This window comes from Botryllus schlosseri, chromosome 14, assembly GCF_051294905.1.
Source record: "Botryllus schlosseri isolate E-star chromosome 14, Bs_hap1, whole genome shotgun sequence".
NCBI lineage: Eukaryota > Metazoa > Chordata > Ascidiacea > Stolidobranchia > Styelidae > Botryllus > Botryllus schlosseri.
The window spans coordinates 18,236,790-18,308,878 of NC_137249.1; the positions used below are offsets into that span (position 1 = coordinate 18,236,790).

The following is a 72,089-nucleotide window of genomic DNA, read 5'->3' on the forward strand; positions in this document are numbered from 1 at the left end:
TATATTTTATATCCTCTCTCTGCCCACGTAATGAGATATACCGATAGAGCTGAGAGAGGTGTTGTCCAGGAAAATTTTAAGCCCATAAATATTAATTAAATTAATGATTTGGTTACATGGTGTTTTTTCGTGACCTCCTGTCTGCTATGTCAAAAGATAATGATATTGCCTAAACTTACTGAACTAAAAGACGCGCACGATTTCAAATAGGTATTTCTTCACTGGCAAATAATTTTTCTCTGCGGGATGGCATTTGTCTTGTGGGGTTCAGATTGCCAAAACAGGAACATGTGGCGCCAACGATTCAGGCACCTGTGGATAATTAAACATATATGCATTGCATATATATCAAAGATTTTGGTCAGTCTATAAGGGCAGTCGTTTTCGGCCAAAGATTTCTCGCTGCCGAGTGCCGATCGTTCTGGCACATCTTCTCGGAGTCGCATGCAACATGGTCTAAAACTTTTGGTGCGTTGTGCTCGGTAATGACCGATGACGAAATGCCCTTTACTATAAATCATCCGTGTTGCTTCTTGGAGGAAGGTTACCCAATAATACATCTAGCATCAATAAATCGCGCATGGCGCGAAAAATTGAATTAAGTTGCATAAATTTTCGAATAAAATACTCTATAATTTATGTTCATTCACGAAATAATTATCCGCACCCCGATTCCACCTCCGTGATTGCCGATATGGGGAGGTTGTGTGGGGTTTTGGAGAGAGCTCGTCAGTAACGTATACGTATACTATAGTACTTCTACCTTATCGAAGTCAGGAATACATATCCCTGTTAAAACCACTTTTTATAACTCTGTTTAGTGATGTCGAACGGTTCGCATTTAAAAGATTCTAATTCTGCTCACTTTCCACAGTTTCTGGCCGCATTTCCAAATGTCAGTACCAATAGACGAAATGCCAACAGTATATTTATTATACTATTCTTAGAAATTACAATGAAACGTCGGTCTTGGCCGTCTGAGAGTCGAGTCAAATGACTTGGCCCGAGTCATGCGCAATGACTCGATTCCTACTCGAGTCAATGCACAGATTGACTCGAGTCGAGTCGAGTCATTTACGTATTTTCAGAAAATGACTCGAGTCAAGTCGAGTCATCAGAAAATCGCGACTCGAGTCGGGACTCGAGTCATTACAAGCCTGTTATACCCACGGTTAAGACTATTCATGAGCTTCGAGCGGGTTAGCTTCGGTCAGCATGTGTCGGTAAATTTGGGCCAAATTTTTATCTCCGCCAATCTTTTAGCGCTGTTGTATGTCGGCCGAAAGCTGAGACGTCATGACCTGTCTTTTGGCGGTAAAGTCCCACAAGAAAATGGTAATGCCAAATGCCAATAGTCCCACACCTAGACCAGTGGTTCTTAACCGCCACCTGCGCTATTGTTAAGCTAATGTACAAGCCTTCCGGGAACACGAAATTTCTGCGGAGTCACAAAAACAAAATTCTACCATACGGCCGCAGATTGACCAGCCTAACCATGATATTGAGAGATAATAAAAGTAGACGTATCTTATCTCGTTCGTATTGTGAATGTATTATTATCTTTTTGCCGCAATGAAATTCATATTGACATTCGATGCTACTGTGACGTCATAATAATTGAGAATTTTTTCCACTCAGCCGTCCTAGCGGTTTTTGTAATGTTATTGTATCATGACATGTGCATAAACTGCATATCCTTGGAATGTATCACGAAACTCTCTATTGATAAACAGGTCATCTATTCGATCGAAAAGATCGTCTGGTCGTATTATGGATGCTGAAGACAGGTAAGCAATTTTCTTGGTGAAAAATCGGGATATACTAGAGTGAATTTTTTATTATGACACCTCCAAAAAATCATATTATCCCTTAATTTTCTTCAATGTGTCATCGAATAGCTATACTTTCAATGAGACACCGGTGTCGACATATAATCACTTCATCATCAATGGTTATTGAATGCTTAATTGCTTATGGTCATAATAAATAATAATGGTCTATAACAGTTACTTACGCAGTTACATAGCAGCCTAATGGCGCTTATTGCTCTGCGCCATGGGCGACAGGCTGCTAGGAGGCAGCAAAATGTGAGGTGATGACCTTTTTTTAGTAAACACAACAAAATTTCCAGTAAATATAATTGAAAAGATTGGAACTTTCAAAATTTGGTCGGCATTTTCAACGAAAGCAATGGACGGCAGCATATGCTTCTACGCCACTGTACAAGTGTACACTGTACACTAAGTCTCTTCAAAAATGACTTTTTTTCTCAAATCGTACTGGCTACTTGATAAAATTGTTAGGTTACCTAATTACGCATACACACCAAATTTGGTTCAATTCCAACCAGTAGCCGCATTGCTACAGGAGAAGATAGTTTCTATTTATTATATAAAAATAAATAGCTAAAAATTTGAAAATTTTCTGTTCACCCCAAGAAAGTGTTAGGTTGTGTACACAAACGATGCTCACCAAATTTGGTTCAATTCCAACCAGTGGAAGTGGAGTTACGGCCGTCGAAGAATTTGGATTATGAATAAAATAGTATTTACGGTGACCAATTCTTTAATTATTTATTATAGTGGTGCCCACCGTAAATACTATTTTATTCAAATCCAAATTTTTCGACGGCGATAACTCCTCTTCCAAAAAAGGTCATTTTTGAAAAGCCCTTCTGTACACTCCTGCTGTCCTACACTACCAAATTATAGCACAGCACAATAAACTTGCCACTTGTGCAATTGATAGCAAGTAGAGATTCGTCACTATTGCATCGCCAGGGATAGTTGAAATTTTGAGCTAAACCGAAACAGGACTGAGCCCACAGTGAAATAATTATGATAACTTGCAGCCGTGATGATGTTAACTGAAGACATTAATATTACTTGAAATGAATAGAGTTTTTTTAGTATGGTGTGTAGGCCTATGGCGTGTGTATGATGAAGTTCCATAAATTTTTGAAGACAACAGCTCAGTGGTTCTCAACCGGTGTGCCGTGAAAGACTATAATGTGCCGATTGGTCTGCTCCCGGGAGCCGCTTGAAAATTTGGCCGACGTATAACAAAATTAAGGAATCCAAATTATGACTGCGTATCGTCTGTGGTTCTATTATTTATTACCCGCACAGGGCACACAATGTATGCGATGTTATGAACAGATAGGTGATAATCGAAGCGACCAAGTACGGTCCGTCAATCTGGTATGCATCCCCACAGCCTATAATATCTGATATAGCAGTGTTCGATCGTTATCTTGATTTATTTTAGGCTTCCGCGCTCTTTTCCATTCTCTTTCTTGAAAACCGTCCTTGCGCGGGTCTTTTTCTGTGCGTTTATTATGTAAGGAAACTGAGCACAGCGATGTAGTGGAGGGGCCTCTATACCGTCAACAGAGGCGGAACACCAACCTGACCTCGTATAATAACATTTGGGAAGGTGATGACTAAAAATAAGTGTAGCAATCGGACAATCTGACCGTGGTGTTGAGGTTTATAGGCCGAAGATGTTGACTTTTTCCCTGGCACCTCCATCAGAACTAATGGCTGACATGACGTCGGCTAATGAATTTTTCCTATTTATTTTTTAGTCGTCTTCTTGCCAAATCTTGCTCTCTGAGTACTCGTTGTTTTGAAGTGTTCATGGTATTTCGACATGATCATTTTACACCAAACTGACATTTCTTACTATTATTCCTGAATTACCAACTAATACCACGGCCCAATTTCACCCCATAGTTGTTGTGAGACATCGCTTACGCGGATCACATAGCGAGGAAGATCCAGATGATCCTCCCACACTTAGAAATGGATCCTGGTACTCGAAGTTCTAGGGTGCCGCGATGGCAAAAGGTTGAGAATCACTTCCCTGGCTACTGCATCAGCTCTACTGGTGGATCTATTCACGCTGGCTGGGGTGGATTTGAAATCATATGCAAGTATACCAATATTACTGACCAGATTGATTCAATAGTTTGATAAATTTTCCGCCCTTTCTCGCTACTACAGAACTTATGCTAACTAAATTCTAATTACAATAAATCCTCCGTTCGCCGTCACAACTATCCAGTCAGGTTCGTTGGTGAATGGTGGGATATACCGTTATACCGGACTTATTCGCTACGGAAAAGCGCGAATGTAAGTATGTGAATCATATGGAAAATATTGGCTGGTGATGAACCGAACCGACCTAGTGTCACTATATTTTTTATATTAATGTGGCTATATATCCATTCCAAACAAAGAAATATAAGAATAAAAAGTATAAATAAACGCATAAATACGCCAGGGAGATCTATATATTCCTAAAGATCGCATACCGTCATCTCCATCTGGTCCATGGGTAAAATCCTATCATGTAAACTGAGATAGGATAAAACATCGTGCATACCGCATACAAGTACCAATGTTATTGACAAAATCCATTTATTGTCTGTAAAATTTTTCGCGCAAAAGGCTACCCATTCGCCCTCCGGCTCGTTCGTGAATTGCATAGCATAATGCCGGAACTATAGTAGGCCTACGCCGCGGAAAGAGTTTACGTGGTCGTCTATCATAATGGTCAGTCATGAAATGACCCGTTGACGGACTGGTTCTGGGGAACGAATCCTTCAAGAAGTTTGGTTGAACATGATCAGCGTATGGCATGGGGGTTGTTATGTTCTTGATCATGCTTGAACAATAACTCATACGACGAGGTTGCAATATGAAATCAGTATATAATCAGCAGAACAACAACTTAATACAGGCGAGACAATCCAGAGTGCAGGTGAAGGAAAGACGATAGAGAACAGAAAACAAGGGTATAAATACGAAGCACGACACACGAGGAAATAGGCTAATGATTGGCAGTAATTACTAATCCTAGACAAATAACAGACAAACGACACAAACGTCAAATGCACGAACGTAATAGGGGTCAAACGTTTTATCTCGTGGGCCGCATTCAACATCTGAATCCCCAGTGTATGACTTGGTTACTATAGTGACCTAAGGTTTATCGCTGTCGATCGTTCGGCAGCGAATTCAGCACAGTGGCATTTCGGCCAAAACCTGATATGTCATGGTATATGTCTTGACGCGGTAAAGCCCGTGGCCGGAATACTGTTGCCTATGTAGTCAAACATCTAGACCAGTGATTCTTAAGCTTAACCTGGGATATTCTTACGCTAATCTGCAAGCCCTTGGGAACACCAAATTTCTACTGAGTGACAAAATATAAATCCACCACTGTATTACGTGTAGACTGCAGCATAATTCTTTTTCTGCGGCCGCAGATTGGCCACCCCTGATATGGAGATACTGAAGGTAGAAGTATAATATCTCTTGGGTATTGAGAATGCATTATCACTTTAATACCAAATTAAAAGTCGCATTGATATTCGATGCGAAAAACAATAAAAACAATCGGAATCAACATCTAGTAGCGCATGATATGTATGTGCAATTGTGACGTAATAATGACAGAGAATTATTCCACCTAGCGGATTTTTATAATGTTATAATGTTATTGTATCGTGTGCATATCCCAGCGAAATGTTTCGCGAAACTCTTTATTAATACGCATGTAATCTATGCGATCGTAGTGATCGTCTGAGGATATGGCGGCTGAGGACAGGTAAGAAGTTTTATTGGTCAAAATCTGCGATTTCCATGACTGAAACCTACCAAACAGTCATTTATTGCTTCCTCAACTTTCTTCAATGTTTCATCGTATTGCTATACTTTCAATGAGACGCCGGGGTCGACATATAATCATTTCTTCAAATTTATTCAATAGTTATTCAAAGTTCATGATCATAACAATTGTTCTATAACATGGTCTTATGGTCTCGTCAATTTTCATTAAGGATCAACCGTTATGGCAATAAGATTTTGTTACCTACAATGGTTATCCTACGCTACCAAATTGTGGCGTAGCCAATAGTAATTCCAGAGTTCCGCCATTGATAGTTCTACTAGTAAATGTAATCTCGTAGGCTGAGTTAGCATCACGATTAATACCAATACATGGAAGTAGCCTACTTGCCAAATCCATTCAATATCTTTAAATTATTTTCCCCCTTTTTGCTACTGCAGAACAAATGATAACATAAAATCTTGCGTTCGTCGTCAGGACTATCCATTCATTCCGGCTTGTTTGTGAATCGCGTGATACACCGGACTTGATTTGGTACGGAAAAGCGTGCATATGTATGAGTGTGAATCGTACTACATAAAGAGGTTGGTGATGAACTGACCCATGATTAGCATTGTCTGTTGGTCGGAAAAGGGCTGTTTCGATCATGGGTAGGCTGGGTAGCTTACGCCGCTATTTAGAATGATACTAACCTTTCGGGAATAAAAGCGACCGTAGCTTCCATATCAGAGGTGTCAAACCCAAATGGGGTCGCGGGTCGCATTCAAACCTTAGAGATCGCTCGCGTGCAGGACCAGTCAAGTTATCCGACAAGAGCGTAATGGTGAAGCGTTCGGCTTCTTGATGGTAGGTCGTGGGTTCTATCCCCGGCCGGGTCAGACCAACGACCTAATTAGTAACACTGGTATCCATGACTTCCCAACTTGACGCTGATGCATTACTGGGATAGCATGGATGGGTGGTGCAAGACTTAGAAAGCCGTAAAAGGCTAAATCGGCACCTTCCTTGTCCAGCGGCACATATGCACATCATGCACTCATGGTATCCATAGGCACGGATCGTGTTTATGCGTATCATGAGTCGGTGTATATGCCGCAAAAACATCAAGGACGAAAATAAACTACGTCCTTTTCTTTACTTATCTCAAAACTTTACCTAATTCTCTTGGTCTTCATTTGAATAATTCATAATCAAGCCAGTGTTGGGATGACTCGAGTCCAGTGTTGGGATCAAGTCACTACCTTCGAGTCACGAGTCATTTCGAGTCACTGCAAATTTTGACTCTAGTCAAGTCAAGTCAATCGATTTTCAAAGGTGACTCGAGTCAAGTCAAGTCACTCGATTTTTGGAGGTGACTCGAGTCAAGTCGAGTCAAGTCAAGTCAAGTCACGAGTCAAGTCACATTTCAAGTCAAGTTGCCTTTTCGAAGTATGAGTCATGATTACGTCATTGCAATTTGCTAGCTGTCTGAAATACAGATTGAGTGGTCATTGGTTCCGAACCGGTGAACGAATATAGAGTTAAATACGCACGCAAGAAGACGCTGCATCGCTCACATATACGTAAAACTATTAAACTACGTAAGTAATTGCATAGCCTCAGTTTATAGTTACCAGCCAAAATAGAGAATAGACAAACGAATTGAGAAGATGCAATACATTACCCATTTACAAATAGATGTGATACAATTCGAGCATGCGTTGAGGACAATATAAAGTATATTCGAATTTAATTCAAATAAAACAAGAGGTTTGGTAAAGGTAAAAGAACAGAGAACAGAAATAGACATTTTGCTATTTTATTACTACTAGAGTGAACGACAACGTAAGCTGTAAGCTTCGATCACTTCGTTTACGGTCAATTTATTTATGAGAAAACAATCGCGGCTCAGTGGAACGCTCGATCATTGAATGATTGATCGCTTTCAAGGGTTGCACCAGCGTTTCGCGAACAATCCGAACATATGCAAGATACAGTGATTTTTATCGACGCCGATTACTTGATGACTTGAAATTGACTCGTGAATTTTGCTCCGAGTCACGAGTCAATCCACATTTCTGATACGTCGAGTCAAGTCAAGTCAAGTCATTTTAGCAAAGTGACTCGAGTCAAGTCAAGTCATACGAAAAAAGTGACTCGAGTCTGACTCGAGTCAAGTCATGACTCGAGTCATCCCAACACTCGAGTCATGACTGGACTCGAGTCAGACTTGAGCCACCTTTTTCGTATGACTTGACTTGACTCGAGTCACCTTGCTAAAATGACTTGACTTGACCTGACTCGGCGTATCAGAAATGAGGATTGACTCGTGACTCGGAGCAAAATTCACTAGTCAATTTCAAGTCATCAAGTTATCCGTGTCGATAAAAATCATTGTATCTTGCATATGCTCGGATTGTTCGCGAAACGCTGGTGAAAGCGTGAAAGCTACTAATTATTCAATCATCATGCGTTTTACTGAGCCCCCATTGTTTTCTCACAAATAAATTGACCGCAAACGAAGTGATCGAAGCTGACAGCTTACGTTGTCGTAAATAGTGGTACAGTAATTTAATAGCAAAATGTTTATTTCTGTTCTCCGTTCTTACCTTAACCAAAACTCTTGTTTTATTGAAATTGAATATAGTTTATGTAGACCTCAACCATTGGTGCAGGCTCGAATTGTATCATATCAATTTGTAAATGGGTAATGTATTGCATCTTGTCAATTCGTTTCTCTATTCTTTATTCTGGCTGGTAACTATAAAATGAGGCGATGCGATTACTTTTAGTTTAGCAGTTCTACGTTTATGTGAGCGATACAGCGCCTTCTTTCGTGTATCTTGAAATCTATATTCGTTCATCGGTTTAAAATCAATGAACACTCAATCTGTATTTTAGACAGCTAGCAAAATGCAATGACGTAATCATGCCTCATACTTCGAAAAGGCAACTTGATTTGAATTGTGACTTGACTCGTGACTTGACTTGACTTGACTCGACTTGACTCGAGTCACCTCCAAAAATCGAGTGACTCGACTTGACTCGACTTGACTCGAGTCAAAATGTGCAATGACTAGAAATGACTCGTGACTCGAAGGTGGTGACTTGATCCCAACACTGAATCAAGCATATATACATAACATTATATTGAATTATAGCACAGATGATAAGGTTCTATCTAGCAACACCGTTATTCGCGAGCGATCGAATTCGCAAATTTACGATGAGTGGCCTGTTGAATACATACAGTAATGAACAGCGAAAACAGTGTCGCTAACGACGATATTAGTTGGCATATTTTTATGCTCCGTTGGTTTAAGTTGTAACGTATGCGTATGCGTTGTGAGGAATATAAGAGATATATCAGTAAACGCGGACGTTGGAATTTGGTTTATTGTTATTAATAAATCGCGATTCGGGTTTCTTTATTGTCCGGGGACCTTTTGAGTCGAAAGTGACACAGTAGTGTGACCACAGACATTTGGATTATATTTTGGGTGGCTGATATATTACACTCACCAACAAAATATTTCATCATGGATTGTAAGAACGATTTTAAGGTAGGCCTACATCAGTGCTCTGAGCACGAAAATAGCACTAGTTTCTGCTAATTCGGTCTTGTTTTCAAAATATGACCGAATTTAAATATTTCTAATTCTAATTTTTTATTTCATATAAACTAGGTTCCATTTTATCCGAACAGCCTATATTAAATATTTTTGAATTGATAGGTCTGTCTGCACTGAAACCACGAGAATGCGACGAAGGTAAAGGCACAATTCGATCAGATTAAATCACAAAAACGCCCCATTTATTCGTATTCCATCGGATTCTCCTATCATACCTTAATTGGTGACATTAAACTTCCTGTAGCCTACCTATAAATGTGTTTAATGTGAAAAAATACATAGCAGTAATTCAGTAATAACAAACCAAGTAGGCCTATGCCTGATCTTACAAAAGACGATAATTTGTAAACACAGACGAAATGAATAAGAAAGCAATAATTTTGTTTGCCGGGGAGTATTCAGAGCTTCAGGAAGAAATAAATCCAACACAGGATGTGTATTAGTTAATTTTGTAGATGTAACTCTGGTAATTTACTCAAATTAGCTTGAAGTCACCTGCAGCAAAGTCTTGTACGACTTTGCTGGGGACATATTCGCAATAGGCTAGGTACTGGCAGTAAGCTGCCATCATGTGAGTATCCCAACTCTCTTGATATCTCTCTTCCATTTATTTGATATATAGGCGAAACCTTCCACTTTGTTCCTTACTTATCTTTCCGATATTTTCGGGGAAGCGATGATAGTAAACGTTATGCTCATTGCTCATGCTTTTCCTTGATCCAAGAACGTTCCTAAGCATCACTTTAAGGCGACCCATATCCTTGCTTGCTTTTGTCGTTCCAACCAAACTCAATACGATATGTTTAGTTGATCTTGACTAAAAGGCGTCATTTTACTCTGCATTCGTATGACGGAGCCGGTGTCACTGCAGCTGCTAGACCAACTATTATTACCATCTTCGTCTTCCACTGCATCCTATAGCATATATATTCGAAATCATGCCTAGCAGGGTCGTAAAACTGCAACAGGAATTTCAGGGCAGTGAGCAATTGGCTGTAAAGATTAGTCAATGCTGGCGTAGTGCTATGACTTCTTGAATCTTAACTGTCATTTATCTCCTCCTATAGCTCAAACTGGGGGAGGGGTTAATTAATGTAATCAGTCCATACAGTAAAATAGTCTCTAAATCAGGGGGGCCAACTTTTCCAGTCGGCGGGGCGGATATGGTAAAATGAAGTAGGCTACTTGGCGGGCCGGATTCCTGAATCTATACATTTATTACCGTAATGTACTTCATTAGCTGTTTATGTCGATGAGACATCTGGGGTCAATGAAATTGTGTACAGGTTCTTTGAACTTTGGCTGCTTGATAGGGGATAATCCTCGATTTATCAACGAAAAACTCACATAACTCCGCTTCTGCTGGTCGGAATTACCTCAAATTTGTTTTGCAACGTCTTTGAAGACAGCTCAACAATTTCATGGGGTTGGCGGAAAATTTTTTCAATTTTCCATAATAAATTAAAAATTTTAATTGGATCTGCGGAGTCGTATACTTGTTAGAATCGAACCAAATTTGGTGTGCAGCGTTTTTAGGGTAACCTGACAATTTAATCAGTGAATGGCTGAAATCCGGGAAAAAAGTTATTTATAAACAGCCCTTGGCCACCCTAGAATAGAGTCATGGTCCTGCTGAATGCTCGGTAATCGCTGGCGCTGATTCGCCTTTCTATAAAAGATGCATATTTTTTTACTTACTACCCGTATTAAAAATGTAGACTTCTAGCGACATGAAATTGCCACCGGATGCGATTATTGCTATTTTTATGTGGCAATAACTAGACCTACCGCAGTACCGTAAATCTATAGCTGAAGGTTGACATCATAGGCGTAGCTGGGCGATAAAAGACGCCGTTGTCTCTCCTATTTGCCACTTGTACATTGTGACTCCATACGTGTCACTATCACTGAGCTATTTAAACACCATACGTCTCATCAGAGTCGGCTGGAAAGCTTGAGGTAGCCTACGTATAATTAGACAATATGAACACCTGTTTTGTGCGAAGAACATGTCGATTATAACTAAATTTTCACAAAATCTACAATTTTCGATATAGCCTTGTGGCTCAATGAACTACGTGTCACTGTGACGTCATAATGATAGTAATTATTGCACAAAGCGATTTTTTTCTCGCATTGTTATCGTATCGCGTGTATAATGCACTGTGCGTATCCTAGTGAAATGTTTCGAGGAACTCTCTATTAATAGTCATGTCTTATATTTGATCGCAAAGATCGTCTGGCTATATGGATGCTGAAGATAGGTAAGAAGTTTTCTTGGTAAAAATTCGCGAAATCCTTGACTGACACCTCCAGAACAATGAGATTTAATCCTTGTTTATTACCTTATGTCAATGTTTCGTCGAAATGCTACACTTTCATTGAGACACCGGCGTCGACATAGAATTATTTTTTCTAATTAATGGTGATGTGTTCGACTTCGTGATCGGTAGGTCGTGGTTCGAACCCCGGCCGGGTCAGACCTAAGAGTCGAGAACTGGTATCCGCAGCTATCCTGTTAGACGCACCCATGGATAGCGTGGATGAGAAACAAAAACAGGGGTGCGGACTAGGTGACCTAGGGGTCACATCGCATCTTCGTCGTCAAAGCATCTCGATGGGGCAGGCGAAAATGAATATCATATATCTATCTCTCCCTCTCTCTCATGGTCATAATAAATTGGTCTATGATATCTCGTTATATTCATTAATGATCAACGGTTATATCAGTGAGATTGAACAATCCTACAATCCTACACTATCACATCATAGCGTAATCAATAGTATTTCCGGGTGGCGCAATTGACAGCTCGTAGAGTTTGGTCACTATTGCATCGCCTGGGGGGAGATGTGGTACCGATGGATCACTGGGACCGAAAATACTTGAAAAATTTTCCATGATAATTCCATGATTGCACTCCGTGAATTTTTGTACAATAACATGCTGACAGAATCTTTCCTCACATGCAAAAAAATTCGACCTGCGCGAGTTATGGGGTCTGTGACGAATGATTTACGTTTTAGGGGGTATGAAGTAAATTTAGATCGACATTTGCATTTTTCTATATCACCTCACAGACTAACAAACCCGCCATAATTTTTGATGTGAATTATAGGGCTTGTATCAGGGTATATAATGCCACATATTTTTTGAATCAATACCATCCTCGAGTGGACTATTTTCAAGTCAATTACAATATTTATGGGGTGGGGGACCTATGGTACCATAGCCAAATCAAGCCAAATAGATGGGCCAACTAATCACTTAACAACAGAAACTCGACTGCATATATATAGGCGTTAAATCATAGTTACATGTGGTGTTTTATCCCTATTACGAGGTATTTGAAAGTCAAAATGTCGATTTGCGGGTAATATGTATGTGGCATTAATTTTGTATGTTTAGGCGTAAATCAAAGCATGATTTTATGCCAACATTTGGGTTGATATAATCTATTTTATTCTTGAAGGTCGCGACGAAACATTCTTCATTGGCTTGTTGTAGCTTAGCTTACAGTACACAACTAAACAAGTTAACAAATTTGAGTTTTTGAGCGTATGTCTCATAGGTCCCATGATCGTGTGCCTTTGGACCCACCGGGTGGGGACTGGGGACCGTTCGAGCAACAAATTTTAAACGTTCATAAATATTTTTTGAATAATCGCATATTCATGTAAATGTCCGCGATAGTTAGAGCTTGTATCAAAGTGTTGAGACAGCAAAAGATCCGCTATTCTCGGCTGAAGATTTGAGGGCTAGAGATCATTTTGCAATTTTTGATCCATCGGTACCACATCTCCTCTATTGTTTAAGTTGATATAGACCTAAACAGAGCTGTGCCCGCAGTGAAGGCAGTGTCTTGATTTCCAACAGTGATGATGCTAACTGTTTCATCAGTATTTCTTCCGGTCGCTAGAATAACCATTTGGGATCAGATATCTTGATTTCAATCTGTACTTATATAGGCCTACCCAAACCAGGAACATCTTGATTCTAGATGTTCTAGATATCTCTGACCCAAACATACAACTATTCCCAGATTATACATAAAACAGGATGGACTAATGTTCCGAAAAGTCTCTTTATCGAAGAATTATTGTTGAAATGAAATATATTACATTGAAATTAAAAATTAGCATTTTCCCGATGTAACTAGGATTTCACAGTTCTAAGGCATTATGAGGTGCGGGATAACTGGTATCTTTGGTGAGAGAAAACATGATTAATATTTATCTAGATGAGCTTTAGCTCGATTGTTCAGTAAAGCCAGTATTTCCAATGTTCGCATGCAACTCAGTGCAATTATTTGCTAGAGATATGAGAGCTGCAATGCATAATACATTTACTCTGAAACAATTTTGATTACTCGCAAATTTAATTCTGGCATTATTTCAGCATCGACAAGCAGAGGATGGAAAATTCATTTTCGCCATCCTCAGCTGGATTCGATTTCATTCCTAAACGGAAAAAAATGACGGTTTGTTGCATTACTGCATATTACTGCATATTTGGCAATATTCATTTTATATCGCAGGTGCTTTTATGAACAGCATGTCGCGTACCGTACTGCATTCAATCAATCTTTTGTGTGTCGATGTCATGTTTGATTGTATTTTTGAATTTTGCGCTGATGAGTCAATTCTCTCTCTTTCTCCGTCCCTAACATTCTACTGGCAACATACATTTATGTAGGCTCCCTCTAATATTCCATCTCCACGCCCTATTGAAGATGTCCAGCCAATTAGTCCTTCTAGTAATATAGGCGTCAGAAGAGTAAGCTCGTATCAATTTCGCATAATTCATCTTGCAGACATTCCGTAGAGCTATGAACCGGGTTGTAGCTTTGTTTTCGTGGCTTTCCTCATTTCGATGCTCGAACTGCAAGGTAAGAACATTGTTAAATATAATGTATGAAATAGTTACTTCAAAATATATCATTTGCAGCGCACGAAATCGGAAGATCAGAGTCAGGTGAGACTTAATTGAAGCATATCTGATGAGAAGGTGTTTAATTTCATCCGATCATTTTTTTGACCCTGTCATTCCGATATCAACTCTGATCAAGCAGTAGCGAATGATTGAGCTTTCTGATTATTCTGTTAGTTATTACATAACCTTTTATCTCGTTTGTACCTCTTTGAAATCAGCAACTGGTTCACACACGTCTTCTGAAATGACTGGTGCTGTACGAATTCGATTCTACGGCCCATGATGGAGATTTAAGACGGGCAAAGTATATCAGGAATACGGTATGACAGATGTCCGTGGGGCGCCAGAAATGAACATAGCGTCACAATGTCAATATCAAAATGTTGAATGCTTTGAGGACCTTGTTCCCACCTCGCTGTTGCATTTCCCAATCAAAACCATCATTGTATCGACGTTTAACATCAACATCTACTTCCAAAGCCCCTTTTCATGGATTTCATCGACTAATGGCCCCCTATTATAAGGGTTATTAATGACGAGTGATTGAGATCAGTTTAGAAATCAGTTTATAGGCCTTTTTGGTTCAGGTTCGATTTTGTGAAATATATCAGACTTTCATCGTGGCATATGACTACTCGACTCTTCAATATATAATATTTGTGCGTACACGTGCATGCCTTCCTACGTTCTTATTTGCATGCATAATATGGATTAAAATGTTGTACTCGATTTAGACCGCGGCATAAAGTCTGAGGTCGATTACGGTTTTGTGTGCCAATGGTGTACACCTGTACATCTGGATTGGTAAACGGGTGAAAATACGTAGTATGTTTATATCAAAGTCCGGCAACTCAATTTTACATTAAGTCTTAGTTCTGGTCTGGCCAGGGATTGAACAGGCGACCCAACAATCAAAAAGCTGGGTAGTTCTGGAATTACCTTGTGTTGTGTCTCCGCGCTACTTAGTAGACCTACAGACTGATAAAGAACTGAGAGTGGGCTAGTATCGATGCCTGCACCTGGCAGTCAAGGTTGCCACCATTCTTCAGTTGAGCGACCAATAGCTTGGTAACGAATACTTTAAATCAGTGGTCGGCAACTTTTATGCAACCAAGAGCTACTTCTTGGGTACTGATTGAAGCGACGGGCTACCATTTACTCCCACCGTTTACCCTTACCAGACTCAATTTTCGCTTTGATATTCATAGCACTGGGCAGGAATCACATTATGGTAAGAATTCTAAGAGAGTCTTTTAAATCAAAACATCTCATTTCAACTAGTAAGTCAATAAGATATTTTAAGGTATCATCAATTACTTCGCGCCATGTTTGTATAAATTATACAAGAACAGTCAACTCAAATTTTAAAATAATCATGTCACACTTTAGACTGGACATCATTCTTTCTATTTCTGTATCAGTCAGTGGGAAGCCTGGCATTGCATGCTATCAACTAGTGCGCTGTACTCTGGTCAACTTGACACTGCAACTCTGAGCGAGTGCTTCAGATGTGCATTCGTGAGGCGTGTTCTTAGTTTGTTTTTGATATCTGGTTTGGACATCGTAACATGTGATTTTGGCAGGGATTAAAAAACTGCGTGCATGTAAGGGCACTAAATCGATTGTCCTTCGCAGAATCATTTATTGCTATTATTTAATTCTCTAGCCACCCTGGAAGTCCGCGGACTTGGAAAACGGTCAAAATGACCAACCGGCCTCCGCACGTCGCTCTAAATCCCAGGAAAAACTCCAGGTTGGTCATGGCTATAGTATGGTATTTCTGAAGGTCTGGAAAGTACTCAAATCGTGGATTGGACAGAGGTGGTCAAAGTAGTCAAGAAATCTACTCAAGTAGAAGTAGAAGTAGCGATGAAAATATCTACTCAAGTACGAGTAGAAGTACTTCCTCCATAAGCAACCTAAAACTACTTGAAGTAGAAGTAGAATTGACTGACTTTAAAAGTACTCAAGTAAGTAAGTAGTTATGAAAACGATCCTAATTCGTTCACATGAATTGTAAAAAGGTGAAAATTGAGCTATGCGATAGGTGACGAGCTTGATTCATATTGATGCATACCAGCAGTCATCCAATTTTCGATAGCATAAGTATTCGTCCACATCATGGGATCAAAATGAGTATTGATATGGAAATGTGATGATATTCCTCTGCTTTCTCGAACAGCACGTTTTAGAAAATAGCATGGTACGGCGCCATTCCCCATATTATAAGGCCCGTAGTTTAGTCGACGAGCAATACGGAGAAGTTGTATAGGATGCGCTGTAAACACTTTGCTCGATTAGTATACGTTAATAAAAAATACGGTGCACCGTAAAAATGCCATATTGTGTAGATTTATTTCCAGTAATTAAAGGCATTGCTACACTTGCTTTCATGCTTCAACAGGTATATTATCCAGACAAAAGAGCTGATGATAATTATAACTCAAAGTATATGATACTGGGAATTGAAAATGAATTATAAATGCTACTTCTAAAAGCGGAACATGTATTTCATGTTTTTAGTCCAGAAAGTTTCAAAGGTAGTATGCTAAAACAGCTCTAAAACTAAAAAAAGTCAGAGTCCACTTTTCCATATTTGGACACGCCATGGACATGCTAGATTACGATATGACAAGTAAATGCTAGATTGCGAAACATCAGTTTCAAACGTTATGATGAGCCATATATGCTGTGATGTATTATTTGATATGGACGAAGGGCGACAATGTGGTGTGAACGGAACCACGCCATCCCTCTACCTAAATTATATTCACCGATACTTTCGTGAAATCATACTGGTCGCTCCGGACCCAGCACTACGCGCCAAGCGCGACGAAAATTCTGGGCTTTACTAAACTTTTATGAAAATTAAATGTTGATACTCCGTGAAAACAGCCTCGAAATTCCTCAGGCTATCTTCCTGATTGGAAGATTGAACTACTTCTACTTAACAAACTGAAAATAGCGAAAAGTAAGTAAGTAGATCACAAAATATTACGAAGTAGAAGTAGCGAAAATCAGATCTACTTGAGTAATTACCAGAAGTAGAGGAAAACTACTTGAGTACTTCGAAAAAGTAGAAGTACTTCGTTACTGTCCACCTCTGGGATTGGATTACCTCAAATAATCCTAATAAGGCATATCTAAAACTCTTACAGAAGAATGTTATTTCTTAAGGTCTGGAAAGTACTCAAATCGTGGATTGGATTAACTCAAATAATCTTAATAAGGCATATCTAAAACTCGTACAGAAGTATGGTATAGCATATTTTCTACTAACTTTATATCCCAGATTTGTTTTCACATATCCCGCTAGAAACAATATCATGTTTTTCCCTCTATCAGGGTTAGTTTAAACCGGTAAATTGATCAAAATGCAACTAGATATATCTGATACCTTATCCTCCTCAATCACATTATGGGTCAATGAAGTTCTTATATACCCCATGGCTCCGGGTACTTGAGGCATAGGCGCCGACTTTTATTTTTGCATGGGGTGGCGGCAGGCGCGTAGTCAGGGGGTGTCGAAACACCCTCCGTTTGAAACGCAAAACCCCTTCCTTTTGAAATGGCCCATCTGACGCTAATATTCAGTTGCAATTCAACAAGTCGTGTTATCAGTGTTACGCTGGGCCAATTAGCGAGATTCGTCTGTGCAGTGTGCACGCATATCGCATCGCTCAATGTAACGCGACGCGATCTCCCGCTGAGATGATTGCGAAACTAGGTCATTGATTGCCGCCATATCGGCATGCGTCGCTGGACTGAGCAGTAACACGGCGCGACAATTCTGGAACACGAAAGATAGGCAAGAATAATGATTTGATTACAAACGCGCACGGCCTATCGGTAATTATTCCTCACCGCCAACGCAATGGGTTTTTACTTAGTATTGAGTAGCTCGCATCGCGACAATTGCTGGTTGCTGATTAAAACATCGATTTTGACTGCATTGCTGCATTTCCTGATTAACGTTCGCAAAGAATAATTGGATTAATATTATGGGCACTGGAATAGTTTCCAACTAGCAGGCACACACAATAAAACTCCGTTCAACTATGCGCTACGAGAATATTTATCACAAAAATGTTTCGCAAAATATTTTAAACGCGACTTGCGGCCCTCATCGATGCAAATAATGCAATTTTATTTGTAGACGGTGAACGTTTATTTGATCGGCAAATCGCGATAGGAGACGATGTTTCTCAGAGTGTGCGATGAAATTTACGTTTCCAACGACGAGGTCGAATTTGTACATCAATAAGGATCGTTAGTTTGCTGAAATCAGCATCAGTACGCTGTGCGAAATACATAGTAGTGATCAATTTTATCGGACTGTACAATCGGCCGGCAAGGTTGCGCTGATAGCGAAGTTGCAGACAAGCCGCAAACCTGCAATAATTAGAATTACAGGGTGCGCTAGTCATACCTAAATACCCAGATTCGGCAATGGCAATGAGCACAATTTGTTCAGACGCGGGCATAAGTTTTAATCAAAAAGATACATAAACACAAACAATATTACACTCAGAGATTGTTACTGTTTGGCGGAAGTGTTTCTGCGGACGACAGTAGGCCTGCATGCGGACGCGCTAAATCAAAGCACCGCCGATAGTGCACATGTGATATCGATGACCCAGTTCGCATACAAATGATTCTCACTAATTTGCAGTACGCAGCATCGATAATACGAATTAGTGAATTGGCATTTGGACTGGATTTATAGTTTTAATACCGACAACGCGCTGGTTAACATCAGCCCGGGGCCTTCGGCCTACGTAAGTCCCGATCAGCCAGTCGAATTTGATCGCGAAACGGTACAATTGTAATTATCCAGGTGTTATTGAAGCAAAAGCAATATGGGCGCATGCCGCAACCTTATCCATACAAATACAAATCCCGATGGTCTGAAATTCGATCCGCGACATGGTTGCGCGCGATAGAGTCCGTCCAGCAATGGAGTTTGTTGGAACATAAAAGGTTCCCGCTCAAACTAATCGAATAAATTCAGAATTTACGCCACCGAGAACTGCTTGTTGCATCAATATTTGACAACATGATTCAACGCCGTGCACTGCACAATGCGCACTATAATAACAATCAAACAAACACTGATAAGTGTCTTCGAAGAATACGAGTGTATTAAGCAGACAAGAATTAGTAGCCTGGAGATGATAGCAAACGAGAAAGCGAGTATCTAATAAGTAATTACTCAACTTGCGTATACCAAAATGGGGTTCCGAGTCTGACATCGCGACAATTGTTTGCAATTGAATATGCGCACTTTGCGCAGAACAGACTTTCAATTCGCAGGCATACAATAGCACACTGCCCTATTTCACACAACTAACTCAAGAATTATTTTGTAATCGAATACGTTCGCAAAGACAAGTTAATTAATAGAAGTAGAACGTGAATTCGCTCATTCGGTATAGAAAAAGCTGGTATTTCTCCGAGCACGCGCGTCGAAATCGACGTCGTAAACGAGGTCGCTTCGATTGTATGATTACCAATCACGAATTACAATTTATTGGGGCGTTTTAAGCACTATTTCAAGCTGAGTATTCAATTAATCGCGCGCGTATCGGGTAATAGTAAATATAGTTGGCATTTACGCGATAATCATAGACTTGCTAATTGACAGCATAGATGGCGGGTGATTAACCAATTTGTATGGGGTGTCCGCCACCCCATAATTATGTCATGGGGTGGCTGAGCCACCCCGCCACCCCATAATTCGGCGCCTATGCTTGAGAGTACATAATTCTGTAACGAATCTCTTAAAATTCACAATCACTTCAAGCAAGTATCAGCGGAGCATTCGTGCTTTTATTTGCACAGATTTTGGAGCCTGAAGAAAGCGGCAAGAAAGTGCCGGTGCCGCTATCCTATGACAAACCTGCTCAGGTAAATGCTTTGTTGTATGTTACTATAAGTGAAATGGATAGATAGTTTAATACTTCATCGCTTGCCGAATATGAACAAATAAACAAAATCTCTATGGATTAGGTGACGACTAGCGACCGCGAGGCTAGTATGAACTAGTTCATGTAAGTTTTTGATAAGAAATATTTGACCAACAATATGGCGTATCGAAAAATGAGAAATATATTGAACCGCATCAAAAGCTTGCCCGCCTCTTATTATCGCAGTCTTTATTCACAGTAAAACTGGTAAATACACACATAATCCAGGAGCAACCTGCCCCCCCCCCAAGGAAACTGTCTTGATTGAAGTAAACTTTTAAAATTTCAGAAATATAGTCAAATTGTTATTCCTATGCAATACATGGAGATGTCAGATTACAGAATCGCAGTAGATGAAGAATTGACAAGGGTTGCAGAGCAGAAATAGAGATGATTGAAAATGAAGAATCGAAATTACAGATATTATGCTGCGATTCACGCGCACAAGTGTAATTTTAGTCCAGTGGTGCATTCAAGGCCTTCCGAAAAATATGCACATTGCCCAATAACGTGACCTTCTGGATCATGTCGAATCGAACGTTACCCGGAATCTAATGGATATGTCTCATGAGTTTTTTGCTTACGACCCCTGTAGCGCCAATGACTATCGGTACAATGTTTACTTTGCATCGCCACATTTTCACACATTCCATTTTGAGATCTGCGTATTTCGAATATTTTTCTGATTCTTTTTGTAGTATGTTGTGATCAGCTGGGAAAGCCAGTTCAATGAATAAGCATTCTCTTTTCTTTTTCAGTTTGATTATCATATCCGGGTGGTTGCTCCAGATTTCGTGGTCAGTTATAACTGGTACATAACACATAATTTTTACTTGGTCGTTTTCTGTCACTGGTGCTGGCTGTAATCATACCAATTTTTTTGTCGAAGTGGTGATGTTAAAATGTTTGCATAATTCAAGATGAATGTAGTGACCAACCTTATTGTGTCTCCATGCGTATTCGGTAGCTGAAATTAAGTGCACCCCAGCCGTGAGATGTGCTACAGTTTCATTTTGGTTGTGGCACATTCTGCATTTGCCGTTCGTGTTTTGCTTCAGAATTCTTTTGCGATAGTATTTTAATATTAAGATTATTATTATTTATTATTAAAAACATGTTATTGAGGATCAAAGACGAAATCCCCGGTTGGTGAATATGGTGATTTATCTAACTTTATGAAATCTGTTGTTAATTCCATATCTTTGAAGTAGTTTGATTTTTTGTGATTCTTCGGCACTTGAATCGAGAAGTCGGATTGTCTCCTCGCGTATATCTGTCATTTGTTAATGGATTGTTAAACACAACGAAATTGATTCTATTTCAGAATTGGTCAATAGGCCATGGTGTGATATTTGAGGGATTTATGCGTTGTATCGACTATATTTATGTGGAATGTTACTGATAGAAATGCTTGTTGTTATCGACAGACGGTAATCCGATAGTGACTCAAACATTACAATGCAAAATTTGAAATCAATTACAAAAATTCAATCTTTTATGTCTTTTCTCCAGTACCGGACAGTGTTGTAATCATGCCGGGATCTGCTCTTCTTTTTCTAAATAGATTTTGATATTATAAATTTGTTTCTAAATAGATTTTGGAACGCGAAAGTAAAGAAATGCAAATGCAAATGCATACCGAAGAACTTTCTGAAGCAAAATCTCTTCCGCAGGTAATTATTTCACATTAATTAGTTATTGCATTTTCCATCAAAACACATAGTTGATTTTTTTAAATGAACCATCGACATCCACTGATGCCGAAACAGTTTTGTCTGAGAACGCCGAAGGCAAGCTCACTGTGGGTAGAGAAGAATAGTTTCAAAACAACGTCCCATTAAATCCAAGATATTTTCGTTCTTTGTGCAGTATACAAAGATGAAAGAATTAGGATCGTCTGATTCTCCACCTCAGCAGGAACAACTGGAATCGTCTGATTCTCCACCTCAACAGGAAGAATTAAGATCCTCTGATTCTCCACCTCAACAGGAAGAATTAGGATCCTCTGATTCTCCACCTCAGCAGGAAGAATCAGTATCGTCTGATTCTCCACCTCAGCAGGAAAAACCAAGATCGTCCGATTCGCCACCTCAGCAGGAAGAATTAGGAACGTCTGATTCTCCACCTCAGCGGGAAGAATTAGGATCGTATGATCCTCAACCTCAGCAGGAAGACTTTCATAATCTCCAGGTGAGGTTTGTTTATAATATTGCTAAATAAAAAGTAATGTATGTTGCAGTATTCATCCTAATATGATGTAATTGTATTCGAGGTCGTTGAAGTAGTCACTATGGGCACTTGAGCATCGGCGGAGTACAATTGGTGATGTAATATTTTCCATCACTCAGAGTAGAACTAGTGCCCTCCTAGACAGCCCTAATCTGCAGATAGTCGGAGACAAGTAAGAGTTTGGAAAATACTCGAATAGCTTGAAATAGTAGCGTGTGAAAATGGGTAACTGGCAGTTATTGGAAACGTTTTTTGAAAAGACTACATTTCAGCATGGTTGCTAGTGGCGTAGAAGTTTCAATTACAAAATTCAATTCTCTGACTGTAATGAAACGGGTTTGTGAAGATTTCTTTAAAAATATTCACTCTACCTGCCCCAGTGGACTATGCCTTGCTTGTAAAACAGGTATCCACCGCCTCCTTCTTAGGCTCAGACACTCCTGAATAGAGATGTGGAATATTGATGCTGATTCCATATCCTTCTGGTTACTTTACATAATCATAGCTCAAGCACCCTGACGGTACAGACGAAAACAAATAAGCAGATAGCTTTAGGCAATTGGGGAGTTCTCTTAGTCAATACATGTACTGTCATTAACGTGATATACCCAAGTCGAATGTTGGTAGTAGCATGTTTCGAAGTGTTGAAGCATCAGAAGTTTATCTGGTCTCCTCCTGTAAATCGCTATTTTGATGGCGTTTTTAGTACTATGACGTATTGTTTCTAATTGTGATCCGTATTATTTTTGTGACATTTAGATTCCGGCAAAAAAGGATTCCACATTCAAAACGGGCGTCGACAATGTCGCTTTAGAAATGGTTAGTGAAATGATATCAGGATGGTATATGAGTAGCAATGAATCGAAATTCCCGTTTGATCTGCAGCGTCAGAACGTAATGAAGGCAAAAAATGACACAGCGCCCGAGCCTTTGGAACAAGTATGAATCGAATCATATTTTCTCCAAGCCATTCATTATTCCTAAATTCCTGTCAAATTACATTGCCACAGTGGGTTTGCAATTCCGTTTTTCGTGCTTTGCAAGCATTTATATTTGAAGCAGCGTACCTTATGGCTACTAAATCTAATGAATCTTATTTTTCTGTTAATTTATAGATTACGGTGGACACAGTATGTGAATTGGAAATTTGCATTGATGATGTCGCGTCCAAAATGGTAAATGAAATAGTAATACGAAGCATGGATTGCAATTAATCTAAATTCATCTTTGGTCTACAGGTTGAGAATGTTCTTGAGGAAGAAACACTCAAAGCACCTGAACCATTGAAACAAGTGAGAATTGGATTTTTATTTTCTCGTCAATCCGCTTTCTGAATATTGCACTGTCACATACGTTTTTAATTTGAATTGAGGCTTTAAAATAATATAGTTATTGAATAGGTTCTACTTCTTGCCCTTCCTTATGCAAATATTATATCAGCCGGGATGCAAATCAGACATCGACTCTATTTCAACTCTTTTAGAATCAACCAGAGCATGAAGCAGCTGACGAAGTGGGATTGGATGACGTGACGATGAATTTTGATGAAGATCTTGGTCAGCGATCTGATGTAAGCTACTTTGTTAAAATGCTCTTCCAATGTATTAGTATAGTAGTGCTACAAATCTCTCATACAATATCAACCTTCACCTAGAATGGATTAAATTCATATTTTAATATTTTTGAATTTGTAAAATTGATTGGATTGTACGTCCACAAAATGTCGATGTCATTCGAAGTCGAGAAATACGATAACAGCTTTCTTTCCCGTGATTAGTTTCGGTATAAATATAGTATAACAATATGCGTCAATTCAATGTAATGTTGATATTATCCATTCTCTAAGCGATAAAAGTAAGAATTTGTGAGGATAAGCAATATTTAGGCCCAAGTAAAATATTTCCCATTTGCTCCGACAAGGATGGAGAAATTGCAAGGAAGAAATTACAAAATCATTGAAATTAATCTTCTATTATACGCTGACTATCGTCAATCCCTCATTTACGGGTATACAAAAATTGAATTTTCTACCGTGTAGCAATTTGACTGTTAATAAAACCAAATCCATGGAATTATAGGCCCCTGGTAGATTTAATCTTATGCACATCTTGATTAAGAATGCATTTGGACAGATTGATTCTATTTCTGTAAGTCTTCTGTTGACAACCTGGTGGTACGCGATTATTTATGAAGTCTTTTTCGGTGAAAATATGATAAAGATTGAATTTTTGAACATATCTAGTAGAATCTAGCAGTATCGAACTCATATTCGTTTCAGCTAACGGCTGTGGATTTTATGCGAATGACACAGGAAAGTTCGCTTCCCAAGATGTCTGCGTCATTGGAGATGCTGGTGCGGGTAGGTACTAATATATTAACTACTGAAACGAGATACCGCACCCTCCATTGTGACCAGGGTAATATCTGTCTCCCGGGTGGCTCGGCTCTGAAGACTATGTCATATCGAGCCTCCCGTCTACCTTGCATGTCGCATTTCACTGTTACATTTTTGTAGTGATATGTTGATATGTAATGTATACGAATAAAGATTCTCTCTCTCTCTCTCTCTCTCTCTGTCTCATTCGAGATTATGAAAGATTGACTGGCATTAATTGATAAGCAGGGGTACGCGAACAACTTCATTTTTGTGGTATAGTAACAACTTTGGCCTATGCATCCGCGATTAAACGTTTACGTGACAAGCGAAAAAATGTTCAAGTTTACCAAATGCAGCGTTTAATAAGGCTTAACTAAACTACCATACTTTTAAATCACGTTGTAGTATTTACTCGCCTCATCTGGACTTTAGGCCTCTTTAGACGACACTTCGTCATCTCAGTATAGCGATGTTGTTATAGCTTGTTTTATTGGGTTAGTTAGTTATTTCCCTGTGAGTACAGTGGGGTGCAGCGCTAATTGCCCGGAAACCATGGTTCGGCGATCACAGACTCCTGTAAAACAGCGATTGTAGAGGGCTATAGTCGGTATAGTTGGCGTTTCAGTTGTTTTAATCCACTCAAGACACACAATGTAGGTAGATTGTACAATGCGATGTAATGATTAGGTTTTATTGAAGAGGATGGGTATCGGGTATTAGCACATATTCCGGACGGGTGGTATAAATTGTGCGCTGGTACGGCGACGTAGGCTATGCTGTGTATTGTAGATCAGTGGTTCTCAAGGTTTTGTTCGACACGTCCCCTTGATGACAGTGAGAAATTTCGCGCTCTGTTATTTTCCTATATCAAGAATATTAAAAATAATGTTTGCCCTCCCAGTGCAATGTTTGGTGACACGGAAGATGTTATGGCTCTTGATATTCGAATTATACACAGAGCAATTATTATGAGCAGGAGGTAAATCGCGCCGATCGCAAAAAAATCATTCTAGTTTATTATTTTGCTAAACATAATCCCTTGCAATGGTAGCAAGTAGCACATGGATGTTTTATAGATTCTGGTTCCCAATTCCTTCTATCACCCCACTTGAGCTTAGCTCAAACGTAAATGACCGTAGGCTCTATATAAAAAACAAACAATGGCATATAGCTTAACACATTCACTATCAGTCAAAATCTAGCATCAGTGTGCCAATAGCGTTCGACGCAATTATGGCATTAAAATCGGAATATAATGAGGATTATTGTTGAAACTTTGAAGTTTGAGCACAAGTTAAACTCATTCCTATAGTTTGTTACTCTCAGGCGGCTTCGCGCCTCCCCTCATACGCTTCCTCGCCCCAATTCAGGGATATCTAAAACTCGGGATGGGTCTCTCGTTGTTTAGGCGGACGAGAGAAGTGTCACTTCAGACGCATCGACAGCGGAGTAGCTGTCGACAATCACTCATGAAGGATTCGATACCTAACAATTCTACCAGCTTTGGTTGAATTTGATTGGCATTACTTATCTTGTGGCACAATCGTTACATTACAATTGGAGTAGTGATGTACCTACGATTTAAACTATTAGCTTAGCAGACATTCTGATTTACTCATATCAAACCGAGAACAAATGTATTTCAATCCAGGCTAGATACAAAGCTGATACAACCAAAAATCACAGAGCAGACAACAAACCAATTTTAATAAAGGCAAGTTACAGAACAGATGCGGTCTAAAATCACAGAGCAGATAACAAACGTATTTCAAACAAGGCAAGTTACAGAACAGATGCAGTTCAAAATCACAGAGCAGATACAACATAAAACCACAGAGCAGATAACAAACGATTCTATTGAAGGCAAGTTACAGAGCAGATTCAGTCCAAAATCACAGAGCAGATAACAAACGTATTTTCATCAAGGCAAGTTACAGAGCAGATGCAGTCCAAAATTACAGAGCAGATAAAAAAACACAGAGCAGATAACAAACGATTCTATTGAAGGCAAGTTACAGAGCAGATTCAGTCCAAAATCACAGAGCAGATAACAAACGTATTTTCATCAAGGCAAGTTACAGAGCAGATGCAGTCCAAAATTACAGAGCAGATAAAAAAACACAGAGCAGATAACAAACGTATTTTCATCAAGGCAAGTTACAGAGCAGATGCAGTCCAAAATCACAGAGCAGATACAAAAAAAACGGGGCACATAACAAACGGATTTTAATCGACAGAGCAGGTGAAGTCCAAAATCACAGACCAGATACAAACAAAATTCACTAACAAATAACAAACGAATTTTAATCAAGGCAAGATAGAGAGCAGGTGCAATCCCAAATCACAGAGCAGATACAACCAAAAATCGCTAGCTGATATCAAATGTTTTTAGTCACGGCAAGGTACAGAGCAGATACTGCCAAAACCCACTAGCTGATAACAAAAATTTTAAATCAAGGTAAGTATGAAGTATGATACAACCAAAAATCACTAACAAACTAGGATTTGCTGGAACCCTTGGAGGAAAGTTTCCTGATCTTTCGCTGTTTTTGGCTTATTGGCAGCTGTGTCGTAGGATTGCTGTTTATGCGTTTCAATTCATTTTTTGCGAAGCAGTTGAAAGACGTTTGGATGATCAATTCAAAATTGTTATGGGCAATCTTCTCATTCTCACATACAACAGATGTCAGATTGCACAAAAAAGTTGACTTCAAAATATCACGAATGGCAGACACAAAAACACTTCTTGGATTGTGACAGGTTAGGAACTTTTTCTTAACATCACTGCCGTTGGATAGAGCTGTGTAGTATTGGACAGCAAGGGTTGTCAAGACATAACAATATTCAGATGGTTCTGAGAGACCACCCCTGTTCGCCATTTGCAGCACTGATTTGTACTTGTCTGGTATAGAATCAGACAGTGGTGGAACAGCAATGTTCTTAACAAGTAAATTACTGCATTCCTCACAATGCCTTCGCCTGATAATAGACCGTCCAATATAGAAAGAAACAGCCGCATCACTATCATCCACCTCGTCAATTGCAACATTACTCAAGAATTCAACTAACCACGAGAACTGGGAAGAATGTGATGCATCATCCTCATGATCATTTCTATGATCAGATTGATCGAGATGTGATGCGGTGCACAATCCTCGCTGTTGGAGTAAACTTAAGCATTGGATCTTTTTCTCTGCCGAAACCAACTGCTTCACTGACATGAAGAAGTTGCCACCATTTGACTGGCGGTACATCCCAAATCTTGCTTCTATCGGATCGGACATCACTTTTCCTGAGAGTATGTATTCAATACCAAATTTGCCCACCAAATAACTTGTGGGCTCAATTATGACACTCATTGTCTGGATACACGCCATAAATGTCTCTCGAGTTAGTCCAATACTTCCCGATGCTTGCCATTCTTTAAAGATGATTATTGCCTCTTTCAGGTATGCAAGGCCTGGATGATCTTCTGATGTCCGCAGTGGCGTGAACAATGCATTACGCTTCCTCAGGGCTTAAAAATTAAATTAACCTTGGCATTAAAATGAGTTGCTGTGACATGTAAATATCCATTACACCTGTTAGATATTTACCTTTGTTAGTTGATTTCACCGACATTACACTCCAAATGTTGTACACGAACTCCACATAATCTGCCGTTTCCAAGAATTCCGGATGCTTCTCACTGTATAGTGCCTCAAGCCTCGAAAAGTGGATTCGCTGAAAACACCTGCAAAAGAGTCGATAAATATATATGACAGCTTAAGTAACATTTAGTACGTCTACTGAGATAACGCTACACACAGTAGCTTAAGAAATTAATAATCTACTTCTCATAAATATAGTAGTGATAAACTTACTTAAAGCATGCCGAGGTGACGTCCGAGCAATGTTGCTTGGGTTCAAAGAAGCTTGTTTCAATTCATGGGCTAACTTCAATGTCTTTTTCTCTTCAAGTGCGTACAGTTTCTTAATGTGCTCGAAGTCTGCAGTGCAGGACATGCCAAGTATGGATTCATGTCCAACAACTGGAGGGCACATAATTCCTTTGTTCACGAAATTATTGAATATATTCTTGAAATTGTGAGTGAAATCGAACATCAAGAAGAGGCGTTCACCAGTTCGGTGAGGACGCTCGATACTGTATTCCATTTTACCACCACACAATTCGGAAACTTGAACAGAGGCAACTTGGAAACTTGAGCAGTGGCAGCAGTTGTCCTATTTGCCCTATATCCAGTGCGGCATTCAGGAACGCAACATGTGTAACCCATCCTAATAAAGACTAATAGTCATTGTCCCTAAATTACCAAATTCAGAATAATAATCAAGTGAAATTATGAAACCATATTAAGGTAGTGAATGGACAGGTAGCCGTATTTCAAACAAACACCCACCTTCATCTAAACATGTAAATATGCATTGTACACTGAATACTAGCAAACATACTGGACAAGCTTCAAATACAACCAAGAGAAAGCTATAGAACTGCTGAAAACTCCAAATATATCATAACATTTGAACCAAATATGGCGTGTAGCGCTAGTAATTTATACAATACTATATCACCATAGTCTATCAACTGCTAATGCCTGCACACTAGAATATGAATATATGATCGATCATCACTTCTCACTCACCATATCATAGTCCACATACTACACACTAATCTAAATCCAGGCAAAATACCTCGTATAACTAACACAGCCGCATCTGCTAAGGAGCGACCGGCCATCTCAAGAGCTCGCAAAGACTGATTGTGACACGCCTGTTGGGCGGCGGCGCGAGTGAATTCAAGAGAGTGACTCATCCCGAAGTTTTAGATATCCCTGGCCCCAATTTGAGAACCACTGCTGTTGATCATGGCGCAAATCACTTGCCATGTAGACATAATAAAGATCACGGTGCTGTAATTTCCTCTCTGATGCGGATTGGTTCTACCAAAACTAGTGTCATAATTGTGATGGCTGTTTCGCGCCATTGCATTCTACAGTGATTTGTTTATGTACGTACAATGATAACAACACTATCGTTTATGGGACTGGTTCAAGGGTGTTATCCAGCCTTGTACAAAATGTGTGGAGACTCATGTGCTCTTCCCCTCATTTGCAGCTGTGACTTGAGAGCAACGTTTTTTAAGCAAGGGCATGGGGAAGAACCGATTTCGCGCAAGATTTTCAGTTGAACATAAATTACGGTTGTGCCTTTCTTGAACATTTCTAGGTACAGGTAACCCGCGGAGTAGCATCGCAGTAAAATTATGTTTGAAAGTGTAAATAAGTAGTTTGTAGTGGTTATGGTCTTTCAATTGCATACAATTTATGCGACATCATTTTAAACAGTAATACGTTAAAGAGCCGCTGCTTTATTGACATTTTTTATGGCCAATTGGTGTAATATAGTAGTATATAGTAGTATATTTTGTGTGTCTGGAGTGTATCAGTATACGAGTAACTCTTCATAATGCGACTGTGCTGCACTAATCTTCATGCATATACCACGCTCCATTAAACAACGATATCCGTCATTCCGCACTAAATACCAATCTGTTTCTAGCCTATGATTTCACAGAAATCATCCCATTTTTCGCGGGCATTCTTCGAAAAAATGATATTTATCATCGATAGGAACACGTTATTATTATTATAGGTCGAACAGCTTGACAAATGGGAGGTAAAATCAATTGACACCGGCCCAGTCCAGAAACAGGTATACGAATCTTGTTATTTGAATGTTGCATTAACATTCATGCAATTTCTGCATTGAAACATCTTTGTAGGAGGAGCAGAAGCCATACCTTGGGTTACAGGAGCCCATATCACCGATTCAGGTAAGGTGCTGTTTCACTTTTAGACGTGGCCAAACAACATTTTTGTAACATTATTCTCACTCTGAAACTTTCCGTTTGTCTATCGTTATCGGCGAAAATGTGAAAAGCGTCTTAACTCTGAAACTTGACAGTGACGACTTTCATTTTTCAGTGTCCACACACAGCCGTGTGGGATGTAATCACGTTTGTGATGTTTGTAGATTGCAAGTGCCGGTCGGCACCGAGTTATCGAAGTGTCTGTCCATTGTTTTGTAGTGACAAAATATGTAATTATAATCTAATTTTAGGATGAACCTTCCTTGAAATCAGAAACAGAATCTGGTGACGAGAGGAATGCCATCAATAAGGTGGGGTTTCCAATTCATTAGTTCCGTTTATTCAGTTCGCCGATGTTATAATTGTAGTTAATGTCGCAGGTATGTCAAGAAGCTTTCATTGAAAGCAAAATTTCCGGCGAACCACTAGATACGGTAAGAAATCATGGATTGAATACAATTCATCGTATCATCTGAATAACAGTTGATTTTATAATTTCCCTGAAATAGACATCATTTTCTGCGTCGAGTGGTATAAAAGGTATGAACGTTATGAACCAAAGGTATATTTCATGATATCTTTTGGTTTAAATACTACTGTACCCTGCTCGGAAAATATCTGGTTATTGGCGTGCTGTAATTCCTGAACTTAACTAAACTGAACCTATATTTCAGGGGCATGTCATTTACACATCCGTCCCGTTTGTGTGATTATGAACTATGGAAATGTATTTTAATTTTAGGACAAAACTTTTCCCAAATCGGAAAACGTATTGAATGAGGACAAGAATGCCAGTGAAAAGGTATGGTACGAATGTTATTTCGTCTTCGACAATGCTCTATCCTGATTCATGTCCAGGTTCTTGAAGAATCTTCTCCCTTGCAACCATTAGATACGGTAAGAAGTTGCGTATTGAGCACATGTGGTACTAACAACGGTTGATTTTATGATCAATCTTAATTGGAAATCTTTGTGCTGTGCTACCCGATTGGGTGTCGCTGATTTTATAAAATAAGGTAGGCTGTAAAACCTGGTGATTAATACCTGTTACTTAAATGCTTATTGGATTCCCTCCAGTAATTGCTATTGTTGATTTCAGACTGAAATTTCTTTCCCGAAACAAGATTCTGAGGATTGCAACTCTTGGGTGGGTAGCATAGCAATGGATACCGTTAGTTCAATCTATGTCTATGACACAACCTCAACATCTCAAGTATTTCCTCTACGTGCCAGGAGAAAACTGGCAGTCTTCTGCTTGTCTATATCAATTAGAGTTTCTACACCTAAAGACATTGTTCCTGGTAAGCAGAGGTGACTATAGTAGTTGAAGTCGCTATTCAAGTGCATGTTTAGTCGAAGTTGTGAAGTAAGATTTCTACTCAATCAAAAGCAGAAGTGGGGATTTTCAAGTCATGTGTAAGTAAAGAATGAGAGGCCTGAAAAGTAATCCAGTGAGAAAATGACCCAAAACTCGTATATGTTTTAAAATTCAATGTGTGAAAGTAAGTATTTTGCCGAAAACGAGAAGTGAGACTTGTCTAAAACACAACCACTTGGGTAAGTAGTGCAACTAGGCAAAATCTACTCAGAAAAAGTGGAACACTTTGTTAATGACCAACCTTGCCGGTAACTATAATGATTTCGTCATTTAAGAAATCCAGACGATTGCCATATAAAGCAAGTATTCTATCACACCCTGTTATACCGCTCTAATACAGTGATGGGATGACTCCAGTCAACTTTTTAACGTAATTTACCTTGATTCGATTCACCTCCAAATATCGAGTGACTTGACTCGAGTCGAAATGCGAAATGACTCGATATGACTTGTGACTCGAAGGTAGGGACTTGTTGCCAACCCTGCTCCAATCTGAGTTTAATCCAACTCAGAGTCTCCCTTTCGCTATCATCGATTTGATAATTTGCGATTATATGTGTGCAGGATCTATCAGACAGTGAGGAAAACGTGGCGATACATCCGAAATTGTCAGAATGGCCCAAGAAAGAAAATCTGTTCAAGCAGTACACATGCAATGAGAAACTCAAGGCGAGTTTCACAGATATCAATTGCGATATCTCCGGTGCCTGCCACGAAAATTTCCAACATTCCTTCTCTGTCATTGCAGGTCAAATGCGATAGCGACTCCGATGGCTTTTCGGATTTCTTGGATTCAATCGAAGAAAAGATACGACAACAAGAACGACAACAAGCCTTGCCTTTGAAGAATATAATAACAGCGAGTCCATCCGAGGAGAAGGTGGGTTTTCAAAAAAATGATGTTTTTGACTGAACTTTGAGTTTCAGTGCTCTATGCCTAAATCCTTCGCGACATGAGATTCCGATTATGAGCGTGGTAAAGTTCATATGTTGACGTCTTTTTGCAGAATGTCACTGATGATTACGATTCGGATATATCTGATATTCTCAAATCGGAGGACGCACCGAAGAAAGTCCGAAAACAAGTAAGCTTCATGGTTTTTCATATTCAACGGAACTTTGACATTACAGTATAAAAGTGACATTATTATGTTGACTGTTTACTTTTATAGAAACATACTGGTGCGGATCAATCGAATGCAACCGACATTTTTATATCGGAGGCCGCCACAATCAAATTGCTGGAAAAGGTTATAATTTATGATTTTCATGTCACAAACTTCAACATCGTAATGATTATCAATTTCCAGACACTTTCAGATAGCGATATCTCTGATATTTTAAAATCAGAGGACGCTCCAAGAAAGAAGCCTAAACAGGTTTGCTTTGTCGTTTTCGAAGAGACTTTTTGGGGTACAGAACTTTAATATACATGTTAATAATATATTCATATTAGAAATATATTAAAACCCGAAGCTTTTCGAGCCAATACTCTTCAGGGGTAATCGTCGGCATAAAGAGAATTTCAAAAACTTGCATATAACTACATTGCATACAGCAATTGTGACGTCATAGAAACAAAACAACATCAAGTGCAGACAAACCGCGAGCGCAGCTAGTGGCCAATTTTTAGCTGAAGCAAACGTTCCTTCTGCTGGCATAAGCGTGGTTGTTGGATCTTAATGAATGTCGATTCCAGCGCGGACAAGTGGAAAAGTGTGCGGCCTCTACCCAAAATTGAGAATCTGTCGTCACTATAGTTATTGGCGCAAGTAGCATGCTCAGCTAAATGCCTGCCAATGGCAGAGTTCATTGCCACGGCCTGATTGTGTTTCAACACCCTTAAGTCAGTTTCAGTTTCAGCGGCCTGTCCCTGGGAATTTAATGTACGTAGTCTAATAACACGCGGTACATGTTGTTTAATACGTTCCTTCAAGCGCTGAGTTGTTCTTCCTACGTACCGACAATCACAGTGGCACTTAAATTCGTAAACTATATTGCTTTGTTGAGAAGCGGGAAGAACATTTTTGCGCGTTGCAGGAAGTAGTTGTTTGGTGGTGAATACAACATTCGTTTTGACGTTGCCGTAACAACGATCTACGGCGGAGATCAACTGTTCCTCAAAACGAGAAGAGATGGGACCCAACCATGGTAAATGTATACATTATTCTCAGGGATCAGTATGGCAAACGTCGCTTTTACTCATAGGTAAGCCGATGATCTGTGAAAACACAGGCGCTATAACGTGCCATTTCGTTATTCCTTCAGCGTCACATGACCGCCTATGAAGGCTTTTTGGGTGCCCACCAATACAGTGTTGATCCATAGGGACCCCACTGCGTGCTATACGCCTAAATAAATATGTTTACTCGAGTTTACACCTGGTGTGGAGCAGTGAAGTGGATGCAGAAAGTAAAATAGACAACACAAACCAGTCGACAACGTCGATTAATATACGGGGGTTGATAAATTTTGTCAAGTGAGTCTTGAATGGGTGTTATTTGTTTATGACATGCCTCTATCATTTTGTGCACATTTTTGTCGACGATCTCTCTGCGAGTGCACAAGCGAAGCCGCATGTTGGACGACACGTTATCTCCTAATTGCGAATAGACTCAATTCTGTGAATAATATGTATTTATAATTTTCAGAAGGGGGCTGAAATACTGAATGCAAGAATTCTAGTAACAATGAATCATGCGAAGTATTTTTCTGATGCCGCACAATACTGTTCAAATTACAAAATCCATAGTCGAGTTCATTATAGCTCTGTGTGTGCGAGACGTTCGATTTGTTTAAACAAATATTTTTCTAGGCTTACCTTTGGCTTTGGATTTAAAAGGTTACCTAATAGCCTATCCTTATGGGGTGCAAAGTAGAAGATATAATTGAATCAAACAATATAATTTCACTTGAGGGCCATTCCATACACAGACAACCGATGTTCTCATCACTACCTCTTCAAATCTCCTGAAATTTGGTACACACAGAGAAGCTAATTTAATACAGGATGAACTTAACTTACGCCACTTTGAAAATTGACAATTTTTTGCTCATTTCGGATCTGCACTTCTCAGGTTTTATCAATGAAATATTCAAGAAGGTGTAGCTAGATGCTGGACGACAGTTGAGATACGGCACTTGGATTTATCTGAAGCTTGTCTGATTGTCTATGTTTCCAAGTGAAATTTAATACCCTGTAGGTTAGGGGGAAATCTAAAATCAGTGAGGTGTTATACGATTTAGACTGCGGATTGCTCAAACACATATTAGTATATTTTGGAAAAAACGATCTTAAATGAAAGTTTGCTTCAAGGAGAATTCGTTCATAGCTGTTTGATTTTGGTTTTTAGACTGTAAAGTGAATGAAATTGCAGTTTCAAGAGCACACTTCATTTGTACATGGAAATGCCGTACTAGTAGGGCGTGTTCGGACATCGAGTCTAGGGTGTGTGCAGACATCATGTCTGGGGTGTGTTCGAACTGTGTTGCCATTGGGACATCGTGTCTGGGATGAGTTCGGACTGTTTTGCCCCTCGGACATCATGTCTTGGGTGCGTTAGATAAACAAATAACACCCATTCAAGACTCACTTGACAAAATTTATCAACCCCCGTATATTAATCGACGTTGTCGACTGGTTTGTGTTGTCTATTTTACTTTCTGCATCCACTTCACTGCTCCACACCAGGTGTAAACTCGAGTAAACATATTTATTTAGGCGTATAGCACGCTGTGGGGTCCCTATGGATCAACACTGTATTGGTGGGCACCCAAAAAGCCTTCATAGGCGGTCATGTGACGCTGAAGGAATAACGAAATGGCACGTTATAGCGCCTGTGTTTTCACAGATCATCGGCTTACCTATGAGTAAAAGCGACGTTTGCCATATAGAGGGTGCGGTAAACGATCGGTTACGGTCCGGAATGAGATGTGGTAAACGCGTATTGTGTTGAGCGCATCAAATTTGTCCCCATGTATATTTTTGACCACACTCGATGATAACAAACATTCAAAGACATGAAAGCGCGTAACAAACATTCAAATTCATGAAAGCACGTACGAGCGAATATCGAAGCTAACAAGAGAACGATCAATCAATGTCCAACTTGGCAGTGACTTTGTGACTTACCGCTTTAGTAAGTTTACCAACGCCATGAGGTCGTGCAAATAGGTCAGGCGTCAATTTCTATATTCTACACATGACCGAGTGATCACTATTACGCAGTGTTGGGATGACTCCATTTAAAAAAGTCACTAGTTATGAGTATGTGCTATGGTGCTTGACAGAATTTACCAATTCCCCGTATATTAATGGGTGTAATCAACTGGTTTGTGCTGTCTAATTCACATTTTGCACCCGCGTCACTGCTCCACACCGGGTGTAAATTCGAGTAAACATAATTATCTAGGCGTATAGCACGCAGCGCGGTCCTTATAGATCACGTTCAGCACCGTGTGGGCGGGTACCACATCCCAATGGCTACATACGTTGTCATGTGACGTTGAGATAACAACGAAGACGGTACGTTACCGCTTGCGCTTTCGCACGTCATGGGGTTACGTGCGAGGAAAAAGCTACGCTTATCATGTAGACGGTGCGGTAAACGATCGGTTACGGCCCGGAATAGGATGTTTTACACGCGTATTGTGTTGAACGCATCAGGGTCTAAATCAGCTGTTCCCGGCCTATTTACGACCACCCTATAGTTGATAACGAGAATTTTAAAAGCATGAAAGCACGTCCCAACGAATATCAAAACGCCAACAAGATGACAAACACCAATCAATTTATTGCCCGACTTGACAGCGGCTTCCCCGCTTTAGTAAGCTCATCAAAAGCCACGAGGTCGTACAAATAATCCATGCGCCATTTTTCTGCTTTCTACACACAAGTGAGTGATCATTATTGCGACGATGCGGTATTAGCAGTCCAAACAGTGAGATTGACTTAACTTACGCTCGCAGTGGCCTTGTGAGGACACCTCAATGCCTGCTTTCATGTTACGGGGGAGGGAAAAGCAAAATAGCATGTTGGCGCCTGCCCTCACTGAAGCAAAAAGTAGAAAGTAGTTTTTGTAATGAGTTTATCTCACTTGTATAAAGTTATCAATCTGACTTACACCAGAATGTCACATTGGAATAACAGGATTATGCGAAAAAGCATGGTAAACCCTACCCGTCTCTCGTAGGTCCTCATTTCGCGTTATTCATGGTCTTTTTGGGTATTTTAAGCTAAAACGGAGGATAAATTAACACAAAAAAGACGTACGTTTGTGCGGGGGACATTTTCCTAGAGAGGGAGGACGTACGGCAACCTCCATTAGTATCAATGGGGGGCGTCAAATATATCGCATTGCCGTCAACCTTACTGAATATACGAGTTTTCTCAAACAGCTGGTAGGACTGACTTCGATCGAGTCACACTCGAGTGATCGCAGCTGATTTGCGCACATCACACCGAAATTACAAGCATTCGTACGACAAGTGAGCCCGTCAGTGAACCCTGTTTTCGATTGTGGTATGTGTGCGTGGAAAAATACAGTACAATTACCAGGATTATATCACACCTCAAAATACTTTCGTGTCTAAACTTGTCGTATGGGTCAATCGAGGGGACTCACACAGATATTCCTAGTTTATCCTTGAGGACTGTATTACTGGTTAGTATTTTTATGGATCATTGACAACCGTTAGCTGTCACTATTGCACCATTTACGTGTTATACAAGGGGGCGGGCAACTTCTTCAGTCGGGCGGGCCGGACATAAGAAAATTAGGTACTTGGCGGGCCGAATTGCTGAATCGATACATTATTCGCCCACTGATCCCCATATACGAGGGATAAATCGTATTTAATCAATGTATTTTAACGACCGCAATGTCACTACAAAGCCATATCTCGCCGATAATGACGAAGACAATGTTGGTTTGAGAACAGCCTTGTTATACAGGCACCGCCGTGTTTCCTTCTCTCTAGTCAATTAACACACCGTTCAACCCATAAATAAGATTTACAAATTACTGGATTGCTTCGAAACTACCTTTGGCTCGACAGTTTTATGGGGACCTACTCTTTATAATTAGGATAGAAAGCGATTTCTCGATACCGACATTTCTTTTAAACTACTTCTACTTGAGTACTTCAGAGCTATATTTTGTGCTTTCATTTGAAGCAAATGTAGCATGTGTTGTGAAGCGCTCCAGCTATCTCGATAACCTCGCCGGAATGCGTAGTCTCGTCTGGATCTGCAGCACCTAGTACGTTGTGTCTACACAGAGAGGGATTGCAGTGACTACTTGCTTCAGTCGAGTAACGGGCGATGCCGATTTCACACACGTTCCAAAGTACATCTCGTGAGAATGATGTACTTCCACCCCGGCTATTCTCGGTACGACATTGGATCATTTGGCTGTACTAAGGTGGGTACACCCCGACAGGGTCGATCGAGTGCGCTCGATTTTATCATGTAATGGTAGCTTGGGTCGCTTTTACTATAGTCACCAATACATGTTTACACAGACCCGTATCCACGTAATAGCCTGCGCAATGCCATCGTAGGGTCATTTTTTCGACTTGACTACCTAAATACCCGACTTTCGTAATCTAGCCCCGCATTTTGTGTTACTCGTGGTGTTTTTTGGATATGTTAAGCTAACAAGGAGAACAAATTGACAGAAAGAGAGTATATTTGGGCGAAGGGGTGACATATCTGGGAAAAGGAGGACATATGCTCCCTTGAATGAGGCCGTATGGTAACCCTATTAAATAGGAGGGTCGATGGGGACATCAAATGGATCGCATTGTGTTACTGTGAACCCGAAAACGCGAGTTTTGTCAAACAGGCGGGTTGATGACTGACATCGATTGTGTCACGCTCGATTGATCACAGCTGATTTGCGTACATCTGACCACAATGAAATTACAAGTATTCAAGCGACAAGTTTGTTTGTCTGTTTGTTGGTATGGTATAGGTATTATCGTTTTGTGGTGGATAGGACTTTGCTAATATACTTCTTGTGGTGCTAAACCTGATTGCACTAATAACACCTGTATAGTTGAACATAATTCCGACAATGGGTCGATACAAGGTTTCGCTGTACGCAAATGAATATGCAACGTCATCTCCATATCGTGTAAAGATAGTAGAACTATCGTGCCTGGGTGGTCACTTGACCGTATCCAGCCCTGGCACCGAAACCGAGCAAAATAAGGTCAGTCAGCTGATCGACGGTGAAGCGAGCTATCGCCGGACTGGATGCAGCCAAATGGCCTTGAGAGTCGGATTTATGCTATATTTTACCCTCACAACATGTGGAAATAACAGGACTTTACGAGCCAGCCGGATTTTTTGGACTTTGATTTAGCAACCCGAGTCGGGGTGGAGTCAGATTTCGAAATCTCCCCGCTCATCTTTACACCTCACCGAAAGCAGGCTAGATTGCATCACGTGATCTGGCACAATTCATCCTCATTATTGCACCACCGCATACAAAGTTTCGCTGTACGCAAATTAATGTACAACGACACTCCCCTTACAGCAGTGTCTTTGAGAGTTGGATTTATGTTACATTTTACCCAGCCTAATATATGGAGAAACCAGTACTTTACGTGCCAGTCGGATTTTTTGGACTTTGATTTTGCAATCCTATAGTCGCAGTGGATTCCGATTTAGAAATCTCCCACTCTACTTTACACCTCACCTCAGGCTATAGATCGCATAACGTATGATCTACCACAATTCATTGCCATTATTGCACCACCGAGCGCGTTTCAGCCAAATAAGGTCAGCCCACTGATCCCAACGGGTCATTGTTATGGCTATTGTGTTGCGGTTACCCGATTGTTCTAAACAATGCCGATATTTCAGACTTGGAGGACATATTCTAGGTGGATCAGCACACGATCAATATTTTAATTTATATTTTCGGAATCGGTGCAACAGTAGCTTTCGATCAAGACCAGATTCAATAATTTCTGCGCTCGGGAAGATAGCTTTTGGATTGCCAGAAATCCTACAGTCGCTTACGCAAAACAATTCTTCATTCCAGCCCCGGCGAAGCGGAGCGAAGCGGAGCGAAGCTGCAAAATTGATCGTTGCCATTCCATGTTTAATTTCTATAGTAACACTCTGTCGAGTCAATATATCCGTAGTATGATGCTGCAAATATGCTCGGCGGTGTTGGCATAACATGTGTTGAGGATATGTTACGGCACACACGAGCACAACTGATTGTCTGCAGCGAAATTAGTCGAATTCGAACGACAGTGCGTGGCTGCCGAAGCAATAGTTCCTTAGCATGATATTGTAAATATGCTTGGAGGTGTTGGCATAACAAGTGTTGAGGATATGTTACGGTACACGCGAACACAACTGATTGTCTATAGCGAAATGAGTCGCTCTCGAACGACAAGTGCGTGGTGAGCTCTCGATCGATCGTACAGACGGGTAAAGCATTAGTTCGCCAACTGATCGATTCAAGTTGTACCTCGTGTACATTATACAGCATACAAAAATAATATGCCCGCGGTAAATTGTATATCATTTACAAGCACCGGCACGATTACGCTTGACCAGACGTGAAGCAGTAAAAGAACCCATCATAAATACATTGTTTGGTTGGGACTGTCTGTCCTTATGAAGACGCTAGAACGCGGTATAGGTATGGAACAGCCACATTTGTTGCTTGCACCGAATACTAGGTACGTAATACCGGGGGTTAACACGTTGATGCGAGCAAAATTGAGAATCAGCTATTTGTTTAATTACTTATTATATTCATAATGTTACTTTATTTAAGCTAATCTATGTCGGGTCGCCTAATACAAATTTCTACTAGGACATTCATTCTGATTCTCGGTATGACTCGAAATGACACACATATTTATAATAATAACAGATCATTTCTCGTTACTGTCTGGGTGGACAACAAAGCAAGCGGGTTCAAGTACGACAGTATGAGACAGACCACAAGCGTCACCTTACACAGCCGAACGTATGGACACCTAAAACACGCACCAGGATCTCATGGATCAGAAGAAAACTATACTGACGTCACGACCGGCAATTATTCCTATGACCCCCCCGTACACGAAATTGAATCAACCGCGGAACGATAAGTCAACCAGTTTGACGGGCTATTGCTCCCAGGTCATGAAATTGGACCACGGAACAACGGGTCAGGGCAGGCAACTATTATCAAGCTCCGTCGTGTACGACCGAGGTCAGCTATGGATCGTGGAAAAATACAGTAAAATTACAATGTATTATAATTAGGAGGCGAGTGGAAAAGTACAAGTAGAATGACTCAAGTTTCATGTCTGAGTACAAAGGTCAATCGAGATTCTTTGTTCGTTTTCTCTCTAGCGTCAATCCCCCTTTTTGATTGCCGCATAGCCAGAAGGGAATTCCCCTCGAGTATTGCTGCAAAACTGAGAATGAGCTAATTCTTTCATTACTTATTATATTGATAATCTTTGTTTGTTTAAGTAAATAGGGTGCATGCGCGAGTTCCGCACATTTACCTAACTACTGTCGGTCAATTCTGAACAACCCTAACCTTCGTCGTTACCTAATGTCGAATCGTAATGAAACCTATGTTGCAAAGCTGATCCACTATAACAGTTTCCATGCGTACAAAATATTTGCCATTACTTACTTTTGCTTGAAATATGCTAACTGATTGCCTCGACTGCTACATTGTCGATAACTTGCTCTTATTTTACTTGTACCTCTATGTCAATGAATTATACGCTACAAATTGAGATTTATCATGTTTTGTCAATGCAGCCGGGTAATTCTGACACCGATGACCAAATATCTGAATTGTCTTGGAGCGAGTTGATTTCGTCCAAACCCATGACATACCAGGAAAAGGTGGATGCCCAGTTTAAGACGGTAATTAGGATGTTATTCCTTTTGGATTAGTCAGGATGTGTTTTATTTCGATAAGAAAACTGCGGTGGTTCTTGGTGAAATGAACTGAGGTCTGGGCCTTTTTTTTATTTGGTATTGGTGCCGGGATTTGTGTAGATTACAAGAAAGAAATTCCGATGCTGTGTTTGTGATCGGGAATCGCATTATGACGTTGTTTGCGTTTCAGAATTACGCTTCGACCAGCAAATCCCCTCAGCCAAGCAGCGGGAACTCTTCAAAGGTAACGATTCGCACTCATCGATTTGGTCATTCGCACTGCTTGTGTTTTCTATCAATGCACTTCCAGTTTGATACGCCATTTCATATGACCAACTCCACAGGCACCTTCCTACCACATTGCGTAGTCGACTTGGTTACCGCCATTGTGTTAATAAGATTAGTAGTCTTATGATAACAAAACTACTTGAACTAGAATTCTAAAAAGTATCTGAAATACAAAATTTAGCGTAGAATACAGTATTTGCCGATGTGGTCATAGTAGTTACCGTTGGTACCAAAGTCAATGTCAAAGTAAGGCGAAATTTTCAATCTAGTTGCAGTTTCAAAGTGGAAAACAATATTCTAGATTTAGCTATGCCCAAAAAACTGAAAACTGTGAAGTTCATGTGCGGGTGACCACCAGATCTGTGGACTCGGAGTCGGTGGAGACGGAGATGGAGTTTCGCTCATTTTCCCTCAATGGAGTCGGAGTCGCTTTTTAGAACGCCTTGGAGTCGGAGTCGTGAAAAAAGTACTGGCTGGAGACGGAGTTGGAGTTTGTGAAAATGCTCCTAACTCCGACTCCGACTTCTTTAATATGAATACAAGTGCTTCCAAACATCTCTTAAATTTACTATTAGAAAATAAAATAAGATTTGTATGTAGAAACAAACATTTTAATTAGTAACGATATTGATAAAATTGGAAATTTATTGCAAATTACATAGAGAAAGAAAATTTCAACCGATTCGCGTCCAACACAAAATTACTGATGGAGTCGCAAATTGGTGCAACTTTTGGAATTATATTATGAAAGAGTAAATACATCGTCTGGTATTGTAAGTGACAACGTCACCTGTAAAAGTGATGCAAATATAACCAAACGTAGGCTAAGTAGCAAGTAGCTGAGCTGCTTGGGTCGAACGAATGTTTGAGAAAGAGTGCAGGTATGCTACATGCTATTTGACTACTCCCTAAATGTGCTTCCCGATCACCGATTATTAGTAGTCAGAGAGCTTGTTCTTGTCATCGGTATAGTGTGTAGTGAGATAATATGTACATTGTACATCTCAGTATTAGTTGTTTACTTATACAATTGCTAGAATAACTACAGCCAGGACCGTAACAGCTGCACCCCAAACCCCAAATTGGGCAAGCTCGAAGGGAGCCCGAAATTATTTCGTGAATTAACATACAGTATAAAGTTTTGTCAAATTTATGCAATTTTTTTTCGGGCCATATACGCGCGATATAACGTTGCCAAATATCTTGATTATCGGGCACCCTTCCCCCAGGAAATAATACACACGATATGAAGAAATCGGTATTTCGGCGTAGGCTATTACCGTGCCATGACGGACCAAGACAAATGAAATTTTAGACTTCAAGACTTTTAGACTTCGAGAAGTGTGCCAGAACCATCGTCAGCGAGAAAACTTTGGCTGAAAAGGACTGCCCTTATGCTGACCGTAAACTTCGATATATATCGATATACATTTAATTGTCCATAGGCGCTTAAATGGCTGGCGCCGAATGTTCCTGTCCGGACAATCTGAACCCCACAATACAAATGCCATCCCGTTCAGAAAAAATAATTAGCCAGTGAAGAAATGCCAATTTGAAATCTTGTGCGTCTTTGAGTTTAATAAGTTTGGACGATTTCAATATTTTTTGACATAGCAGACAGGAGGTCACGAAATAACATCATGCAACGAAGTCATTATACCAACAAGTCCGCCCGAATATGTTTAATTATTATTTACGGTCCCTACATTTTCCAATACGCCACACACAGGTCTACTGGTAAATCTGATTACGTGAGAAGAGAGAGGATACAAAATTGATTTCAATGTATATGCTATTCCCGATAAAATTGACCGATTTAATCGTGAATTACAGAAAATTTTCGCGCTTGGCGCGGTTAGACGTTAGGACTTTTTTTTTGGTGGGGGGACTGACAAAGTGCTGTTTCAGTCCTGTCTAGAGCTGCATTTATATTGTTTTATCCAAATTTTAATTTTACAGGATGGGATATAGTTAATGTTTGAATTATTCATGCATATTAGAGTACCAGTGGCCTGTCTATGTTATAAAAACAATAGCGTATGAAAATGGGAATAATATTTCGAAATGAATATTTCCATGATAATTGCACAGTGAATATTTCGAGATGTGCCACAACGAAACAATTTTGCATGCCACCATGAGCAATATGTTTGCAGATGTTTAATGGTTATATGAAAGTCATTCAACCGTCCCTGAAGCATATAGTTTCGAAGTAAATTTGTAGTACTGTTAGAGTCGGAGTCGGAGTTTTGTGAGTAAAATAGTCGGAGTCGGATCCGGAAACGGAATTGCTACGTTTAAAGACTCTGAAGTCGGAGTCAGAGTCGGTCCATTTAAAATGTCTGGAGTCGGAATCGGAGTTGGAGTCGGTGGAAAAATTTACCGACTCCACAGCCCTGGTGACCACAGGTGCGGCAGACCACAGCATTTCTAAAAAGGGGCGCTGGGGAGAAAAGGTAAAGAACCACTGGCCTAGCCGATGCAAATAAAAGGCATACACGCTGAAATAAAAGTATTTGGAGATAGCACAACATATAAAAGGACAAGCGATAAAAATAAGGTGGCATGTGTCGGGAAACTAGGTCGATAGCCTATATCCGGTCGTGGTATGGTTGTCTCAAGTAAGAGTGTAAAGTAAAAGTAGTATTGGCATAAAATCTTATTACCTTGAGTAACTAGCTCAAGTATGCAAGGCCTACATGAACATTGCGAAAAACAAGTACTTTTTTTTACCACCTCTGGTATGTTGCAACTATGCTTATTGTTTCAGTGCTCTGTGGTTATGATACTATAGTCATATCGTTGGTCATATCGTTATGTGAGATCGTCAAAATTGACTTTATGGATTGGATAGCGTTTCCTATTGCTATTGTTTAGACATCAGAAAGCTCATCATCATCAGACAGTGAAGCAGATCCCGTAGAACTACTTGGAAAACAAGCGGACCTGGAAATACAGACTGTAAACTCCGACGAAATTAACAGAAAGAAATTCAAGAGAGTCTTGAAAGAGTTTGATAAAGAACAGAAAACGATAGCAAGGAAAGAACGGAAGGAGGAGAAAGCTTTAAGGAAAAAGGAAAAAGCTTTAAGGAAGAAGCAGAAGAGGAAAGAAAAGAAAGAGAGGAAGCTCATCGAAAGAAATAGCAAGAAAGAAAGGAAAGAACATCGCAGGATAGTGAACGACTTTCTTCGTACCCAGGACAAAGAGGATAAAATGCAAATGAAACTGGAGAGGGAGAAGGAAATAAAAGAAAGGCGAGAGGCGGGCAAAAGCAGCGGGGTGTCTGTGAGAAAAGTGTGGCGGGCGCCGCAGAAATGGTTTCCAGGCACAGTGAAACTGGAAGACCAGTTCGACAAGATAGAGAGGCAACATCGAAAAGAGAGAAAGGAGAAGAGAGAGAAAGAGCGACAGGAAAGGAAAAAGAAAGAGAAGTTGGAGGAAGACCTGAGAGCGATTGCGTTGTCGTTGAGAGAGGTCGACAGGAGAGCGCGTGGGATCTCTTCCAGGTTTCTAAGGGGGCAGTCGTCGTCAAAAAGACACGGTGAGTCCTTGAAGTAGGGTCTTCGTACGTTTGAGCCGGAATCGCATGTTGAATTTCAGATTCCCCCAATCGATATCAGCGCGAAGAAAATTTAACGGACGAGTATTTCGAGCCCCCCATCCGCTTAGCTTGGGAAGGGAATTACTGTCCTGGTGAGTGAAATTCTGCTATGCCGATTTACTTTCGTGAGGACCGATTATATCTGACCCGTAAAACGTATCGCTTGTGCGACAAAACTTTACCGAGCAAGTCAAAGCCACTCGGATTTGTTAAGTGGTGCATTGCGCGCGATTCAGATGTTTTCGATAGTAATTGACCATGCTGACGCGATTGGTTGTCGGTGTTGTAAAATGCATTCTATTCAGAAATTCACTCCTGGGGGAGCAGAACTTCAACAGACAATTGAATATTGTCTTCATTGCATAATGCATTCCAAACGAATGTTTTCGGCTGACACTGGTCATGTGTAATCGTCAGCAAACATTTCGAAGAACTTCGAAGATCGCATTACCAAATATGACGTCACTAGTGTTAAAAATCCGAATATTCGAGGCGATCAGATGGCTTCAGCTAAATGTACAATTTTTAAATTGTACACTAACCATTTCTGATGAGTCTCAGCCGAAAATGTTCGGGTTTATTTCAATACGAACAAAACGAAAATTCATTGCAGAGAAGCCTTCGAATAGCAATGTGACGCGCACCTTGGTGCAACCTCTGAAGGTGTTTGAGCACACGGGATTCGAAGAACGACTGGCTTCTACGATTGAGACCGGGGTTCGCGTTATCATCGAGAAGCAGAGGCTTTTAGGTGACTTAAAAATATATGTAATTCCTTCGACGTTCAGAAATGTCGAATTCAAACTAGCGTGAAAATAAATCAAGGAGCAGAACCAGCCGGTTTGACTTTGTTAGCCTACCCTTAAAAGAGAAATCGTTCCGCGCCCATGTCTGCAATAATTTGATCTTCGATTTTACAAATATATAACTTGCGATTTTCGCCGCATTGTTAAATTGACACCAGACCGGACCTTCCAAATTAGATGACGAATCCCTGAAATTTTCATCCGGTGCCAGCGACGACTTGATCTCCATCAACACTATAGTTATATAAGACATGGCGTGTAACATTCTTTCATTAGGCAAATCGAAGGGAAGCGAGGAAGAAAAGAAAAAGTTCAAGGAGTTCTTTGCATTTGGCGAACCGGTGAGATCAGCATTCTCATCTATTCTGATTTGATATTATTGTTTTTATAGAGTAGACCAGGGGTTCTCAACCCGCGGCCCGCGGGCCGCATGCGGCCCACAGACGGTTATTTTGCGGCCCGCGACGTCTTTCATTACGAACGCAATTACTACTGGCAGTATTGTTACATATTAATTGTACTTGTAATTGTTATTGACTACCGTACTCATTATTTATTGTGTTCTAGTTTCTTGATATATGCTCGAGTTGATTGCTATTGTTTTGAATTAATATTCGGCTTGACTCTTGTTCAAGAGAATCCCGCTGTGTAGTACACTTTTAAAGAGTGTTTCACTCGCCGCGAATGGTTTGAACAGAAACAAGACAAGGAACTGGAAATTAAACAGCGAAAACTGGGTTTGTAACTCTGCGTGGAAAAATTTGCTTTATCAGATATAAATGGAGAGCCGAAGTGTCATATTTGTCGGCGAACAGTTGTCGTGACGAAGCGTAGAAGCTTAAAATGATGCCACGACAGTTTCTTCTGTATAGTTACACACATCGCCTGATCTTAGAAAACGTTACCTGCTAGGTGTCAAGCCGGAAATACATAATCAGAGGCGTTGTTAAAATTGTCGACGACGTTACAGACGCATCCTTCAAAATTGCTTGGAATATCGCTAAACCCACGAAATATGCTAGAGAAGGTGTTATTTCAATGAAACTTTAACATACTGTGTGAATATTCGCTGTGTCTGAATCGTAGCAGCGAGGACAAACATCACCTGACAAATTTCGAAGCTACAGTTATCTGATTCAATCGTGACCAGAAGAGTAACAATAATGTCAGTCGATCTTTTATCGCATGTTCTGAAACACGTTGCCGCGTATAGACTCACTTTAGCCGCCTAGCATTGGACGAATCCACCGACTTCAATGACATTGCATAGCTAATCATCTCGGCGCATTTTATCAGAGTGGACACATTTGCAGAGAAAATGCTGACAGGGCAAACGTGGAGAGGGGACCAGCATAAATCATCAACTTCACAAAGCTGCCTTCTGTAACTATTGTTGCAGGGCTACAGCCATGGAAGGAAAGAAGGGTTGATTGGTTGATTGGTTTGCTCATAAATGACCCCAGACGCCAAACTCATATCACTGAAAGTTCGATAATTACTTTTATAACGAAAAATAACCGTAATTGTATATTTGCTCGCTAACGCACGCAATGAAACAGAGTTGGTTTCTCGGATGGAAGGGTTTGAAGTTGTGATCAGATCAGTTGACCCTACCCAGAGTCATATCGATCACACCCTGGCCTACACCGTTAAGTTACTTGTTATGATTTCATGCGCCAATGTGATTTTCTTTACGGTTGGACGAATCAATAAATATTTCTCTCTTTCTCATATACCGACTTGGCAACGAATGCAACGCACGCTCCATGAAGGGATTTACCTGCACCGCTGGAAGATGCATATTCTCACAATAAAACAGCAACTGCAAACTTACGAACGTTGTCCATTAACGCTTTGGAAAGCATAAAAATGTACTAAATGCCAGTTTACGACTGGCAAATAGGCTACAGTAGCCTAGATTCAATATTAGACCACAAATACATGGTAATAATTTTCTGCGGCCCGCGGCGTCTTTTGCTGTTAAAATGCGGCCCGTTATACAAGGGAAGTTGAGAACCCCTGGAGTAGACTATTCGACTCCTGGCACGGATTGGAAGATGTTTTTATATTCGGAGTCATTGCACATTCGATTCTTTACTGATTAGATAAAAGAAATGTTTTTTAAACTAGATTTTGCGTGACCGTAATTACACTGCTTCAGTCATTTGCGCAAAGCACTCACTCGGTAGCAGGCTTTGGTTTGACCAGGCCTGGATTACATACCAGTAAAATGGACATGATTGTCAATTTTCAATGCTTCCTGTATGACTTGACCTGTGTGACAGGTCATTATTAAGAGTAAATGTTTGGAACACATCAATTTCAACCAGAAAGTGAATAGTATTTATAATCTAAAGTTCTGTCCATTTCTTTCTAGATCCCGAAGACACTAGGATACTATCCTGCTGAATATTTGCAGAAACGTAAGTGCTCTATCATTGCTATCATGTCGTGCAAACAAGGTTTGAAATGGATGCAACACAACTACCGGCGCCATCAGCATTTCAGAAAAACAATCGAGAGAGAGATACTAAGTATTCGAACAACTGAAAAACACAGTATGTTTTATTACACACACGCAACATATGTATGCTTACATTTAAAACGAACGGTGCTTTAAAACATGTTTTATGCAGTGTTTTAAACAAATGCATTTAAAAAATTGTGGTTTTTGAAACGTTGTATAATCATGCCATAATTGTGCAATTACGTTTAGTATGAGCCTATACGGACGATTTGCACCCACTATAGTCGACGTATACCAGGGGTCACCAACATGCGGCCCGCCAAGTCATATTCTGTGGCCCGCGACCTGATTTGAGAATTAGGAAGAAAGCTAAGAAAACCAATTTGAAATGCTGAAATTCATTACAGTTTCAACATGTTGTTGTTGATGTTTCAAAATAAGCTATTCTCTTGTGCCCAACATCACTATTCGTCATTATAGCTAAAACGGCTGTGGTGATGGCAACAGCATTCCATCGAGGGAGAATCAGCTGATGTGAATGGGCATATCGTCTTGACTTGCAATGGCCGAAACACTGCCAAAACCGAGACGCATAGAAAACGGCTTAAGGCAGTGGTTCCCAAACTGGGGAGCGCGCGCCCCTTGTGGGGGTGCGAAAGCATCTGAAGGGGAGGCGGAGATGCGCTCAAATGAAATTTTTTTCGCGCTCGGCGCGATTTACCTCTATTTCATAGTTATTGCTATGTTTATAGTCCGGAATTAATCTTATAGAATTATGTTATCAACAGCCATAACCTTCCATGCCATCAAACTAGCCGTTGGGATTGCTCGCATTCTGGTTGCATTTTGTGATATGACGACTTTTCAGTATCATAAAGGGGTGTGTGTTTAAAAAAAGTTTGAGAACCACTGGCTTAGGGTTCCCACAAGATCAAGCTTTACGTCGAGATGGTCTTTCAGCTCGTAACGTATCTCGCTAGTCCCAATATCGATTCCTAGTCGCTGAAAAGCGTTTCCAGGTATCGTGCACAGCTCACAGTTCAACATAAAATATAATTGGTGATAATGATTTTTGTTGTATTTGTTTTCCTTTAATGAAATATTATTTCTTTTGTGGTCAAATATGCCCATCGCCTATGTTAGATAGCTCACCGTTGTGCTGACGTAGAGTTTTAGAACGTGGTTGCCTATTTTACATCGATATCGAATTCATGCGGCCCGCGGCCTCCACGAAGTTTGGAAAGTGGCCCGCGACCCGTTTTGAGTTGGCGACCCCTGACGTATACGATATGGAGTGTCTGTAACCCTAAAAAGTGTCGATGGTTCAACAGTTATAGCAAGATATATATCATTGGTACGGAATGGACGTTCTGATGATGATGACCGCCGACCGTAAAAATGCCGCTTAACGATGTAGTCCTGGTTAAAGATATTCTTGGTCTGTTTAAGGCAGTGGTTGGAAGCCTTTTCCGTCGAAGGAGCCATATATACCCTGTATTTTCAATAGTCAACTCAACAGTCATATTTGAAGATTCGCAACGTCATGACTGTTTTTAACAAGGGCCATGTTATAAACATGTCTGGTTTTTGTTGTTTCGTGATTATGTTTTAAATGCAACCCTAAGTATATGGAATGGTATATGTGACAGGGGGTGACTGATACTCATGTCACAAACGAAATTTTCTATAACTACCGTCCTATAAGAAGCTATTACTGCGGCATATACTCATTTTCCCTGATATCCTACCGAGCTCATTGATGGAAACATATTGTTCGACACTTAAAATAACTTGCCTAATTATTTGCATCAAGAGAGATACCTGGAAACATATTTACCGGAGCATTGCATGATAAGCAATGTTAGCTCTAAGCTGCGCACGAGCGCAAATGCGCAGTGCTGACGTGGTATCGGCGCACAGAAAATCCAATTTGCGCACAAAAAGTCCAAAGTGATGACCTTATTTTAGTCGTTACGCACTGTTGTCCAAGGGTCTGCGCAGCGAGTTGGTGAGTGTGCGCGGACTCGTCAAAAATTAGAGGGAACATTGATGATAAGGCCCTAACAGCATGATAATGAACAATAATCTGATCCTAAAAACAGTCTCGAACTTGCTTATTCAATCTTAAAGTATACTCTTTCATTTATCAACTAGATGACAGCATACGAAGACCCTACCCATAATCGCTGATGAAATAACAGCACCGTAACTATTGTCGCGATTTATCGAGCGAATATAATTTTGTACCATCTATGAATGTTTTCTTCGTAAACCTTTTTTGCATTTGGTGTCTTGCAGGCGTGAACGTTCCGATTCCACAGAACGTGTTGAAGGCTTCGGAAAAAGTGAAGCTCCACCGATTCTTCAAAGCAGCTGACCGAAGCAAAGTCCGAGAACTAAAAGGCCTGAATGTCTTGTGGGACTACATATTGTGCTTTCACCCTGGCATACCTGGTGCTACGTGTAAGATTTTTTTGGCCATTTAGACAACAATGCTATATTAGCATAGTTCTATATTTGTTCATAAGCTTGTCGAAATTATTGGAATTTTCAAATTCATAGATTTCACCTTCCAATTTATCCAGCTCAATCGTAAAATATTTGATGTCTATGCCTGAGAGAAAAAACTCCCTGTATGCTCATCTTGGGGAATTCTGAATTACGGAAATTACGCTTGTTTAAAATAGAAGGTCACTGCGATGCAACATATGGCATAGGCTACTCGTCATGAATAAGTTAAAGTGTCAGCTTTCTTCGCTGTTTAAACCATTGTCCTTCTAGGCAAGCATGTACCAAGACTTGATCTGAAAGCAGCATTAGAGAAAATTAATTTCTCTATACAAGAATATGCAGTCGTCACTGCTGGTAAAATGATGGAGGTTTTGGATCGAGCAGACGAAGTTTGAGTCCTGGTAAGTACAATCAACCGTTTGTTATTTGATAAGTTGGCAATGTGTCTGCAATGCGGTTACGTAACTTCCCAATGCGTAATTACACTGTGATGTTTGTTGAAACGTTTTCATTTTTCCCCCTCTATTCAGAATCCGCCTACATCTGCAGCTTCGAAGACGTCTGTATATTTTTGAATTCAAAATGCAATTTTGTGCTTGGATGTAATAAAATATGAAACGTATAAGTGGGTGGAATAAGTTGAGCGTCTTAAAAGCGGAGATCGTGTTGCTTTCCTAGACCAGTAGATGTTGTCAAAGTCGTTAATATTGGTAGTTGAGTAGAAGTACAAGTGACGCTGTAATTTCAAACTCAATTACGATTGGAAGTAGGGTTTTTGAATATCTACGTAAGTGGAAGTAGTAAATTAAGGTATGAAAAGTAGTTTGAAGAAGTCGATTTGGTTGCATAATTTTAGTGTGACTACTTTTGGAATTGCTGAATGGAACCTTGCAACTAGCGCAAAATAACACTACAAATAAGTGGTGTTTTTGAAAATTTATTTAGTTGCCGTGATACATTCCTATTGCAATGTAGGCAGGTAACTCACAAATTTTGTTCGCGAGCGACTTACGCAAACGCGATTATGATGTAAAGTTTTTGACTACTCGTATCATAGTGACAAGTCTCACGAACCATCAATGGGCCGGGCAGTGCTTAACCACTAGGTGTACTTTGCCGAAGCAATGTGTGGGTAATCCACCTCTTGTGTACAGATCTCGCAACTATAGGAGTCGCCTTCTGTACCAGATTTATCTAGATCTATAGGGCACATTATGTTTTGCATTAAATATCACCCTTTTGCTTTGTTCGTCAGCAACTTGTTTATTGTCTGGCCTGCTGTGGATCTCACGTGTCATGCGTCCCTTTCAGTCAATAGGACCAAGTCGATTACCGGCTCAATCGTTATCCGATTAACTAATGTGATGTGACGTGATTGCGAAAGAATTACTATTTCATTAGAGTAGGTTGCTCAACAATTCCTGTGTTAAGATTTTGAATCAGGAAATGAGGTATTAGAAGCGAGCGTATCAGTGACGTACGGTCAGGGGAGGCAAGTTAGGCATTGCCTCGTCTGTCGTCAGACGTCAGGACGAGTATGAGAAAATTGTAAAAACCTTCAATGAATATGATATTTTCCGCCAATGTTCATGAATAACTAAAAGTGAACATTGTTTCACCCAACATCCCCTATTTTCATGTTTATTGTTCAAAAATACAGTGCGAAAGGAGAGGAAGGCACAGGCGGGTCGTGCCTCACCTGCGACAATCCAATTTATCATGAACAGATTAGAATTTATATTAACTGACATCAATCAAATGTTGGTGACGCACTGATTCCGAAGAACCAAATATTAACAATCCAAAGCACTGGAACCCGCCTAAAATTGCCAAGGAATGCGAAATCTGGCTTTATTCCATATGATGGCAGCACAGATAAACAATAGTCAAGTGACGCAGAATCGAATCTGCCTCACCCACTATTCGCTTGCTATCGGACAATCGCAACACACTGAAACGCACTATCGATTTCGGAAACTGATAGTGTTGTATGAATCGTGGAGTTGCGACGGTCAATTCGTAATGCTGATGAAATAAATTGCCTTACTGATGTAGCTGTAATGTGTTTTCTCTCAATACACATCGGGATGTTTGGTATGTAACAGCAACTGTCACTGCCTGCGTTGTTGTTTTTTGTGGTATTTATGATATTTTTCGACTGCAATGGTCATTTACACATGCTGATACCCTAGATTATGATTGCATATCTACCCACTTGTAGCAGGGCCCACTTCTAGACTTTTGTATGACACCGCTTACGTGGATCAGATGGCGAGGAGCAGCCTAGATAGCCTACGTGTGAATATGGCTAATGTGATAAGAAACAGGTCGCCAACTCAATCAGCTAGTTTCATGTATTCACGAATATTATGCCAAGGAAATGTGCATCCCTAATCATGAATCTAAATCTATTTTCAACCATTTAAGTTTGATGTGACATATTAAGTTCTGCTGATAGGTTGCAGCGGATTATCCACCAATCAAGGATAATCCGAGAAATATCAACGAAAAACTTCAATAACTCCGCTTCTACATAGTTGGAATTGAGTCAAATTTGTTTTGCATCGTCTCTGAAGACAGCTCAACAATTTCATGGGGTTGACAGAAAAATTAGATTTTTTTATTAATTTTCCTGTTTAAATTAAAAATTTTAATTTGATCTGCGTAGCCCTATACTTGTTAGAATTTAACCAAATTTGGTGCGCGGAGTTTCTTAGGGTAACCTGACAATTTGATAACTGAATGACTGGAATCCAGACAAAAATAAGTTATTTCTGAACAGCCCTAATGAACATTGCCAATAATACATGGATAGGACAAGCTTTATCGTGTTGGCGAATTTACAGGTATAAGTGCGCGCGTAAGATTGCCAGCGAGTTCAGCGGCTAATTAGCGATCCCTCGATCTCGTTTCAAGATCGAGTATTCCTTATTCACCAACACGCGCGCGAACAATTAAATATGCAACCTCGCTGACGACGAACTATTTCACAAATTAACGCGATTGATATCTGCTGTGGAATCTGTTCTCCAATTGCACCGATTTCAGGCCGGTCGTATCTTTTGATAACTCAGCCTTAACACACATCTTCTAATGTTTTATTATTAGCGCTAATAAGTTACGTTTGTTCGAGTCTGTTCGTGGCCAATTGAGCAGATTCGAAATAAATCAATTGCGCACTGTCAGCCTTAAGCCAGTATGACATACCAATCGCACAAGTAGAAATAGCAAGCAAATTATGGGAGACCTGTGGCGGACGCTGGGATATCTAAGCATCCCTGAACATTCGCTATAGTTTAAGCCAGTGAACTCATCTCATGCGCCTGTCCTGATGTAGACTCCATAGTGCAGGCTGGTAACGACTAACGACATCAGGCCTAATCTGGTGCACGTGTTAGTTCATGCCAGCGATTATAGCGCGCAGACCTGCATGCGGACTCGCTAAATAAATCAAGCTACGATGGCGCACATCAGAAGTCAATGACTCATTTCGCATACAAATCATTCTCGCTAATTTACAGTACGCGGTATCGATAATACAAATAAGTGAATTGGCACTTCAAAAGGACGGGATTTCTAGTTTCAAATGAGAAACTCTCTGGCTACGCACATAGGGTTTTATTACCGACAACGCGCTGGTTAATAGCAGCTCGGCGCCTATACGGCCAACGTAGGTCCCGATCAGCCAGTCGAATTTGATCGTGACATGGTGCGGTTTTAATTATCCAGGTGTTATTGCAGCAAGAGCAAAATGGGCGCATGCCGCGACCTTATCATTAGAAATACAAATCCTGATGGTTTGAAATTCGATCCACAATATGCTTGCGTCCGATAGAGTCAGTGTAGCAATAACGTTTATTGGAATATAGACGGTTGCCGCTCAAACTAATCGAATAAAATCAAAATTTGCGCCACTGGGAATCTCGTGTTGCATCAACATTTGACAACATAATTCAACGCCGTGCACTGCACAATGTGCAGTAATAATAACAAATCAAACACTGACAAGTGACATCGAGGGAATACGAGGGTATAAAGCAGACAAGAATTAGTAGCCTACAGATGATAGCAAACGGGAAAGTGCGTATCTAATCAGCAATTCCTCGACTTGCGCACAGCGCAATGGGGTTCCGAGTCTGAAATCGCGACAATTGTTTGCTCAGTATAACGACGTTGGAGCTGCATTGCTGCATTTCCCGATATAAGTTAGCAAAGCCTTGTTAGAGAAATGAATATGCGCACTTTGGTCAGGAATGACTTTCAATTCACAGGCATACACAAACACACTGTCCTATTTCGCGCTCCAATTAAAAATGCTATCTCGAAACTAGCTCAAGAATTATTTTGTAAACGAATAAGTGCACAAGTACAATTCAATTAGTAGAACGTGAATTCGCTCGTCGCCGACGAAGCTGCGTATTCAATTATTCGCGCGCGTATCGGTAAATGGTAAATAGTTGGCATTTACGCGATATCACAGATTCGCTAATTGACAGACGGCGGGCGTTTAAGCATGTTATATGGAGTGGACGCCACCCCATAAATGTGCCTTTGGGGGGCTGCGCCACCCCGCCATCCCGTAACTCGGCGCCTGTAGGCATGACTAGCCTACCGAGGTTCGGCGCTCATGTATGAAAATAGAACATGGAACATATGGCTGCTCTGCTGTTAAATCCCCAGGAACATGGTTAGTCGGAAAAGATAGCTCCAAAGAGGCTAAAATTCTTGAATTCGCGAAGGCCTACTATTCAATTATGTGAAATCAGCCAATATGGTCGCTGCATATATAATAGCATCTTATGAATTACGTCGGAGTCGGAGTCGCTGGCTCCTGCTCCAGCTTCGGCTGAATTTTATCTAGAGCTCCGGCTTCGGCTCCAGTCCGGTGAAAATGCACGGCTCCGACGCTCCGGTTTCTTGCTCGGGCTCCAGCTTCAAAGCCATGTATGGCACACACTAATAACAGATTCACATACTATCAAATATTGCAGACATTGGCGTAGCCATGAGAGCGTCAAAGGAGCCATAGTCCCTCCCAAAATCTTCGAACTTTTTCGTAAATTAATATAAGGTGGAGTATTTTTTAGCAGATGTATTCAACTTGAATGTTTTCTTCGCACTTCGTGCGATATATAACTTCAGTAGTTATTTCATTATTGAGTACTCGTCTCTCGATATACCAAAATAAAAATAGGCTTGAATAAAAATACGCCTGATTTACAGAATTAAATCAAACTGTATGCGTGTTTGCTACCTGCGGTTGCGGAACTATTAAGCATCAGATTTTCGGCGCCAAAAAGACACCTCAGTCAGATAGGTTTAGCCAACACGAAGAGAGATCTCAGAAAGATCACCGGCGATAGAACCTTGATCGAGGATCGCGCGGGATTTCCCTCTCTTTGCAATCTGACAACCGTATTTTTGGGTAGAATCAATAAAACTCGAATTTTTCTTCGCGAATTTATGTTGCGCTACATGTCGTGATTTTAATATGAGTACCTCATCCCCCAAGAAAAAAAATTAGTTTCATATATAGGCATTTTGACGACCTATGTTCCATTGTCAGCTGTTCATATACGTGCCGAAATGGTCGGCACCGAATAGTCCGGTCTTGGCAATCGGAGAAAATGTCGCACCCCGTGATGAAATGAAAACTTAGAATGGTGTGTGTCTTTGTTTAGTCTATTTGCCAACATTTGCGCTATTCCAATATCTTTAAACCGTATAGAAGCCTGTGTTGGAATGAAGTCACTACCTTCAAGTCACGAGTCATTTCGAGTCATTGCACATTTTGACTCGAGTCAAGTCAAGTTAATCGATTTTCGAAGGTGACTCGAGTCAAGTCAAGTCACTCGATTGTTGGAGGTGACTCGAGTCAAGTCACAATTCAAGTCAAGTTGCCTTTTCGAAGTATGAAGCATGATTACGTCATTGCATTTTGCTAGCTTTCTGACATACAGATTGAGTGGTCATTGATTTTGAACCGATGAACCGATTTTGAATAGAGTTAAATATACACGCAAGAAGGCGCAGTATCGGTCACATATGCGTATAACTGCTGAACTACGTAAGTAATTGCATAGCCTCAGTTTATAGTAACCAACCAAAATAGAGAATTGAGAAACGAATTGAGAAGATGCAATACATTACCCATTTACGAAATGATATGATACAATTCCAGCCTGCGCCAATGGTTCAGGACTATATAAAGTATATTCGAATTCAATTTCAATTGAACAAGAGGTTTGGTTGAGGTATGGACAGAGAACAGAAATAGACATGTCGCTATTAAATTACTTTACTATACTAGTTTACGACAACGTAAGCTGCAAGCTTCGATCACTTCGTTTGTGGTCAAATTAATTGTGAGAGAATAATGGAGGCTCAGTTAAACGCATGATCATTGAATGATTGGCCGCTCTCGCGAGTTACACCAGCGTTTTGCGAACAATCCGAACATATGCAAGATACAGTGATTTTTATCGAAACCGATTACTTGATGACTTGAAATTGACTCGTGAATTTTGCTTCGAGTCACGAGTCAATCCACATTTCTGATACGCCGAGTCAAGTCAAGTCATTTTATCAAAGTGACTCGAGTCAAGTCAAGTCATACGAAAAAGGTGACTCGAGTCTGACTCGAGTCAAGTCATGACCCGAGTCATCCCAACACTGGCAGAAGCCGGGAGGTCATGAAACAACAACATGCATCAGATTAATTATTAACAATGCTCGCCCTCTCGTGGATGGATAATTAATTATTTGTATATCATTAACGTGCCCTAAACTTTCGAAGACACCATCTCCCTTAGCTCTATCGGTAAAACTGGCCAGGGGGGCAATCATATGATATGCAATTACTAATATTGTTGACAAAATTCAGCCATGAATTTCATCACGCTTCGCCTACATGACAATGAACTCGGACTTTCAAGTATAGGCGTGACATGAAAGGGCTAGGAGATAGAGTCCCGGAAGTTTGGTTGATCGCCCTATAGGGCACCCAATACCAGTGCAAATACCAATAATATTGTCCAAATTCAACCATTGACTTCGAAAAATTCTCGCGCTTCGTGCAGAAGATCAAGGACTACGTCAGACAGCTGAACGTGCCGATTACCGATTATATTCGAGTGACGCCATTATATGAGCATTACATGGGAGGAGGCTCATTGCACATGACAATTGCGCACGTTCTATAAATCATTTTATCTGAAGACACCACTCTTAGACCTGTTTTACAACTGTGTAGCCGCAGAAAAATTTATACGTACATATTTTTATTGGAAAGCGTAGCAATAAAATATGCCAACAAGGAACACAATACAATAACAAAAGAGCAGACAGGACACATCAACGGGAAGGCACATATTAAAGTTGCGCGTAGAATCATCAAATAAGAGAAAATTACATGAAATTGGTACTGCTATTCATAGTAGCTCGGCGAACAGCCTGCTCCATATAAAAATCCAACTGGCGGTCCGGATGCTGAGCTGAAAAGTCAAAATCGTCAGGCAAATATACAATGTATGGGAATATATTGTCTGGGGATGGAGTCGGAACAGTCGGACTATCTTCAGGGTTCGAGTCACTTTCGGATCCCGAATAAGAAACTTCCATATGAAATCTTTCGTCGAACTCGCGATGAATCTTTTTGTAGTACGCTTCTTCATCATCGTCATCACTGATGTCGAGTTGACGTTTGTGTCCTGTTACTGAGGAACAGGATGACTCTGATTGTAGGTCTGTGATTGTCGAATTCACTACAGCAATGGGCGACAAAGAGGACTTATCGTGTTGTGCTTCATCAGAGGGAATTGAAGACAAATCCTCTGAAATGTTGGTTTCTGAGGAGAAGGACGTCTCGTATCGTAGTGTTGAAGACAATGGAATCGTTCGACTTTGGAGTGTCCATTCGTGTTCCGAGTCATTTTCGGAATCAGAATAATAGACTTCCATGTGAAATCTTTCGTCGAATTCCGGACAAAACTTTTTGCTGCACTGTTGCTCGTCCTCAACACCACTGTGGTTACGTTTACGTGTAGGCCTATTTCCTGAATAATCTATGTTTGTGGAGCAGGATAACTCGGAATCGGATCGTAGTTGAGTCGAAAATGGAATCGTCAGATCTGAGATTGTCGAATCCGCTTCAGGAATCATCGACAAATAGGACTTATCGTGTTGTTCTTGAATTGAAGACATATTCCCAAAAAGGTGTTCTTTCTTTGGGGACAACGGAATCGTCAGATCAGGAATTGTCGAATATACTTCAGGGGTGAGGGCGAAACAAGAGTTTTCGTGTGGTGCTCCGTTACCGTGAATTACAGGCAAATCCAACTGCCGGTTTCCCACGCCACCAAACAAAAGTTCGTTCTCATGAAATTCCATTTCCTTGGCGTCGTTCGATATTCCATCACTAGCGCAAACCTCTTCTATATAAATTGGATTCGCGATGCTCGAGTGTACGCCGCCATAATGGTCCGGGGTGATTTTGTTGCCATTTGTTTGAATTTCGACTCCATCAATGGTGATAATGTCCGTGATTTCGTAGCATTCTTCACTTCCTGGCTCTGACGGGAAAGGCATGTTGGTGTTGCGCTATTATTTACGTGATATAACTTCAACTGAAACTATACAGACTGCGAATGATGCCGAATACCTGTAATGTGATCGGTATTTAGCGCCCACTTCGTAACGTGGAAAAAACATTTTTCATCATTTACTAATTTTACTTTTTATACGCTCTTGTATTCAACTATGTATCTACAAAACGTGCAAATGAACCGGATAAATAATAGCGACCGTTCTGCATGTTTGCATTTAAGTTTAATTCGTGACGGACACAAGTAGCAATTTAAAATAATACTACAAGATTCGCCATGCGAAATAATCGCGCTTGATATAGCCTATGTAGGCCTACTTACTGTATACCATATAAACTATACCTACCTCTACTGTCTGGTGCAGCTATGAATGAACTTAAAGTTGGGTGTCCTTCATTTTATGTAGCCACGCTTTCGGTATTTCAACAGAGTCGTTTCATTTTCTTTCGTAGATGCTTGGCTAAAGCTTTTCACCAAGATAGAATTTATAAGATGCCGTGATAAGATAACGCAAGGTATGATTGTTTTGCTACAGTCTGGGGTCATCCTGTCTTCTTTGTTTTTCGTTAATCAGCGTTGTGGATTGAATTGTTATCGTCTTCGCAGACGCCATTATCCATGCGTTTAATATAATGCATTGAATATTTCGACTTTATCGTCAGTCGATTTAATTATAGTGTGATAATCGAGATCGCGTTTGTAGAGAACACAATGAGCTTTCATGTGGATTCGCAGTGGCCGAGGAAGCCGGTTATCTCTGTCTGCGATAAAGTAATCATGCAATCCATTGTCAAATGGGAAATTAAACTTATGTAAAGTAACGGGCTTTATGTTGATACGAATTAACAATATGTTATGTTGTCTTGAATACATTTGTCAGGATGCGTTATCTCATATGACGACCACCAGTGATTCCTGCAGTATTCATTCATTGTATCACGAATTCTAAAGGAATCCAATTTATTGCAATAAGTCATACATGACAAGGAAATGAAAGTTCCAATTACCATTACCAATTGAAAGAAGTGCACTTCTACCTATTGCACAACTGAATTTAAGCCAAGCCATGTACAAACGCCATCGAACTATGACGCTGTATTTATACGAAGACAATCATAGATCACAAAAGCAAACACGGTCCCGGCGATTCACACTCTTTTATACACATTATTAATCAAACCAATTAGTCATTTTATGTTCGTCATTGAGATGCATCTTTCTGCTTCGAAAGCTGAAAACCGACGATTGAGTTGCAAAATTGTACCCCGTTCAGTCGCACTCGACACCTTCCAAGTATTTTCTGTGGCGATTTGCGCAGCTCTCCGCTTCTACTTCAAGTAGTTATGATATGTCTTAGTAATAGGTATCTCCGCCGAAATGTGAACATGACTGTATCTACCAACCACACGGCAGCTGCCGTCAATAAAAACCTGTGTTCAATACAAACATGTGAGTTTAATTGTCATGAACCCGTACCGTATGATACATTTATTTGCGGTTGACTAGATAGGTAGCCTACTCGTCGAGGATTATTATCGAAGTTTTTGGGATCGGATATCGGTTCTGTCAAGAATCCGGCCCTAGAGTCGGATCGGAGTCGGACCAGAGAATTGAAATAAAGAAACAGGATAGGAGTCGGGCCAGAGAATTTGTCGATCGACCCTCGTCGCTAGTCGCTGGACTCCGATTGTAAGATGAAACTCCGCGCATTATCACAGAACCCACATTCAACAATCATGACGTTCAAGACGAGATTCCAGCAGTTCAAGGAAACAGACTGCGTACATTTGAAAAGATTTGAATACAATGGTATACCTCTGATCCAACATAAAGTTACTTCAAATTTCGGTTTAAACTGTGACGGGGAGCCGTGGCGCGATATGAAAATAACATCTAATATTTCGTGAATTGTTACAGGAGTTTACGAAATGAAGTATGAATTCCGATATGGAACATATCTGAAAGCTGAAATGTACTCATTAGATAGGAAGCCTCATCTAAATCGTTAGGCTAGCATAGATATGCGAATATAAAGATTTCTTCTGGCGATCACTCTAGCGCTCGTAGCAGAGTGGCGCAGCGCGAGCGTGCTGGGCTCATAACCCAGAGGTCGATGGATCGAAACCATTCTCTGCTAATTATCGCTTTTTCTCCAGCTCAATTGATTGAGTGACTTTTACATCAGGTTTTGAGTTCATTTTGTTAACCTTTCGTCAATTCTTCAACCCAGAAACGACGCGCGACGCAATGATATGAAAGCGATAAATTGTTCTTTCATATGCAAGTTTATGCATTACCTTATCATGATATTGTCATTGCCGCTAAGTTCCGGAAACCGCAAATATTCGCGGTTTTATTGAAATCGCACCTTCTCTAGCAGATTTGTTGGGTTTAGCGACATTCCCAGTAATTTTGAATGATGTGTCTGCAACGTCGTCAGCAATTTAAAATGCCTCAAAATATGGATTGCTGGGCTTGACACCTAGCTAGCAACGTTTATTCTATGATCAGGCTACATGTATTATGTATAACTCCAGAAGAAACTGTCGCAGTATAATTTTAAGCTATCTAAGCTTCGACTACGTTACGACTTATGAAAACCGTTCTTCGACAAATATGACAAGTCGGCTTTCCATTTATATGTGAGAAAGTAGATTTATTCGTACACGCAGGCGGGTTATAAATCCATTTTCGCCGTTTAATTTTCCATTCCTTGTTACTTTTTCTGTTCAAACCATTCGCTGTGAGTGAAACACTCCTTAAATGATGTACCGCACTGCACAGCGGGATTCTCTTGAACAAGAGTTCAACCGAATACGGATTCAAAACAATAACAATCTAAACTCGAGCTTATATCAAGAAACCAAAACACATAAAAAATGAGTAATCAGACGAAACAGAGAGGGTGTGATAAGAGAGGAAGGCAGCTAAATTAATATGTAACAATACCGTGTCAGTAATATTTGATTTCATAATGAAATATGTCGCGGGCCGCAGAAAGTACGTCTGCGGGCCGCGGGTTGAGAACCCCTGATATAGATCATTGGTACGGGATGGGTGTTCAGATGATAATGACCGCTGACTGCATAACGATGTAATCCTGGTTAAAGATATTTTTGATCTGTTTATGACAGTGGTCGGGAGCCCTTTTCGTCGAAGGAGTCATATTTACCCTATATTTTCACTTGTCAATGCCAATACACTGTGACGTCAGAATCAAATATTCGTGCCGTCACAGGTAAAAAACGAACAAACATAAAAACAATAAAAAACATGTTTTAATCAATGGCCTTGTTTTAAACATGTTTGTTTGAAATTGATTTTTGATTTAAATGTAACTCTAGATCTGGTGTTGGTGTTTTTGCCCATTCTCTTGAGAATCTATGTAACGATATCGCGTCTGTCTCTGAATCACTTGCTAGATATTAACTGTGGGATCACACGGTTATGGCAACAAAGGTGAGAGCGACCGATTTCACGCGTTTTGTTTGTCTGTTACCTTTCATCCTTCCACTTTTATTTCTTTAGTTCTCTCTCTCTCTCTCCGAAATATACATATCGGAATTCGGAATACACATAAATTGAATCATTCAGTTCGTTACACAGAGAAAGTAAATGAGAGATTACGGCTATATTGATTCCACGCCGTTGTTACCTTCAGGCTTTCACTCGCGTGGCAAAGAACGTACATCGAGCGTTACTTTTGTGATGAACTGCAGGGCATGAAAATAAAATGTTTCATGTCCGCTCCGAAGTCTCGCATTCAGACCGGTGATGTGTTCTGCAAAAAAAATGAAACACATATCAGAAATACTTGGTTAATATATTAGAATCAAAGTATTATGAATAATAGAATTACTCGTGCTTGTAGCGGAGACGGAATAGAGAGAGATAATGAACCTGTATTCTCGCGGCAGAATTGGTTATTCCAGGTGAAACCGCAAATAATGTTTGGGTCCCTTGATATCAAATTGATACCCGGCTCTGAAGAGTCATTTCTGATCATCTCTATAAGTATGTAATACTATGGGTTCGAATGAGTGGCCCTGAAACGATGAGCGACCCAAAACTGGCCTAAGCTCTGTTGAATTTTGTCGCCGAGTTGCCATGGTGTCTTACAGTTAAGTAATCGCTTTTATGTCAAGTATAGTCATTAGTGACATCTTACGAATGGCATACTATGATTATAGAATACTATACCCAGCCAATCACTTTTACCGCTCGCGAAGAGATGCTGAGCAAATAAAAAAATGTTAGAAATAAATAAATACTTGCACCAGAATAATCTCTTAACACAGCAAATGTCGAACATGCTCATATGTCGCATCACAGCCATGTTGCGTTTTCATTCAATATTAACAATACGACAACATCGACACCGACAAGGTAACATAGTGCACCGTAGTTCAGAGTTTCCTGGAAAAATAGACCGAAAGGTAGTTGTTCTCAGAAGCGAAAGCGCCAATACTAAACCGTTGTATGTATGTGGCGTATATAGTGCTCAAATAATATAATGCCAATATCTGTGGTTGCACTGCTATGTAACTCAAAAGGTTCCTGGACTAAAAATTCTCTTTGAGCTTTTTTATTCATTATCAGGTAATATGCACAAAGTATGACAGTTGCCCTAAAAATAATTCGATATCTCCCACCACTAGGGCGTTGAATTATTTTAGTGCGTTGGTTCAAAATGTTTTATGCTGGGTCTCAAATTCGTATCCGTGAAACCCCGCATGGCGATTTAATTTAGGCTTACCATATTTTGGAAATCTGAAAAGAGGACACTTTCTCAGAAATTTGAGACTTGCAAAACAGGAGAAGAATCCTTGAAAATCGGTGAATTTTTCCGACTTTGCGATCGGTTGACTAAAAAAAAAGGTCAACTTCCCGCTCAGAGCTCAAAATACCGTTTACCTCTCCACATTGCTAGGTGGTTGACTAAAAAAAAAGGCCAACTGTTCGCTCTCAGAGCTTAAATCACCGTTTTTCCCTCCGAAATGTCCGCCGGAGCGTCACTTCTGTGCTAATTTACGGCATATCACTCGCATTTTGCTCTAAATGTGACCTAAATAAATTTTCAAAAAAGAGGACAAAATCTCAAAAAAGAGGACAAAAGGGCGTCCTCCGAGGACACTTTCAAAAAAGTGAAAAAAAGAGGACAAATCCTCTTAAAAGAGGACGTATGGCAACCCTAATTTAATTATAATGAACCAAATGTGACAGTCTATGTTTACTTTTAAACCTTTTATCTTCTTCCAAAAGGAATGCACAATCAGGGAAAACGCCGCATATCGACTAAAACAAAGAGAGAATAGAAATAGGTCAACTTTCATTGCCGTGAACAGCAGGATACAGTCACTATATTAGTCGTTAGCAACTGTATTGAATCCGATGACTGTATTCTGGAGACATCACTCCTTGCCGATTAAGGGGTTTCTAAGTAGAGTTGCTATGACCCATAATACCAATACAATGGCTTCAAAAACAACGCATCATCCGGAACATAAATGTTTGATGGTACAAATTTAGCATCATTTGATGTGCCTACTCGCAAGGAATGAAATGAGTTGAATTCGCGATCCAAATTGAGTTTTCCCCCTGATTTTACAGACAGGGGCGTGGCTAGGATGAAAAGCACAATCTTATAAAACGCCCACCGAGCAGAACAGTAAAAGTACATTTCAATCAGAAACCGACATCGTCGCGACACCAATGGTTGCTGGTTCGAGTCTAGGCTCTTCTATGTTCCTATGTGTTGGAGGTTTATCTGGGCTCCTCATTGTCGATCCCGCTGTCAATACAGCGCCTTCAAAGGCCCGGAGGAAGAAAGAGTCGAACTCAAGAAATATGGCAGCAAATACCAGATAAAGTACACAAGAAAGCGGAAAGACCTCAAAAGACACGAACTTATGAAATTACTGTGCGGGCGCAAATGAGCCAAGCGTCGATAAGCGATTGTCTTATTATTACAAACAATCCGACATTTGTATCTCCAGCGGATACGGAACTGCAATATCTATTCTACCAAACTCTGAGTAAACGTTCTTACGCATATTATTAACGTATTATTATACAGACACGGATGTATATTGCCATGCAGAGTTAACAAAGTATACATCTCCCTGCAGTCTAGATTTTGGAGGAGGTTAGTGTGACACCATCATATATGCAGAATGTGGTGTGTCGTTCTAAATTCAAGGCGCAGGCTTAGACACGTCATTGTGCATTGATACATACAATATTGGCCGAAAAAAATTGGCCGAAATGTGATGTCCGATTCCACGCCTTGAATTTAGAGTGTATGTCTGGACAACAGAATGAAACCGTTACTTTACCGATTTAAACAACTATATTAAAAACTCTTGTAGCCCGCCGAGCAGGGCCGATATTGTACTATACTAGTGCTTTTCAAAGTAAGAGTCGCAACCAAACAAGGTCGCGACAAAGTATATACTAAGTATAACAATCGTAGATGGCGAACCAGACTGTAGTCCTGTTTAGATAAGATTTGATGTAATTATTGCAGTTAACATATATAGATTACTAATCTAGGGATGGATACGCAACTCCCGTAAACCTCACCGTTACGCTTTGGCAATGAATGTATCTTATTGCCTAATTCCTATAGTGCTATAGCTGGCGATCCGAGCGTTGAAATTTAATAAACTGGTCTTAATCGGAAGCTAGTGTCGTGCTTCTTCCGATATTACAATTAAAATCTTGTCAGGGCAATGGGACCACCTAAAAACAGCCCTAAAATTATGAAAATCGGCATTTTTCCGAACACTGACTTGACGAAATTGGCCATTGTTAAGTTCATTGTGTTGCGGTGCTGCTATTGTAGAAACAATACCGATTTTCAACTTTAAGGGCTGTTTCGGGTTGGTTCTATTACCCTGATTTTAATTTATATTTTCGGAATCAGTGTCACATTAGATTACGATTAAGATCAGATATATTAAATTCCAGCGCTCGGGCCAGTAACAATAGCACTACCAAATAAGTTGCTTTCAGATTGCTCAGCAATAAGAGAGACTACTTGCCCAGGCGTAGTGACCGGGAGTTGCGTATATATGAGTAGGTTACTTATCTATACTTATTTACTATTAGAAACTTTTTTCGCGCGTTTCGCAATCACTTTTACCGCTACGGTATTCCTGTGGTACATTTTCATGTCCATGGCGTTGTCCTTATATCGCAAAAGAGCAGACAAGTGATAACCAGAGGTGGTCAAAGTATTTATCCTCATCTTTGGTACTCAAGTAGATATAGAAGTAGCGTCGTAAATTTCTACTCAGGAATGAGCAAAAGTTGCGTTATCCGAGTTAGTTAAGAATTAATTATTCTAGGCCTACTTTTGCCTGAAAAATTGGCAGAACTAGAAGTAGTCTGAAGTCTGATCATATAAATGTGCCGACGATATTGAATTACCCGACTTGGTTGACGACAAAGAAAGGTTTAATTGGCAAATGCCAGTCTATCTTAGAATAACGCTGCAACTTGCTCCACCCTGCAGCAGTCACTCATCGCTCAACATCACGTGGATAGGTAGGCATATAGTACTTTCTATATACATAATTGATTCGTATTGACTCCTGTGACAATACCTGTCAGAGTTGAAGAGAAGATATATTTCCCCTGTGAGATTCGTGCAGTTTGAACGGATTCCGACTCCACAAGATCGATCCACATAAATCATCAACATGCCAATAGTCTTATCTGTCTCATTAAAGGAAATTTACAATTTTTCTCTTGACTCGCATAATTACTGGGGACTCAGTGCCGCAGTGGCCAGGGTGGTGAGAATTGACGTACGTATAGTCGTGGCCCTTACGGAAATTTATTCACATAATGCACGCAATCCACTCGAAGAACAAAGTCCCAAGTGAGGATATTGGTGAGTTTATTGCGCCCTTCTTCGAAATGGAATGACGCGAAATCTTTCTGATGCTCACTGTGCGAGGGTTCGTTTAATTCAGTGGTTCTTAACCTTTACTAACATAGCGAACTCTAACGCTAATGAATTCACAAAAACAAAAATCTACCAATTACGCATTATTACTATAGTAACTGCACATCTAATACATTAGTATTGAATACCGGTGTATACAAAATCAACTGTGCAACAGCAATGGTGCTAAATGAACAAAACAATTAAAACTTGATTATCACAACAAAACATAACGCTTATAATAGTGGTTCTCAACCTTTTTGTCTTCGCGGACACCCACGAAATTTTTTGTCAAATTTAGCTCAATTCTCGTGCAATCGTCATATGTCTTGTGCAAGTGATAATTGTAGGCTTAGTGATAAACAGCAACAAAATGACCTTTCTTGAAAATTATATCGCACTCTTCATGTAGAAATTGGGTTCACTTCTATTATTTCAATGCGAATCATGCAACTGCATTTCTTGAAATACGTGGTCGTGTCTTGAAAATCCGCGCCTTCGATTTGGATTGGATATGAACGAGTGCCGAAAATCCTTTTCCACAAATATAGGTGGTGGCGAATGTAATGATAACGCGTAACGCTTCCGACGACACATTTGGGTATGATCGCAACAAATATGGCACCAAAATTGACAACCAATTTGTTCTAATGAACATATAACGTCTAGCCTGGTCATTTCTATCTAGCAGCTTATCTTGATGTTATTATGGAAAATTGGTTGTGTAGGCTATATCACAGGAGAAAATGGATTTTTGCAAACATTTCAAAGTCACCGTGATTGACCTTATTCATTCAACTTTTTCCCCACAATCCCCAACAAAACATCTCTAACAGCAAAATGTTTGTATCGGTAGGATATTGGCAATTTAACAAGTAAAATAAGTCTGCACTGTAGGATATTTTATTTCAGACGGCCATTCTGTTGATGTGAGCTCTGGAGTTTTACCAGTAATGAAGCGAAACTGCCTCGTGATTTTCCTAAATGAAAATGCTTGGTGGACCCCCAGCGGTCCGCGGACCCGCGGTTGAGAACCGCTAGGTCGGTAGTTCCCAACCTTTTTCATCTCGTTCCCCCCCTTGGCCGAAATTTGAGCTAAAATTCCCCCCTTAGGAGAAATCTGCCCGATGATTAAAAAAAGTCATTTTTACCGCGCAAACACCTGTTGACTGAAGAATAAGATGGTCGGTACCGAGTGTTTGTTTCTAACAAGGCTGTAGCAACACTTTGTAGACCTCCAAAAACAACCGTCTTGGTCCCAATCAAACAAATTCTGGAAGGCTTGACTCAACAGACCCTCCACACTTCCATTTGTGTTTTTGGCTTACCATGCACCAATCGCTAATATAGTTGCTGTGAAAAATCAGTATGCAAAAATTCACTGGTCTCGCGATTTTTTTCTCAGGTTTGCATATGCATTTGGCCAATAATATTGGTATACTTTCATATATAGCAGGGTTGACCAGACTCGAGTCCGGCTCGAGTCCCATTTTCTGATGACTCGACTTGACTCGAGTCATTTCCTCAAAATACGGAAACGACTAAACTCGAAAGACAAACTGTGTATTGACTCGACTTGGACTCGAGTCATTGGGCATGACTCGAACCAAGCCATATGACTCGAGACTATAAGAAGGCCACATTTCATTGTAATTTCGAAGAACAGTAAAGTGACTACTCAATTGTAATTTCGTCTATTGGTTCTGGTACTTGAAAATACGACAAGAAACTGCTCAAAGTGAGGAAAATAAGTATATTATAAATCCAAATCATTCAATATCACCAAACAGAGTTATAAAACGTGGTTTTAACTAGACTTCGACTGGAAATTGATCAGTCAACACGATGACTTGAACTAGGACTTGAGTCATAATACCATGACTCGGACTCGACTCTCTGCTCGGTGACTTGGACTCGGACTTGACTCGAGTCAAAACTATGACAATGAGATTGACTTGTGACTCGGAGCCTCGTGACTTGGTTACAGCCCTGATATATAACATAAGCGCGATAAGTTTTCCTGCTGAAGTTTAACATGTCTTTTTTCGATCGGGTAGCTGTTCGCTAAATATCTCTCTGACTTGAATCGATGACGTTGGAATATTTTGTCACTGTCTGAAAATGTTGACTTGAAAATTTAAAATAAATACTTTCAATAGAGGCCTCGTTGTGATAGATTTGGCACGACATTTGCTCGCTTAGGATATATTTGATTGAGAGGCCGTCGCTGGCATTGTGTTGCGAACTGCAGCACATCTGAACTAGTTTTTAAAAAAAGGGAATTTGTATGTGAAAAAGAGATTTCAAATAGCATTTGAACGTACTTCCAGCAAAAAAAAACATAAGGAGCATACGTTCGGATATAACTGGTTGACTACATGACAGTTCGGACATGAACAATTTGGGAAGTCCGTTACAATTCTAAAGTGGAATTCCTCCCTAAAAATTGCAAAATTCCCCCCAAGGGGGGAATTCCTCCCCGGTTGGGAACCACTGCGCTAGCTTATAATTAATGTTTACTGCAGATTAATGTAACTTCTGATGTGCCGTTTCAGAGACAAGTTCAGAAATACGAAAATTCGCATTGGAAAACACCGCGCAATGTTCTGATACGAATTGCTGAACTGCAAACGAGATAATTAGTACTGGAAATAAAATTGGCATTTCAAAAAGACGAGCTTTCGATTACGAACTCCGTCCTACCCCGTTCACGCCACTAAACAATAGCGCCACAACAAATGTCACAATTCGAGTTTATTTTTGTTTGAGATAGTGTAATGGTTATGCGTCCGGCTTCTCGAGCGGTAGGTCGTGGGTTCGATCCCCGGCCGGGTCATACCAAAGACTCGAAAAATGGTATCCGCAGCTATCCTGCTAGGCGCTCAGCAATCACGGATAGCATGGAGGAGAAAAAAAACGGGGGCGCAGACTAGATGACCTCCATGGGGCCGTATCGCAACCAGGGCTTCGGAGCAGCCGTAAATTTAAACTGCTCCAGCTCCGGCTCCGGAGCTCTCTTCTATCATACATTAGCTCCGGCTCCAGCTCCGGAGCCGCATTATAAACACTGCTCCGGCTCCAGCTCCGGCTCCGGCTCTGAAATTAACGAATATCCTGTCTATATCAGGGGTGGCCCGCAAATGTGGCCCACGAGAGGGTTTTGCGTGGCCCGCGAGATAATGTCCTATTATATTCTCGAAAATGTATTGCTCAGATTGTGAACTTGTAATGCCAACCAAAAATGACAATTCTGGCTGCGACACTTGGGATGTTGATGACTAAAATATCAGTTCCAACGCATTGGCAGATCCAGGGTCCAGTCACATTTTCAGTAAATCGTCGTACATTACAATAAACTAAAATAGTAGCGAAATTTTTCTTCACGCTTCGCGTGTTTAATTGTCACACGACTTCTTGCTTGGTAGCCTACCCCCTACTGAAAATGAAAAAAACGCCTAATTTACCCGATTGAGTCTAACTGTATTCGAAATTACGGAAGAAAGTGTTGTCGCGTTTTCCCTCGCATAAAAATCGTCGACGGTGAAATGTAGGCACAAAATGATTGTCGCATATTATCAGAGACCTTCGATATCGATGTGTCAAGACGACGAATAGTCGTGTCCTTGCAAACTGAGCCTAGAGGGTGGTATACAATAGACCCGCAATACTCACCTAGTTTATTTATAAACTTAGAAAATTTTACCCGCTCGGCATGGCTAGTGAACCGCGCACTCGTTCGTCAATTGCATGTGCCCCTTTAGCTGAAAAGGTTGGCCATTCCTGGTCTATATAGATTACTAATCTACTAACAGGTTAGTTATCTATAGTAATCTAGAGTCCGTCAGCCGTCATTAACATCCGATGTAGTAACAAAGACATATAGGTGCCGCCGTGCAGGCTTGTGACTTCATACTGAATACTTGTCAATTATCGACAACATCATAGTTGCACT

General features: G+C 40.3%; 4 protein-coding genes across 7 annotated transcripts; 3 read left to right on the forward strand and 1 right to left on the reverse strand.

Moving 5' to 3' along the window:
* The first annotated feature begins 5,522 nt into the window (after positions 1–5,522).
* On the forward strand, positions 5,523–21,960 carry LOC145455950 (uncharacterized). The gene is made up of 8 exons (XM_080333982.1): positions 5,523–5,613; positions 13,642–13,723; positions 14,057–14,131; positions 14,191–14,217; positions 15,842–15,928; positions 20,017–20,082; positions 21,737–21,814; positions 21,865–21,960. Exons 1-8 carry the CDS (start codon positions 5,597–5,599, stop codon positions 21,958–21,960), a joined length of 528 nt encoding a protein of 175 aa, XP_080190108.1. The 5' UTR covers positions 5,523–5,596.
* Positions 21,961–22,016: 56 nt separating this feature from the next.
* LOC145455769 (uncharacterized) lies at positions 22,017–33,436 on the forward strand. Of its 4 annotated transcripts, XM_080333765.1 has the most exons (19): positions 22,017–22,331; positions 23,130–23,189; positions 23,256–23,309; positions 23,486–23,545; positions 23,609–23,662; positions 23,854–23,940; positions 24,649–24,729; positions 30,400–30,459; positions 30,530–30,580; positions 30,868–30,927; positions 30,997–31,050; positions 31,359–31,418; positions 31,475–31,513; positions 31,716–31,763; positions 32,559–32,663; positions 32,743–32,874; positions 33,002–33,079; positions 33,167–33,244; positions 33,305–33,436. In XM_080333765.1, the coding sequence occupies exons 1-19, from the start codon at positions 22,020–22,022 to the stop codon at positions 33,419–33,421; spliced, it is 1,590 nt and encodes a 529-aa protein (XP_080189891.1). In that variant the 5' UTR covers positions 22,017–22,019; the 3' UTR covers positions 33,422–33,436. The 4 variants fall into 4 exon arrangements, with proteins under 4 accessions (XP_080189891.1, XP_080189892.1, XP_080189893.1 ...); XM_080333766.1 differs by lacking the exon at positions 31,475–31,513; XM_080333767.1 differs by lacking the exon at positions 30,997–31,050.
* Positions 26,499–28,916, reverse strand: LOC145455784 (uncharacterized). The gene is made up of 3 exons (XM_080333787.1): positions 28,611–28,916; positions 28,344–28,480; positions 26,499–28,264 (listed from the first exon to the last, which is right to left on the reverse strand). The coding sequence occupies exons 2-3, from the start codon at positions 28,366–28,368 to the stop codon at positions 27,246–27,248; spliced, it is 1,044 nt and encodes a 347-aa protein (XP_080189913.1). The 5' UTR covers positions 28,369–28,480; positions 28,611–28,916; the 3' UTR covers positions 26,499–27,245.
* Positions 33,437–41,659: 8,223 nt separating the features above from the next.
* On the forward strand, positions 41,660–52,208 carry LOC145456286 (uncharacterized). The gene is made up of 10 exons (XM_080334365.1): positions 41,660–41,892; positions 42,098–42,151; positions 45,073–45,739; positions 45,799–45,891; positions 46,413–46,550; positions 46,882–46,946; positions 48,983–49,028; positions 51,371–51,535; positions 51,854–51,984; positions 52,114–52,208. Exons 1-9 carry the CDS (start codon positions 41,731–41,733, stop codon positions 51,976–51,978), a joined length of 1,515 nt encoding a protein of 504 aa, XP_080190491.1. The 5' UTR covers positions 41,660–41,730; the 3' UTR covers positions 51,979–51,984; positions 52,114–52,208.
* The last annotated feature ends 19,881 nt before the right edge of the window (positions 52,209–72,089 follow it).

Coding starts and splice junctions, on each gene's coding strand:
- LOC145456286 (XM_080334365.1), top strand. CDS start 41,731: ATGTCAATGAATTATACGCTACAAATTGAGATTTATCATGTTTTGTCA. Junction 46,551..46,881: donor CGAGAAGCAGAGGCTTTTAG/GTGACTTAAAAA, acceptor TTCTTTCATTAG/GCAAATCGAAGGGAAGCGAG. Junction 49,029..51,370: donor TGCTGAATATTTGCAGAAAC/GTAAGTGCTCTA, acceptor GGTGTCTTGCAG/GCGTGAACGTTCCGATTCCA.
- LOC145455784 (XM_080333787.1), bottom strand. CDS start 28,368: ATGTCGGTGAAATCAACTAACAAAG. Junction 28,265..28,343: donor GGTGAAATCAACTAACAAAG/GTAAATATCTAA, acceptor TTAATTTTTAAG/CCCTGAGGAAGCGTAATGCA.
- LOC145455950 (XM_080333982.1), top strand. Junction 14,132..14,190: donor TTCGATGCTCGAACTGCAAG/GTAAGAACATTG, acceptor TATCATTTGCAG/CGCACGAAATCGGAAGATCA. Junction 14,218..15,841: donor AATCGGAAGATCAGAGTCAG/GTGAGACTTAAT, acceptor TTAATTCTCTAG/CCACCCTGGAAGTCCGCGGA.
- LOC145455769 (XM_080333765.1), top strand. CDS start 22,020: ATGAAAGAATTAGGATCGTCTGATTCTCCACCTCAGCAGGAACAACTG. Junction 22,332..23,129: donor AAGACTTTCATAATCTCCAG/GTGAGGTTTGTT, acceptor TGTGACATTTAG/ATTCCGGCAAAAAAGGATTC. Junction 23,663..23,853: donor CACCTGAACCATTGAAACAA/GTGAGAATTGGA, acceptor CAACTCTTTTAG/AATCAACCAGAGCATGAAGC.